General features: G+C 47.4%; 1 long non-coding RNA gene across 1 annotated transcript; it reads left to right on the forward strand.

Moving 5' to 3' along the window:
• The first annotated feature begins 29,421 nt into the window (after nucleotides 1-29,421).
• LOC136304111 (uncharacterized) lies at nucleotides 29,422-55,528 on the forward strand. Its single transcript, XR_010724385.1, has 2 exons — nucleotides 29,422-29,610; nucleotides 54,299-55,528. It is a non-coding gene; the product is annotated as an uncharacterized lncRNA (long non-coding RNA).
• The last annotated feature ends 16,207 nt before the right edge of the window (nucleotides 55,529-71,735 follow it).

Genomic DNA, 71,735 nt, shown 5'->3' on the forward strand with positions numbered 1-71,735 from the left:
CCTCGCTCCTCTGTGTCTCTGCACAAAAGACGGCGCGGAAGAGGACGGCAGAAGGGGCCTGTGTGTGCCAGGGCTCAGGTTTTTACGCCGGTTCAGCTCCACAGAGATGCAGGTGAAGTGAAGAAGCCAAAGTGTTTATTAATGAAAGTCGAAGGAAAGGGATGAGCTGGGTGGGAATAAGGGGGGATGGGCAGGGTTTGAGGGCTGGGATGGAAAGAGCTGTCAAAAGGGTTGGAGAGTGGAGGAAAAAAAAGGGCATGGGCAGGGTCTGAGGGCTGGAGGGAGGGAGCTAACTACAAACAGGGAAAGGTCTGAAGCCATGGGAATTGTGCTCAGCCTCAGCTGTGCGTGGAGCTCCAGCAGCACTGAGAGATGGTGTCCTCTTCAGTGTCTCCCGGTGTGTTCTTGGGACACTGGTTCACTGGTTTCAGAAGACGTCCCCAGTTGTTGAGCTTTTTGGGGAAACCGGGCTTCATTTTGCAGGTTAGAGCATGACGGGCTGCTGTCATGCCTCTGGGTTTGAAGGGCTGGAAGAGAGAAGAACAGAGCCATGGTCAGAGCCGGGATCTGTGGGAACCCTAGGAGATCTTCCTGCCAGGGCCATCCCACCCAGAAGGAAGCAGGAGACATTGGGATCAGCCAGAAGGTGCTTGCCACGAATCCCCCACGTGCCCCTGAAATCTCTGTGTGTTGTGCCCTCTCCAGCCCTCGTCCACACAAGGAGCAAAGCCCTCCACAGCCGGGGACTGCAGCTCTCGGCCCAGGCAGCGCAGCTTCCCCCGCCAGACAGAGCCGCTGACAACCCGCTGCCCTCACTCACCCCTGGCGATGAGCTGGAGCTCTCCCTGCTACATCCTCATCAACCGCACGGCCATGCCTGTGAACACAGAGCGTGTCACGGCCCCAGCGGCACGGCTCCCTGCCAGCGCCGCTGCCAGCCCTGTGGCCACACGGCCTCCTGCCCCGGCAGGGCTCAGCCCGGGCCCTTGCCGCCTGCTGCCGCCCCAGGGCACGGCTGCCAGAGGGCGGCAGCAGCCCCGAGGGCAGGCGGGGCTCCACGGCGCCGGGCCCGGATGCCGCTGCAGCCGGGGCAGCAGCCGGGGCCGGGGCCGAGCTGCGGCGGGCCGGGGAGGGAGCCCGGGCTCGTGCCTTACCGATGAACCCCATGGCCGCCTCCAGCAGGGACTCCTGTGGGTTCTGCAGGTGCTCGGCTGCTCGGCTCCTGTCGTCTGCCAGCTGGAGAGAGCGGCAGGAGGGAAGGGTTGGCGCGGGCTCAGCCCCTGGGCCGGGCTCTGGCCGCGCCCAGCCCCGGCCTCCCCTGCCCGCACGGCCCTGAGGCGCGGCCAGCAGCCGCTGGTGCCGGGCTCTGGAGGGGGCAGAGGGCCGGCTGCTGCCCGGGGAGCGGCGCTGCCGCCCCGCCCCGCAGCCCCGCTGGGCCGGGACTCCACGGGCACCCGGCTCGGGGCCGCAGGAGCCTGGAGAAGAGCCCGCGGGGCCCAGGGAAGGGAGCGGCGTGTGGGGCGCAGGCCGGAGCCCCTGGGTGCAGCGCTGGGCAGGGGCCACGGCTGCCAGCCCCGCGGCCACGGATCTTCTCCAGGCTGAGGCTGGCACTTCTCCAAGCCATCCTTACCTTACACTCATCGATATTCAACAGATCTTCCTTGGTCGGTAGCTCCTCCAGATCCCTCCACTCCAGGAACTTGGCCGCACAATGCAGGGTTTCCCGAGAGGCCTGAAGAGCAGCAGAGATGCAGAGATGGCACCACAGCCCAGGGCACAAGGACCCGCATCCCTGTGCCAAGGCCTGGAGGAGGACGCAGCCTGTGTGGCACCAGGGCAGGAGGTGGCTGAGCCCCCTCCCAGGGATGCCCAAAACCTCACATTTGCCACACGCCGGTTCTCAGCACGGCAGTAGATTAAAAGGAGGTGCAGGCTCTTGTTGACAATTGTCTTCAGGGGTTCTTTTCCCTCATCCACTACCACCTCCATCACCTTACGGAAGAGGTCAATGGAGAGCAGTTGCATGAAGCTATTTTCCTAGAGGAAAGGAAAAAACCTAAGCACCGATTACACCAATTACTCCAGGCCCACCTAGGCAAAGGCCTGAAAATGCAGACAGCGCAAAGTTTCTGGGCAGCACCCAATGCCTGTGGCTTGAGTTGCAGAACCTTACATTGTTAAAGAGCGCCAGGAGTGCCTCAGCCAGCTTCGGGGCGGTGGTGCTGGATATCAGGATGCCTTCGTTCTTCAGCATATCAGTAAGCACACGGAGGGTCAGGGCAACCACCACTCCATCTTCATCGCCCAGCAGATCCACAAAGCTTTGAGACAGACAGCACATTTTTCTGGCCTGTGTGGAACACAAGGCTGCGCTGTGAAGCCGTCAGCAGCTGCACCAGCGACAGCGCCCTGGCACTGCAAGCCCAGCCTGCTGCCGCAGGGCCCAGACACCAAAGGCCCATCCCAAAGCACTCGGGCAGCTGAGGCAGGAGAGCTGGGAGCAGCTGCCTCAGCTCCTGAAGCCCAGCCAGCCCATGGGGCTGCTCTCCCCAGTGCAGCTTCAGCTGCTGCCCCTTTCTCACCATCAGGGGATCCTTGCTGAGCACCAGGAGGCCTCTGAGCGCCAGGCGACACATCTGCCTGCGCTCGATCTGCAGGTAACTCGACACGACTATCAGGGCCCAGCCACCACATTTAGTAAAGTCCAGGCACTCCAGGACCTGAAAGGCAGAGGGCAGTGGCACAGGGCCCGGCTGGCAGGAGCCCAGAAGTGCACAGGGCCAGCCCCAGGCAGCAGCACAGGGCGCTGGTGCCATCCCAGGCCAGGGATGCGGCTGCGAGAGGGCAGAGAGCTGGGAGGCAGCTCAGCGAGGCCGCGCTGGCCTTCAGGCTCACCTCCACAAGGAATGCCAGGAGAGGCAGATCGCAGCCTGGCTTCTCAGTGCTGAGGAGCCGGAGCAAGTGGGTTGCGACGCAGGAAGACAAAGGGATTGAGACATGGCACATCTCCCTGTCAGGGGCAAAAAGGAACAAAGAGCCTGAGGTGGGGGGGCACACTTTTCTCAGGACTGACTCATAGAGGTGCAGTCTTTCCCCAGCATCCCTGCAGGGGACGTGGGTACTTTGGGAGGCGGCCACTCCTGTGCACCCTCCTCTCCCAGCCTTTTCCAGTCTGCTCGGCCATCCCTAAAGTGACGAGGCCCTCTGGCCCACGACCACAGGGACTGTGTGGGGCAACCCGGGCACAGGGCACAAATTCCAGGGACAGCAGGGAGAAGGGGGTCTCACCTGGCCAGCAGAGCCATAGCATAGTGCTGGGTGTCAGCACAGGGCAGTGTGTCCCAGCCATGCTTGGACTCCACAGCGATCACCTCCTTGTCACACTCCAGCCAGCAGAGCAGGGACTTCATGGCCTGCACTGTAAACCTGTGTGCAGAGCAAAGCCCGGGTCACACTGGGAGCACTGGGACTGGCCACAAGGACATGGGAAGGACAGGAGGGCGGAGACCTGTTGGGGTCGCTGGGAAGGCGGTGTTCCTCTCGGCATGCTCTCCAGAAGCGATCGACTTCCTGTGGTGGCATCTGCTGCGTGGTGATGACAACATGGAAAAGCAGAGCCACAAAGAGGCGGGAGGAATAAAGGATCAGTGCCTCGTGGCACTCAGGCACCTGGACAATCACCCACACCACCAGAGTTGCCTGCAAAAGAAGTTGCCGAGGAGAGCGCTCAGTGCTGAGGTGTCCATGTGGCAGGGCCCCAGGGGAGACGCAGGGGGAGCAGCAGGCCTGGTGCCCCCTGAGCCTGCCCTTGGCCCAGGTTTCAGCCCAGGGCCTGAGGCAGGGAGAGGATGGAGAGCTGCTGGAGAGGCGACCTGGGGGTGAGCAAATGCCCAGGAACTCACAGCCAGAGCAAAGACGTCCTCGTTGTCCCCATCAGAGGTGAACATGCGAGACAGAGGCCAGTCCTCCATCACACTGAGGAGTGTTGGCAGCACCTTCTCCACCGTGGAACTCGATGAGCCTATGGTTCTCCACATCATGGCAGCAGCTCTGTGGGATCAGAGCTCTTTGTCAGAGGGACATCTCAGCCACACTACCATGCCCTGTGCGGGTCTGGGGGCCAGGGGACAGAGCCCCGGTGCCCTGAAGGGCAGGGAGGGAGCATGGCAGCAGGCTCAGGAAACAGAGGGGCCCGAGGGTCCTGGACCTGTCTGCCTGTCTGGCAGAGCCCATTGCACAGGCCGGGCAGGGCCACGGCCCTAAAGGCCGGTGAGCCCTGAGCTCTCAAGGCAGGTGAGCCCATACCTGTCACATGTTGGGGCACAGCGCAGGAGGGTCAGCACCACGTCCGCTGGGTGTTCGTCAGCCAGCCTCACAATGTCAGTTTGCATCCCGGCATCCACAGTGACATGGGATGCTAGTCTCTGGTGAACATTCCTAACAATGGCTGGTACCTGGAGGAGGCATGGGGAAGACTTGGAGCACTGTCCAAGGGAGCAACTTCTCCAGCTTCCCTTCCCACAGTACTGTAATGGCTTCAGAGGCTGAGAGGACCCAGTGGCTGGAGGGGACACACAATCCTGGGAGGCCTCCAGCCCTGGCCCCAGGCTGCTTACCCGCTGCTGAGGAGAAACAGAACGCTCCTCGAAAAAATCCACGGTGGGAGCATGAGTCATGGTGGGAGTGGGGGTGCTGTCAGTATTTGGGAGGCCTTGAGTCATTCTGGTGGCAGTGTCTGTGATGGTCGTGCCCTCGGTCATTTCCATGACGACAGCCTTCGCCCGGAGATCATTCACTGCAGTGACAAAATTTTCTGAGCGTGCAGTCAAATTTGTGCTGACATCAGGCTCTTCCTGGCAGCTGGTCAGCCTGGAGTTTAGCTTGGCTGTACCTGCAGTTGCAGTGCTGCTGGTGTTCCTACGCCGAATGCGCAGGAATTTCGGGAACATCTGCAGGGGAACAAAGCCAGGGATGTTCCGTGGAGCGCTCCAAGCGCGGTGCTCGGCCGAGCAGTGACAGCAGGCCCAGCCCAGGTGGGGAGGGCTGCAGGTACCTTCAGTGTCCTGCGGAAGCGGCCACTGGCAGGCCTGTGCTCTTGTGTGCCGTCCGTGGCTGCATCTGGCAAAGAGCGAGAGCAGGCAGTGCTGAGGGGCTGTGGGAGAGGCCGGAGAACACAGCCCAGCCCTGTCCTCCCCGGGCTGGGAGTGCCCCGGGATGCCCCAGGGGATGGAACATGGGTCCTGCCAGGTTCAGCCCCAGCCCCTCTTCCGTCCTGTCCTTGGGCATGTCCACAACAGGTGGGAGAGGACGGAGCCAAGCTGGCTGCAGCTATCAGCCCTGTGGCCCAGTTCTGCCACTCACCGTCCTGCACTGGCTGGAACTGCTCTGGCTCTTCAGGCCGTTGTGCTCCACGGGCTTGCTTTCTTTCCCCCCTGAAGACTTTGAAGAGGCCAAGAAATCTGCCCGCCATGCCAGAGTGTGGTGTTGAGGGCGCCTTCTAGAGAGATGGCTCAGAAGAGCTCTGAGTCAACAAGTCCTCGATGGTACGTGCAAAAGAGAAGCCTCGGGTAGGCCACAGGTCACCAAGTCCTGTGGTCTGGCCTCGAGGTCACCTCTAGGAATACCGCCTCGGAAAAGCTCCGGATCAGACGGGAATGAGTGTGCCTTGGGGGGGCTCCTCACGACACCGCTCTATCCCGTCCTGTCCCGTCGCCTGCTCCGAGCACTGTGGCCTGGCTGAGTAACCGCCAGCACCTATGTCACCACGGGTCACAAAGGGTCCTTTGACACCCTGTCCCGTTCCATGCCATGGTGACCCCGCTGCTGCACCGTGTCACAAAGGGCCAATGCACACACTGCCACCTGCCCTGGGGCCACCCCCAGCCCAGCCAAGGTGGCCCAGGTTGGAAGGAATCCCTCACCCCAAGTGTCGAAGACAGCCCTGAGACAGCATCTTTCGGAGCGGCTCAAACCGTGGGCAAACGCTGCCCGGCTCTGCGGGCCCAGGGCAGCAGAAGGAGCCCCCAGGGCTGCCGACGCGGCCGCAGCGGGAAGGGCACGGGGCCTTGCACAGTAAAGCTGGCACGGCCTCCCTGGGACACGTCCCCATCCGCTGGCCGTCCTAAACCCACGGGTGTGACGCAGACGAGGAACGTGTGGGCCAGGGCACGGATGCTGCTCTGAGCCCTGGGGCCAGGGGAGCGCTGAAACCGGCAGGTGTGACGGAGCCCCCGCCCAAGCAGAGCTGCTGCCCCCCGAGCCCTGGCAGTGCTGGTGTCATCTCCTGCCCCAGAGACCTGTGCCCCGGGGCGCTTCTCTGCCACAGGGCAGCCAAAGCCAATGTGCGCTGGGGGCCGTGCTCCTTCCTACAGGGCATGTGGGCAGGAGCACCTGGAGCAAGTGCTGGCAACTGTTGCGCTCTGTCAGAAGCTGTTACTCCATGCTGAAATTGTTTTCTACTTGGAGCCATTTCCTGAAGCACAAAATCACCCTGGCAGCAAAGGCAGAGAAGGATCTGGCATTTAAGAATCTTCAATTCAGGAAAGCTTTTCTTCCCATTACTCAACTCAAGTAGTTCCAAAAAGTTGCAAACTTCCTAAATTAATAGCAATGGCCTGAGAACCTGATAGATTTGGAAGTTTCCTTCCCACCTCAAAGCAGCAACACATTTGCCTTAAGGTCATCCACTGAATGTCACTTTACAAAGCAGAAGACCACACAGAGGCAAAATAAAGGCCTTGCTTTGGTTTCAAACATTTTTCTAGGAAGGCATGTTAAGAGCCTAATTCTCTTAAGGAATAAAAGCTCTTCACGAATGAAAGTCCACTCAGTGTTACAAAAGCAGCCCAAACAAAGGAGTAGATTGCAAAAGGCCTAATCCTGCCCCTGCTACAGATATCTAAGTGGCCAAGAAAGCACAGCTCTCCCCTCCTCTTCTCTGCAGGAGAAGCAGGATGACTAAGAGAAAAAGTCCCAGCTATTCCTTCTGTCCTCCATAACCAAAGCTGTGCCATACCACAGGTGGTGCCTTCAAAGTGACTCCAGTTCCAGCCTAGACCTCTCCTCTTCCAGACGACTCCTTCCCCAACACGCCCAGCAACACTAACCCCAGCTCAACGCCCTGCCAAGACCCGCAGCTGTCCCCATCCCTCCGCAGAGCTTTCCCACCCCCTGCTTCCCTGCACGTGCCGTGGGATGGCACTCAGGAGGATGTGCTCCAAGGCCTTCCCCGGCAGCAAGCTCAGGCTGCCAGGCCTACGGTTCCTGGATCATCCTTCCCACCCACCCTTCCCGTGCTCGGCTGTTCCATTTGTGCTCAGCTCGGACTTGTCCGCTTAAGCAGGACTGCTGGTAAAGGATGGAGAGCAGCCTGGCAAGCTCCTTCTCCAGCTCCCTCTTTACTCTCAGGGGAGGTAGAGCATGCCACAGGAAAGCAAGCAGTGCCAAAAACTTGGGCCAGCATCAGGCACATTTAGGAATGAAACAAGGCCTTTGTTTGATGTAAGGAAGCACAGGCAATTGACAGAAGGAAAGAGTACTTACCACAGATATCCAGAAGTACTTAGCACCAGTTAACATAAGAAAAACCTGGAAGCCTAACTTGGCAAGAGAGTGACTTGACAAAAAGCTTTAGCCATAGCCTTGGGGAAGACCTAAGGGCGGCTACAGAATCAGCCCTGTGCAGGGAAGGGGTGAGGAAGATGAGCTGCTTTGGTGCGTTGAGACTCCTCCTGGCCAGCAGGTGGACATTAGCTTCAAGTCTAGGATTCTGGCGCAATGTGCTTCTTTCTAAGCCCCTGCCTATGGAATCGCCTCAGCAGTCTAAAGACGGAAGGTATTTTTGATAGAATTCCTACAGAAAGCCACTGAAATCTGGACGTGGCAAAGAAGCCTTGTGGTGGGGAGCAGAGCCCTAACCTCCTGCCAATCAAAGAGCTTTTGGTGGACAATGCATTTGTCTGCTGATTTCTTTGAATTCTAGAGACCTCTCAGGACTGCTCTATCCTGAGAGAACGCCCTTGGCCTTGACCTGTAGGCACCCGCGCAAGCTTCAAATCAGCTTCCAGAACCTCTCTTGGCCGGCATCCTGACGGGAATGCAGGACTGCTGCGATGCACTGCTGGCACCCAGCAGGACAGGACCGGCTGTCTCGTGTCCACGTAGCAGCACCCCCTGACACAGCCGGGGTCATCCCGACAGCAGACAAGGCTCACGTGTGTGCGGAGAGGGGCAAGGAGCGCTGGGCTCCTCTCAGGGTGTCTCAGCTGGGCCTGCTCCACAACACGCCCCCATTTGAAGGCCTGCTAATGCCCAGCTGCCAGCAATGCCTGCCTTGTTCTCTCCAAGATGCACAGGGAGAGCCAGTGAGCATGGCGCCTTGGGAGGCAAACCTTCCAAGCCTTTTCTGAGGCCACGGACACCCCAAGATCAGCCAAGACTCTCCGTGCCGCCTGGCCCACACAGCCCAGCTCGGTGCGGACCCTCTGGGCCGCAGCAGCTTCCAGCAAACAAGAGGCAAATGCATATTGCCAAGAGTTGAAACACAGCAGACAGGTAAGATGTGAGAGGTGTGTGCGTGAAGGCCTTTGAATTCACAGCTCTCAACGACAGCTTTGGGGCTGGCATCTGGACAGTGATGCTCCTGCTCACACCTGTGTCCAAAGGGGGGGAACACACCCTGCTGCAGGTGTTGGCCTTGGTCTCCGCAGGTCCAGGTGGATTCCAAACCCGCTCTTCACAGCCTTCTCCCTTCCCTTGTCCATCTGCCAAGTGCAACAGGCCTCAAGGACTGAAAGGACCACAGAGAGCCAAAGGGGGACAGTTGCTCCGACAGCACCGGGAGCTCCTAGGAAAGCACTTTCCTTCCGCAGCAAGCCCCCTTCCCCCAGAGGCGTTTCCCCAAATGTGTGCCTTTCCTGGGGAACACCAACACACTCTTAAGAAACCCTGGCAAGGCTGAATTCCTTCTGGTCCTTTCTGGACAGGCGCTCCAGCTCTAGCTGGGATTTCCCCCAGTGTGATTCCAGGTGGAGGTTCGCACATGCAGCCCCAGACCCGCTACAAACACAAGCTGCCCGCCGCCTCTTCACCTGCCTCGACGCCTGCCTGCGCTCACAGCAGCAAAACCAGGCTCTTCCCGGCCAGAGACCAGAGCCCTGTTCCCGCAGGACGCTCCTGCCAGCACCTTCCAGGACTCTCCACTGTGCACACAGCACTTTTCATGCCCGCTCTCCACAGCCTTTGGAACACAGAGCACAGCCTGGCTGGCGCTGCCATCAGCACGCCCCAAACACAGGCGGAGGAAGGAGAAGCAGGGGCTGCTTTGTGGCCATGCCCAGGAGAGACTGGAAGGCTGCCCTCCCTCTGCTCTCACTTGCTTGGCTTTCTGACAGGCTCTGAGGCAGGGGCTGCGATTCCTCAGCTCTGGGGACCAGAACCGCAGCCAGGATCCCGGCACTGCCTGATGGCGCTCGGGTCATTGGCTCGGTCACGCGTCCGAGTCTTGGCCACCGTGCTGCTGCTGCTTCACTTGCCCTAAGGCACACCCAAAGCTCCCTGTTAAGGCCTGATGGTCTCTGCTTCTGCCCTCTCCCTGACCCTGTGCAAGCATGGAGCACTGCTGTGCTTTCAGGAAGCCATTCTTGAAAGCTTTCAGCATTCCAAGCTCCTTTGCCCTCTGTAGATGCTTGCCATGGAATCCCTCACAGCTGGGTTCAGAGCATACTCAGGTTGGCTCTTCCTAAATCCAGGAGCTTCAGGCTGCTCAGTTGGACCTTAAACTCCACAGTGTTGTGGAAGTGGACCTTCAGCACAGGCACCTTTCCAGCCTGACGCGGCCTCGCTCCTCTGTGTCTCTGCACAAAAGACGGCGCGGAAGAGGACGGCAGAAGGGGCCTGTGTGTGCCAGGGCTCAGGTTTTTACGCCGGTTCAGCTCCACAGAGATGCAGGTGAAGTGAAGAAGCCAAAGTGTTTATTAATGAAAGTCGAAGGAAAGGGATGAGCTGGGTGGGAATAAGGGGGGATGGGCAGGGTTTGAGGGCTGGGATGGAAAGAGCTGTCAAAAGGGTTGGAGAGTGGAGGAAAAAAAAGGGCATGGGCAGGGTCTGAGGGCTGGAGGGAGGGAGCTAACTACAAACAGGGAAAGGTCTGAAGCCATGGGAATTGTGCTCAGCCTCAGCTGTGCGTGGAGCTCCAGCAGCACTGAGAGATGGTGTCCTCTTCAGTGTCTCCCGGTGTGTTCTTGGGACACTGGTTCACTGGATTCAGAAGACGTCCCCAGTTGTTGAGCTTTTTGGGGAAACCGGGCTTCATTTTGCAGGTTAGAGCATGACGGGCTGCTGTCATGCCTCTGGGTTTGAAGGGCTGGAAGAGAGAAGAACAGAGCCATGGTCAGAGCCGGGATCTGTGGGAACCCTAGGAGATCTTCCTGCCAGGGCCATCCCACCCAGAAGGAAGCAGGAGACATTGGGATCAGCCAGAAGGTGCTTGCCACGAATCCCCCACGTGCCCCTGAAATCTCTGTGTGTTGTGCCCTCTCCAGCCCTCGTCCACACAAGGAGCAAAGCCCTCCCCAGCTGGGGACTGCAGCTCTCGGCCCAGGCAGTGCAGCTTCCCCCGCCAGACAGAGCCGCTGACAACCCGCTGCCCTCACTCACCCCTGGCGATGAGCTGGAGCTCTCCCTGCTACATCCTCATCAACCGCACGGCCATGCCTGTGAACACAGAGCGTGTCACGGCCCCAGCGGCACGGCTCCCTGCCAGCGCCGCTGCCAGCCCTGTGGCCACACGGCCTCCTGCCCCGGCAGGGCTCAGCCCGGGCCCTTGCCGCCTGCTGCCGCCCCAGGGCACGGCTGCCAGAGGGCGGCAGCAGCCCCGAGGGCAGGCGGGGCTCCACGGCGCCGGGCCCGGATGCCGCTGCAGCCGGGGCAGCAGCCGGGGCCGGGGCCGAGCTGCGGCGGGCCGGGGAGGGAGCCCGGGCTCGTGCCTTACCGATGAACCCCATGGCCGCCTCCAGCAGGGACTGCTGTGGGTTCTGCAGGTGCTCGGCTGCTCGGCTCCTGTCGTCTGCCAGCTGGAGAGAGCGGCAGGAGGGAAGGGTTGGCGCGGGCTCAGCCCCTGGGCCGGGCTCTGGCCGCGCCCAGCCCCGGCCTCCCCTGCCCGCACGGCCCTGAGGCGCGGCCAGCAGCCGCTGGTGCCGGGCTCTGGAGGGGGCAGAGGGCCGGCTGCTGCCCGGGGAGCGGCGCTGCCGCCCCGCCCCGCAGCCCCGCTGGGCCGGGACTCCACGGGCACCCGGCTCGGGGCCGCAGGAGCCTGGAGAAGAGCCCGCGGGGCCCAGGGAAGGGAGCGGCGTGTGGGGCGCAGGCCGGAGCCCCTGGGTGCAGCGCTGGGCAGGGGCCACGGCTGCCAGCCCCGCGGCCACGGATCTTCTCCAGGCTGAGGCTGGCACTTCTCCAAGCCATCCTTACCTTACACTCATCGATATTCAACAGATCTTCCTTGGTCGGTAGCTCCTCCAGATCCCTCCACTCCAGGAACTTGGCCGCACAATGCAGGGTTTCCCGAGAGGCCTGAAGAGCAGCAGAGATGCAGAGATGGCACCACAGCCCAGGGCACAAGGACCCGCATCCCTGTGCCAAGGCCTGGAGGAGGACGCAGCCTGCGTGGCACCAGGGCAGGAGGTGGCTGAGCCCCCTCCCAGGGATGCCCAAAACCTCACATTTGCCACACGCCGGTTCTCATCACGGCAGTAGATTAAAAGGAGGTGCAGGCTCTTGTTGACAATTGTCTTCAGGGGTTCTTTTCCCTCATCCACTACCACCTCCATCACCTTACGGAAGAGGTCAATGGAGAGCAGTTGCATGAAGCTATTTTCCTAGAGGAAAGGAAAAAACCTAAGCACCGATTACACCAATTACTCCAGGCCCACCTAGGCAAAGGCCTGAAAATGCAGACAGCGCAAAGTTTCTGGGCAGCACCCAATGCCTGTGGCTTGAGTTGCAGAACCTTACATTGTTAAAGAGCGCCAGGAGTGCCTCAGCCAGCTTCGGGGCGGTGGTGCTGGATATCAGGATGCCTTCGTTCTTCAGCATATCAGTAAGCACACGGAGGGTCAGGGCAACCACCACTCCATCTTCATCGCCCAGCAGATCCACAAAGCTTTGAGACAGACAGCACATTTTTCTGGCCTGTGTGGAACACAAGGCTGCGCTGTGAAGCCGTCAGCAGCTGCACCAGCGACAGCGCCCTGGCACTGCAAGCCCAGCCTGCTGCCGCAGGGCCCAGACACCAAAGGCCCATCCCAAAGCACTCGGGCAGCTGAGGCAGGAGAGCTGGGAGCAGCTGCCTCAGCTCCTGAAGCCCAGCCAGCCCATGGGGCTGCTCTCCCCAGTGCAGCTTCAGCTGCTGCCCCTTTCTCACCATCAGGGGATCCTTGCTGAGCACCAGGAGGCCTCTGAGCGCCAGGCGACACATCTGCCTGCGCTCGATCTGCAGGTAACTCGACACGACTATCAGGGCCCAGCCACCACATTTAGTAAAGTCCAGGCACTCCAGGACCTGAAAGGCAGAGGGCAGTGGCACAGGGCCCGGCTGGCAGGAGCCCAGAAGTGCACAGGGCCAGCCCCAGGCAGCAGCACAGGGCGCTGGTGCCATCCCAGGCCAGGGATGCAGCTGCGAGAGGGCAGAGAGCTGGGAGGCAGCTCAGCGAGGCCGCGCTGGCCTTCAGGCTCACCTCCACAAGGAATGCCAGGAGAGGCAAATCGCAGCCTGGCTTCTCAGTGCTGAGGAGCCGGAGCAAGTGGGTTGCGACGCAGGAAGACAAAGGGATTGAGACATGGCACATCTCCCTGTCAGGGGCAAAAAGGAACAAAGAGCCTGAGGTGGGGGGGCACACTTTTCTCAGGACTGACTCATAGAGGTGCAGTCTTTCCCCAGCATCCCTGCAGGGGACGTGGGTACTTTGGGAGGCGGCCACTCCTGTGCACCCTCCTCTCCCAGCCTTTTCCAGTCTGCTCGGCCATCCCTAAAGTGACGAGGCCCTCTGGCCCACGACCACAGGGACTGTGTGGGGCAGCCCGGGCACAGGGCACAAATTCCAGGGACAGCAGGGAGAAGGGGGTCTCACCTGGCCAGCAGAGCCATAGCATAGTGCTGGGTGTCAGCACAGGGCAGTGTGTCCCAGCCATGCTTGGACTCCACAGCGATCACCTCCTTGTCACACTCCAGCCGGCAGAGCAGGGACTTCATGGCCTGCACTGTAAACCTGTGTGCAGAGCAAAGCCCGGGTCACACTGGGAGCACTGGGACTGGCCACAAGGACATGGGAAGGACAGGAGGGCGGAGACCTGTTGGGGTCGCTGGGAAGGCGGTGTTCCTCTCGGCATGCTCTCCAGAAGCGATCGACTTCCTGTGGTGGCATCTGCTGCGTGGTGATGACAACATGGAAAAGCAGAGCCACAAAGAGGCGGGAGGAATAAAGGATCAGTGCCTCGTGGCACTCAGGCACCTGGACAATCACCCACACCACCAGAGTTGCCTGCAAAAGAAGTTGCCGAGGAGAGCGCTCAGTGCTGAGGTGTCCATGTGGCAGGGCCCCAGGGGAGACGCAGGGGGAGCAGCAGGCCTGGTGCCCCCTGAGCCTGCCCTTGGCCCAGGTTTCAGCCCAGGGCCTGAGGCAGGGAGAGGATGGAGAGCTGCTGGAGAGGCGACCTGGGGGTGAGCAAATGCCCAGGAACTCACAGCCAGAGCAAAGACGTCCTCGTTGTCCCCATCAGAGGTGAACATGCGAGACAGAGGCCAGTCCTCCATCACACTGAGGAGTGTTGGCAGCACCTTCTCCACCGTGGAACTCGATGAGCCTATGGTTCTCCACATCATGGCAGCAGCTCTGTGGGATCAGAGCTCTTTGTCAGAGGGACATCTCAGCCACACTACCATGCCCTGTGCGGGTCTGGGGGCCAGGGGACAGAGCCCCGGTGCCCTGAAGGGCAGGGAGGGAGCATGGCAGCAGGCTCGGGAAACAGAGGGGCCCGAGGGTCCTGGACCTGTCTGCCTGTCTGGCAGAGCCCATTGCACAGGCCGGGCAGGGCCACGGCCCTAAAGGCCGGTGAGCCCTGAGCTCTCAAGGCAGGTGAGCCCATACCTGTCACATGTTGGGGCACAGCGCAGGAGGGTCAGCACCACGTCCGCTGGGTGTTCGTCAGCCAGCCTCACAATGTCAGTTTGCATCCCGGCATCCACAGTGACATGGGATGCTAGTCTCTGGTGAACATTCCTAACAATGGCTGGTACCTGGAGGAGGCATGGGGAAGACTTGGAGCACTGTCTAAGGGAGCAACTTCTCCAGCTTCCCTTCCCACAGTACTCTAATGGCTTCAGAGGCTGAGAGGACCCAGTGGCTGGAGGGGACACACAATCCTGGGAGGCCTCCAGCCCTGGCCCCAGGCTGCTTACCCGCTGCTGAGGAGAAACAGAACGCTCCTCGAAAAAATCCACGGTGGGAGCATGAGTCATGGTGGGAGTGAGGGTGCTGTCAGTATTTGGGAGGCCTTGAGTCATTCTGGTGGCAGTGTCTGTGATGGTCGTGCCCTCGGTCATTTCCATGACGACAGCCTTCGCCCGGAGATCATTCACTGCAGTGACAAAATTTTCTGAGCGTGCAGTCAAATTTGTGCTGACATCAGGCTCTTCCTGGCAGCTGGTCAGCCTGGAGTTAAGCTTGGCTGTACCTGCAGTTGCAGTGCTGCTGGTGTTCCTACGCCGAATGCGCAGGAATTTCGGGAACATCTGCAGGGGAACAAAGCCAGGGATGTTCCGTGGAGCGCTCCAAGCGCGGTGCTCGGCCGAGCAGTGACAGCAGGCCCAGCCCAGGTGGGGAGGGCTGCAGGTACCTTCAGTGTCCTGCGGAAGCGGCCACTGGCAGGCCTGTGCTCTTGTGTGCCGTCCGTGGCTGCATCTGGCAAAGAGCGAGAGCAGGCAGTGCTGAGGGGCTGTGGGAGAGGCCGGAGAACACAGCCCAGCCCTGTCCTCCCCGGGCTGGGAGTGCCCCGGGATGCCCCAGGGGATGGAACATGGGTCCTGCCAGGTTCAGCCCCAGCCCCTCTTCCGTCCTGTCCTTGGGCATGTCCACAACAGGTGGGAGAGGACGGAGCCAAGCTGGCTGCAGCTATCAGCCCTGTGGCCCAGTTCTGCCACTCACCGTCCTGCACTGGCTGGAACTGCTCTGGCTCTTCAGGCCGTTGTGCTCCACGGGCTTGCTTTCTTTCCCCCCTGAAGACTTTGAAGAGGCCAAGAAATCTGCCCGCCATGCCAGAGTGTGGTGTTGAGGGCGCCTTCTAGAGAGATGGCTCAGAAGAGCTCTGAGTCAACAAGTCCTCGATGGTACGTGCAAAAGAGAAGCCTCGGGTAGGCCACAGGTCACCAAGTCCTGTGGTCTGGCCTCGAGGTCACCTCTAGGAATACCGCCTCGGAAAAGCTCCGGATCAGACGGGAATGAGTGTGCCTTGGGGGGGCTCCTCACGACACCGCTCTATCCCGTCCTGTCCCGTCACCTGCTCCGAGCACTGTGGCCTGGCTGAGTCACCGCCAGCACCTATGTCACCACGGGTCACAAAGGGTCCTTTGACACCCTGTCCCGTTCCATGCCATGGTGACCCCGCTGCTGCACCGTGTCACAAAGGGCCAATGCACACACTGCCACCTGCCCTGGGGCCACCCCCAGCCCAGCCAAGGTGGCCCAGGTTGGAAGGAATCCCTCACCCCAAGTGTCGAAGACAGCCCTGAGACAGCATCTTTCGGAGCGGCTCAAACCGTGGGCAAACGCTGCCCGGCTCTGCGGGCCCAGGGCAGCAGAAGGAGCCCCCAGGGCTGCCGACGCGGCCGCAGCGGGAAGGGCACGGGGCCTTGCACAGTAAAGCTGGCACGGCCTCCCTGGGACACGTCCCCATCCGCTGGCCGTCCTAAACCCGCGGGTGTGACGCAGACGAGGAACGTGTGGGCCAGGGCACGGATGCTGCTCTGAGCCCTGGGGCCAGGGGAGCGCTGAAACCGGCAGGTGTGACGGAGCCCCCGCCCAAGCAGAGCTGCTGCCCCCCGAGCCCTGGCAGTGCTGGTGTCATCTCCTGCCCCAGAGACCTGTGCCCCGGGGCGCTTCTCTGCCACAGGGCAGCCAAAGCCAATGTGCGCTGGGGGCCGTGCTCCTTCCTACAGGGCATGTGGGCAGGAGCACCTGGAGCAAGTGCTGGCAACTGTTGCGCTCTGTCAGAAGCTGTTACTCCATGCTGAAATTGTTTTCTACTTGGAGCCATTTCCTGAAGCACAAAATCACCCTGGCAGCAAAGGCAGAGAAGGATCTGGCATTTAAGAATCTTCAATTCAGGAAAGCTTTTCTTCCCATTACTCAACTCAAGTAGTTCCAAAAAGTTGCAAACTTCCTAAATTAATAGCAATGGCCTGAGAACCTGATAGATTTGGAAGTTTCCTTCCCACCTCAAAGCAGCAACACATTTGCCTTAAGGTCATCCACTGAATGTCACCTTACAAAGCAGAAGACCACACAGAGGCAAAATAAAGGCCTTGCTTTGGTTTCAAACATTTTTCTAGGAAGGCATGTTAAGAGCCTAATTCTCTTAAGGAATAAAAGCTCTTCACGAATGAAAGTCCACTCAGTGTTACAAAAGCAGCCCAAACAAAGGAGTAGATTGCAAAAGGCCTAATCCTGCCCCTGCTACAGATATCTAAGTGGCCAAGAAAGCACAGCTCTCCCCTCCTCTTCTCTGCAGGAGAAGCAGGATGACTAAGAGAAAAAGTCCCAGCTATTCCTTCTGTCCTCCATAACCAAAGCTGTGCCATACCACAGGTGGTGCCTTCAAAGTGACTCCAGTTCCAGCCTAGACCTCTCCTCTTCCAGACGACTCCTTCCCCAACACGCCCAGCAACACTAACCCCAGCTCAACGCCCTGCCAAGACCCGCAGCTGTCCCCATCCCTCCGCAGAGCTTTCCCACCCCTTGGTTCCCTGCACGTGCCGTGGGATGGCACTCAGGAGGATGTGCTCCAAGGCCTTCCCCGGCAGCAAGCTCAGGCTGCCAGGCCTACGGTTCCTGGATCATCCTTCCCACCCACCCTTCCCGTGCTCGGCTGTTCCATTTGTGCTCAGCTCGGACTTGTCCGCTTAAGCAGGACTGCTGGTAAAGGATGGAGAGCAGCCTGGCAAGCTCCTTCTCCAGCTCCCTCTTTACTCTCAGGGGAGGTAGAGCATGCCACAGGAAAGCAAGCAGTGCCAAAAACTTGGGCCAGCATCAGGCACATTTAGGAATGAAACAAGGCCTTTGTTTGATGTAAGGAAGCACAGGCAATTGACAGAAGGAAAGAGTACTTAGCACAGATATCCAGAAGTACTTAGCACCAGTTAACATAAGAAAAACCTGGAAGCCTAACTTGGCAAGAGAGTGACTTGACAAAAAGCTTTAGCCATAGCCTTGGGGAAGACCTAAGGGCGGCTACAGAATCAGCCCTGTGCAGGGAAGGGGTGAGGAAGATGAGCTGCTTTGGTGCGTTGAGACTCCTCCTGGCCAGCAGGTGGACATTAGCTTCAAGTCTAGGATTCTGGCGCAATGTGCTTCTTTCTAAGCCCCTGCCTATGGAATCGCCTCAGCAGTCTAAAGACGGAAGGTATTTTTGATAGAATTCCTACAGAAAGCCACTGAAATCTGGACGTGGCAAAGAAGCCTTGTGGTGGGGAGCAGAGCCCTAACCTCCTGCCAATCAAAGAGCTTTTGGTGGACAATGCATTTGTCTGCTGATTTCTTTGAATTCTAGAGACCTCTCAGGACTGCTCTATCCTGAGAGAACGCCCTTGGCCTTGACCTGTAGGCACCCGCGCAAGCTTCAAATCAGCTTCCAGAACCTCTCTTGGCCGGCATCCTGACGGGAATGCAGGACTGCTGCGATGCACTGCTGGCACCCAGCAGGACAGGACCGGCTGTCTCGTGTCCACGTAGCAGCACCCCCTGACACAGCCGGGGTCATCCCGACAGCAGACAAGGCTCACGTGTCTGCGGAGAGGGGCAAGGAGTGCTGGGCTCCTCTCAGGGTGTCTCAGCTGAGCCTGCTCCTCAACACGCCCCCATTTGAAGGCCTGCTAATGCCCAGCTGCCAGAAATGCCAGCCTTGTTCTCTCAAAGATGCACAGGGAGAGCCAGTGAGCAGGGCGCCTTGGGAGGCAAACCTTCCAAGCCTTTTCTGAGGCCACGGACACCCCAAGATCAGCCAAGACTCTCCGTGCCGCCTGGCCCACACAGCCCAGCTCGGTGCCGGCCCTCTGGGCCGCAGCAGCTTCCAGCAAACAAGAGGCAAATGCATATTGCCAAGAGTTGAAACACAGCAGACAGGTAAGATGTGAGAGGTGTGTGCGTGAAGGCCTTTGAATTCACAGCTCTCAACGACAGCTTTGGGGCTGGCAGCTGGACAGAGATGCTCCTACTCACACCTGTGTCCAAAGGGGAGGAACACACCCTGCTGCAGGTGCTGGCCTTGGTCTCCGCAGGTCCGGGTGGATTCCAAACCTGCTCTTCACAGCCTTCTCCCTTCCATTGTCCATCTGCCAAGTGCAACAGGCCTCAAGGACTGAAAGGACCACAGAGAGCCAAAGGGGGACAGCTGCTCCGACAGCACCGGGAGCTCCTAGGAAAGTGCTTTCCTTTCGCAGCAAGCCCCTTTCCCCCAGAGGCGTTTCCCCAAATGTGTACCTTTCCTGGGGAACACCAACACACTCTTAAGAAACCCTGGCAAGGCTGAATTCCTTCGGGTCATTTCTGGACAGGCGCTCCAGCTCTAGCTGGGATTTCCCCCAGTGTGATTCCAGGTGGAGGTTTGCACAGGCAGCCCCAGGCCCTCTACAAACACAAGCTGCCCGCTGCCTCTTCACCTGCCTCGACGCCTGCCTGCGCTCACAGCAGCAAAACCAGGCTCTTCCCGGCCAGAGACCAGAGCCCTGTTCCCGCAGGACGCTCTTGCCAGCACCTTCCAGGACTCTCCGCTGTGCACGCAGCACTTTTCATGCCCACTCTCCACAGCCTTTGGAACACAGAGCACAGCCTGGCTGGCGCTGCCTTCAGCACACCCCAAACACAGGCGGAGGAAGGAGAAGCAGGGGCTGCTTTGTGGCCATGCCCAGGAGAGACTGGAAGGCTGCCCTCCCTCTGCTCTCACTTGCTTGGCTTTCTGACAGGCTCTGAGGCAGGGGCTGCGATTCCTCAGTTCTGGGCACCAGAACCGCAGCCGGGATCCCGGCACTGCCTGATGGCGCTCGGGTCATTGGCTCGGTCACGCGTCCAAGTCTCGGCCACCGTGCTGCTGCTGCTTCACTTGCCCTTAGGCACACCCAAAGCTCCCTGTTAAGGCCTGATGGTCTCTGCTTCTGCCCTCTCCCTGACCCTGCGCAGGGATGGAGCACTGCTATGCTTTCAGGAAGCTATTCTTGAAAGCTTTCAGCATTCCAAGCTCCTTTGCCCTCTGTAGATGCTTGCCATGGAATCCCTCACAGCTGGGTTCAGAGCATACTCAGGTTGGCTCTTCCTAAATCCAGGAGCTTCAGGCTGCTCAGTAGGACCTTAAACTGCACAGTGTTGTGGAACTGGACCTTCAGCACAGGCACCTTTCCAGCCTGACGCGGCCTCGCTCCTCTGTGTCTCTGCACAAAACACAGCACGGAAGAGGACGGCAGCAGGGGCCTGTGTGTGCCAGGGCTCAGGTTTTTACGCCGCTTCAGCTCCACAGAGACGCAGGTAAAGTGAAGAAGCCAAAGTGTTTATTAATGGAAGGCAAAGCAAAGGGATGAGCTGGGAGGGAATAAGGGGGGATGGGCAGGGTCTGAGGGCTGGAGGGAGGGAGCTGTCAGCAGGGAGGGAGAAGGCAGGAGCTATGGGAGCTCCCCACAGGCTGAGCTGTGCCCGGCATCAGCCGTGCCTGGAGTGACACTGAGCGATGTTCTCTTCACTGGCTCCTGCTGCTGTTCTTGGGACACTGGTTCTCTGAATCCTGCAGATGGCCTTAGTTCTGCAGATCTTTGTCCAAAAATTGCTTGGATTTCCAAGTTAGTGGAGTATGGGCTGTCGTCTTTGCGGACAGGAGGTGCGCTGGGTTGTCGGTTTGATGGTTCCAATACAATATGTTTGGGACAGAGCCAATTAGAAATTATTTTAGCCAATTTATCATATGGCAATTTATTCATTACTTCTCGTGGAACTCCCCTTTTCAGTCCTAGCCACCACCGTTGCTGCCAGTTGGAAATTTGTTTTCCCTTTTCTGATTTTTCATTAGGAAAGGCAATGTGCCTGACTCCTCTGGGTTTTTCTTGTTTGTCCTCTGAGTACTTCACTGGTCCATATTTTCTACTGTAACTTATTAACTCCTCTGCTACCTCACTCCATGTCCAAAGTTTATGACTGCTGTTATATTGTGTGCTAGGAGTTGTAAAAGGTGAGGAGTCAGTGGAGTCAGTGGAACCAGTTTGATCTCTTGTATGGCCAAGAAATCTTTCAAGTCTATCTACCAGAGAGATAGATGCTCTTGTTTATTGAAGAAGAATTGCTGTTGGTTTTAGAGACTCTGGCAAACCTCGAATTGGGGGGGTCATGATCTCAGGTTTGACAGGCTGTTGCATTGGTGACTCATAGCCAGAGATTAATTTCCTTTCATGTATCATTTGCAAGCATGCAGCTTTGTGTATGTTTTCTAGGAGTTGGTCTGGAGTGCCGACTATTGCCAGAGGGTCGTCCCTCTCAAGGGGGTTTAACCCCCCTGCCCAGTAAGCTGCACGCTGTGTCAGGGACCATGGAGCACGTGTATTTCCTGTTGTTAGGAAAACTCCATGTCCCCAATAGCCACTTGCTTCTTGTTCACTTAATTGAATTTGGTCACCCCCAGTGAGTGAGACTCTAAAAACATACTCTGTCTGTGATTCACTTGGGAGGCGGGAGTATTCTTTCTTTAATTTAGCTAATTCAGTGGCCATGTATGGTATTTCTTTGGTGGTTATGTGGGGATCATGATCCTCTTCATTTATAGAATTATATTCTGTTTTGATGAGAGGTCTCAAGTTGGAGCAACAGTGTTCCCCACAATTTTGCATGTGTTCTAATTCTTTCTGAGAGTATATTTGTTTAATGTTGTATGTCTCCTTTCTTTCTGTTTCTGTGGGTGAATCTGCAGATTTTAAGTTTTTACTTCGCCCTTCTGCAAGGGAAGTCTGCAGCAAATAATTCTTTTTTTCCTGTTCTAATTGTGTTTGCAAAGCTTCTACCAAATTTAATAGGGATTCTATTACTGCTTTTTCTTCACTTACCCGTTTAAAACGGGTTGCTATGGCTGCCGAGAGACAGGCCCCCAAAACTGAGCAAAGAATGGTTTTATTTCTGCCCAGTTTATATCTAGCATCATGTTGTAAAGAATATATTCTAGTTACTATGTTTTCAAATTTAAACCAATTATTCTGTGCCCACCTTTCTCCGTCTGGAGAAGGTCCAGTGCCATGTTTCGCTAACAAAGCATAAAATGCATTCTTATCTTTTTCACTCATTTTGTGAAGGGACCAAAACCACTCTCAGGGAGGTATTCTTAAAGTTACACCAAAAGCACAGCTACAACTGTGTTTCCCTTTGCTTCCCTGGAATGGGCGAGGAGACCAAAACTGCCTGGGAGGTTCACCTTAGTTACAAATATTTGTCTCCTCAACTACACCAAGCAGCCCAAAACACAAAAAAACCACAACTAACTACAGTCCCATCTTTTGCACAATGAGATCTTTTTGTGAAATCCTGATGACAGGGAGTGCTATTTGCCTGGGTCTATAGAGTTTGTGGGAATTTTCCCTCGCCCCCCTTGCTTTCTAACAGCGCTCACCGAAGTGGTGTGCTAGGTGCGGCTGAGACGAGGGTCCTTCTCCTTTTACAAACTGTATAAAACCCGCAACCCCTCTGTCCATCAAGATCCTGTCCGTGACGCCAATTTAATGTCAGGGTCCGCAAATATATGCGGGGAAGCTGATGGTTTGTTTTAAGGATCTCAAGGCGCAAAAGACACAGCAGGGGACAACTCAGTTTACTCAATCAAAAATGCACCTTTACTTAGTGCCAACAAATGCGATAGTGGGGATTTCAAGGGAAATAAAGGATAGCGAGAAAAGAGAAAGGGGAGGTGGGTTATAGCTACCAACGGAGAGACGAAATCCTCGTGGTCTGGCCAATAGATCCGTCTTCTTCTGTGGGGAGATCTCAAAGTCTGTGGTTAACTCAGGGGTCCTTATAGTCCTCTCTGAAGCGACAGGCAATTGGCCAGACAGGTGGGGGAAATCATTACAGTGTGTTCGTTTTGAGAACTCAGAACAGGTCAGCCGTCAGCAGGTAGAGTGTCAACCAGTACAAGTCAGCAGGCGCAGTCTCTTCACCGTGACTTGCCCATTGTTTCTGCTCAGGTTCTGATGTTCCGATAGAAATGCGTGCTGGGTTTTTTCCATCAAACACACCGGCAGGCAGCACTTGGTCAACATCCCACCTCAGCCAGGCCAGAACTCCTGTGCTGAGATTTTAAAGTCCCTTTTAGGGGTTTCAGTCTCTGTCCTTGACGATGGTCGTGAGGCAGATGAGAGATCTTTGGACTGTCTCTTACACATGGGGCCCTGCAGTGTCACAAGGGCCCTTTGGTTCCACGATGCCCTACAGTGTCACAACGGTGGCCTTGGTCCAATGGGGCCCCAAAGTGACACAATGGTCACTTGGTTTCATGAGACCTTGTAGGATCACAATGATCTCCTTGGCTCTACAGTGTCACAATTGGACTCCTGGTTAAAGGAGACCCCAAAGTGTCACAATGGATCCTTGTTTCCATAAAGTCTCACTGTGTCACCATATTCTCATCAGTTCAATCAGGCCCCACAGTGTCCCAATGGTCTACTTGGCTCAGCAGTTTTGAAATGGCCTTGGTTTCATGAGGCCCTGCTGTGCCACACAGACCCTTGGTTACACAAGACCCCACAGTGCCACAAGGATCCCCTTTGCTTTCATAACACCCAAAAGTGTCATAATGGCCCCTTGGTTCTCGGAGGCCCCTCAATGTCACAATGGACCACTTGGTTTCCTTGGCCTCCCCTGTGTCACAAGGGTTCCTTTATTCCATGAGCCCTTGGAGTGCCACACTGCTCTCCTTGGTTCCATGAGGGCCTGAAGTGTCACAATGTCCCATTGCTTCTATGGGGCCCCAGAGTGTCACAATGGCCCCTTGGTTCCGCAGTATCGCAAAGGACACTTATGGTTCCTTGAGGCCCCAAAGTGTCACAGTGGCCCCTTGTTTCCATGGGGACCCCAGTGTCATAAGGGTCTCCTTGGTTCCACAGTGTGACAATGCAGCCTTGGTTACAGGAAGCCCTGCAGTGTCACAATGGACATTTGCAAGGCTGGAACTGCTCTGGAGCCAGGCTGAGAGAGCTGGAGCTGTTCAGCCTGGCTGTGAGAAGGCTCCAGGGAGACATTGGAGTCCATTCCAGCACCTAAAGGGGCTTTGAGAGAGCTGGAGAGGGACTTTGAACAAAGTGACAGGAAAAGAGGGAATGGCCTTCAGAGTGACAGGACAACAGGGAATGGCCATAAGGGGAAGGAGGGCAGGTTTAGATAGGATATTGGGAAGAAATTCTCCCAGTGAGGATGGTGAGGCCCTGGCACAGGTTACCCAGAGAGGCTGCAGACTCCCCACCTCTGGCCGTGTTCCCTATACATCATTTTTGGTTACATATTGCAACCTAAGACACTCTGGCACCTTCCTTTCCCCATCAGCGGGGCACAGAGCCAAGGAACCCCAAGGGCATGGTGCAGGGGAGGTTGGCACGGGAGGGTGGAAGGGAAGAGGGTGCTTGCAGTGCTCCATTTCACTGAGATGGGAGCAAAGAAGGTCTCATTGCTCCCCTCACCCAGAGTTGTTCCAGATACATCCCTGAAGAGGTTATAGCTCTGTAAAGGAAGAGCAGGTTGTGAAGAGAGAAAAGATTTGAGACAGCTAAGATTTGAAACATCCAAGGAACCACAAATATGGTGTGTAGCAAATAGTTTGGCATGAAATCAATATTAAACGTCTGTTAATGACGTAGCATCTTGGCTGAAAAATCTCAGCAAGGGCTCCAATTGCAAGTCTAAAGCCTAACTGGTGTTTTTTGTTTGTTTCATGAATGTGCAGCCATCATGATAAAATCAGACACCATAAAAAGAAGGCTTGCACACCAGGTGTGTTTGCTTTATAAAGGATAGAGTACCTTCTCTCCCAGCAATGCACACATGTAATACCAGCTTGGATGCAGCAACAGGAGGCACTGGACCATTTAAATGTACAAATATCAGTCTGTAATGTCAGTGTTGCAGATGAGAAAGTACAATTTGGTGTCTTCTCTGTGTTGAGGGTTATCGTTATTACAGTGTGGGTGGTAGGGGGCTGCTGCATGTAGACATTTGTCCCTACAATCATTGTGCCTTTTAGACAATCTTCCTGTCACTTGACTGTTTCTAGGCTGTCTCTGTGCCGCCAAAAGGAGTTGGACTGTCGCAACACTCCTGCCTGCCACTGTCGAGCTCGTGGAGGAGAAGTGGCTTAAGTACTGCTGATGAGTGTTATCTGTAATTTACCAAGAAAAGCAGAAAATTTCAGGGTTAAAATTCTGCCCTCTCATATCTTTTCTGGGTGCTATTTTATTTTTAATATACTCTTACAAGGTAGCTTTGAAGTCGTTTCACATAAAAGAGCCTCCAGCCGTACATCCTACAAAACGCACGTAGACCTCATTTAATCATTCTTTTTATTCCTCTGACTCGAGTGTGATCTCTGATCCACTCTCACTGATGGAGCTGGCACTTTATCTTCATCCAAATTTATTCTTGATCTAATTCAACAGAACACACAGCAGAACAGATTTCCAAAGTGAAATAACAGCCAGTTAAATATTGTTTAAGCCTACCACATACAGAGGCAACAATTTCAGTTTCTTCAGAATTATGTTACATCTTCAACAAACACGATGATTCTTCCTCCTCCTCTTTAAGACCCCATCTAAGTCACAGCATGCCCACTGTAGGCCAGACGTATTTTTATGTGATCATTGCTACACCTTTTCTGTTGGAGTGATTTTTTTTTCATCAGCAGGTTGTGGGATGGGTTTTGTTTTTTTCAAGCAGAAGGTGGGATGGTTCTGGTTGGAACATGAGCTCCTGAGTGGGGAACTTCACCAGCTCAGTAACAATGAAATTTAGCATTTTGGATCCCGTGGTTCCCAGACCACAGAATTCCCAGGTCATGTGTATTCCTGCACTTGTTTTCATCAGAATGAAGTGCAGAGATCAGCAGAAATGCATTTATTGCTCACTTTCATGGAAATACTACTCAGCCTGCAGAAGGAAAATGCTTTGAAATTTATTACTGTCCTGAAATTTTGGGTCAGGTGGGAATTGTTAGAATTGTTACCTTTTCCCATCTACCTCTGTATGAATAGAACTGTAGGTCAGCTAAAGTGCAATTGGATTTAAAAGCTGGGATTTCTTTTTCTCATTAGACAGTAGATGAAGTAGCAAAAAGGTCTCCATTGCACTGATTCATCTGTGTGAAATAACTTCGCAAGAAACTTTTTTATTTAAGTGTCCCTTTCCTTTCTTCAATAAGCAGCTTCCTAGAAAGTAAAAGAAAAACATTATTAAAGCAAAGTGTGTCCTGGATCAATCAAAAATTATTCTTTGTCATCTAGGTGGTATTTCTTGATGTGGTTTTTGCTAGAAAAGGCACTTCGGAAAAGGAAAAGGAAAAGGAAAAGGATCCCCACCAAATCTTAGCCGTGCAATAATACCTTGTTCAATTATCCTAACATTTTTGTTCCCAAACTTAGAAAATGATAAAAGTATAATAGATATCTTCATTTTATAAGGATATTCTGTATGAGGTGCCTGTCAAAGCAAAATCACATACAAACCTGGAGTACTCTGGCCTTCAACCTTTGATTTAGTACAAAGGAGAGAATCACAAATGGTCACAGACTTCATAAGTTAGCAGCAGCGGTGCTGTCACAATTGTGCCATGACTATGACATGTCATTTCCTCACTGTGATTAACTGTGCTTTACCAGAAACCCATTTTTCAGTAGAACAAAACGGGAGAATTAAGTTTCCTTTCTGTTTCACTTTGTCCATTGTGACCATAGACTTCAGCCCGTCTGATCCAAATTGGTTAAATGTTAGAGCAATTTGGCCTCTTTTCAGCTCCAGTCTTTACTTCCAGCACCTGAAGATGGTGAACTCTGTCTTTCTAAAGGGTAAACTCCTTTTTATTTTCTGTTATGTAAGCTAATTTGTGAGGGGTTCTCATAATGTCATGTCTGCAAGGAGATGGCAACGAGTGTCTTAAAGTTCAGGCCAAACACGGGCATTTGCTGTTCGTGCTGTAGGATTAATTAGCACTAACTTAGCTCTTTTCCAAATGTCCACAATCTACAATTCAGAAAACCGAAAGTCTCATCTACAAGTGATCTGAGACCTTAGACAAATTCCACCAGAAGTGTATTTAGACCAGACATTGGGATTCCTCTGATGAATCTCTGGCTGTTCCATTGATTCATTATTTTTTTACTTAGCCTTCAATTCTTTCTCCATTAGTGGCTGTCATATTGCTTACATTTTTATGAGGGCATGACACCTAATTATTACATTTGGCAAACTCTGACATAGCCAAATGCTTTTTAATAAATAATAAGGTGTTACTGAATGAAAGCTACTCATATTTTCACCTCTGTTCTCCCTGTGCTGTGTTGCAACCTCGACTCAGAGATAACCAGACCAACCAAATCCAACACAAGTAAACTTAAACGAGATCCCGAGATCCAGTTCCTTTTCAGGATAATGAGATGATAATTTATGCATAAAGAAGCATTTAATGAAATTATTAATTCTGTTTCACCCAGCTCTGAAGGATGGGGGATCAAGCACAGCTCACTAAGGTTTGTTGCAGCATTACTTGGGCAATTTAGATGTGATTCCACCTGTGCCATAAGTTATGATCAACTTTGATTCCCCACATTGCACTCGAGTGATTCCTGTGCTGGGTTAATTTCCACAAGGGCTTTCTGATTTGGTTTGGTTTCTTTCTTTAATTTGCTAATGTGTCTGTTCTCTGGACGTCCATCTGATTATATTTGCTCAGATAACCTGTTCATCATGGGAACCAGTGATTTTTCTTTTCATAACTTGGTTATCTTTGAGCACTTCATCACAAAAAGTTTTTCCTCAGTGACAGATCAACATAATTTTGAACCATGTCTTGCTCAGTTTTTGCCAAGCGTGGTTCAAGATTGCCTCAGTATATTCTTGGTCTATCCAAAAATTGTTCATCAGAGGCTGCCAACTTTCTCAGGGTCCCTGAAATTTCAAGTTGCGTAACAGCGAAAGAACATACCTGTGCCCACAATGCTTTTGGAATCTCTTTTCACTTACATCCAATATTCATGGTAGTTCTCAAATAAGTTGGTTTAAAATAATTTGATTCTCTTCAGGCTGAAACAGTACAGGAAGAATTGATTTCAAATGTTGTGCGGGGTTTTTTTTGTTTGTTTGTTTGTTTGTTTTTTTGTTGTTTTTTTTTTTTTTTTTTTTTAAATTAAGGTTCCTAGAATCACAGAGCAAATGAAATGCTGCAAAGACATATTCTGCCTTGGCCAAAAGGAAGAATGTTTTCAAGATCATGGGCATAGATGGGTTTGCCATTCTCCAACACATAAGGGGAAAAAATATCCAACAAAACAACAGTATCTTATTTTTTTTATGGTTAGATCATGCCAGAGACTTGTGAGCCAGCATTCCCAATCCCAGTATCAATTTGTCCATGGCTGTGAGTGCTGCCCTGACAGGGAACACAGGTGTGCTCTCCTGTGGTGCAGCCAGCACCAGGGCTCAGGGCAGTGCTGGTGGCTGCAGGTGATGCCTTAAGATTTCAGCTTTTATATTTTTCATTTATTTGCAATCCTGCAGTTCTTTAGTGTATAACTCTAAACTCCACACACAGGGTGAGCTGCTGCTTCCCCATTTTGCTCTGACACAACAATTCCTCCCCAGGCCTGGGGATCAAGGGCACCTCACTGCCTCAGGACTGTGAGATGGAAACAAAAGTGAGTTGGGAGGAGCAAACTTGAGGTAAATTGCTTCATTAGCTGAAGCTGTAATTGCAAGATTAACCCCCAATATGCAAATGGACCAAACTTATACAAGTGTGAAAACCCATGACCTGTGGTCATTTTTGGGTGCAGCCCTTGGGGGGCTTTGTCTGCCCAAACTGTACCTGAAGCCCCTCCAAAAATATATTTATTATAAAATTAAAGAACAAAAATAAATATATTTTTACTCCCTTAACTCTGTTTGGCCTCTGTTTTTAGGTAGCCCCAAAACAGCACCACAGGAGCCATCCCTGCCATGCCAGGTGGATCCCTTGGAGCTCCTGGTGAGGGATAGTCTCCTATTTGTGTGCTCACAGCTCCCTGTGCTGGTGATCTCTGCTCTTTTCTGTGCCACTGGGCAGCAGAGGGAAGATCTGGCTCTGATCAGGAAAGAGGAGTGGGCCAGGGCACAGCAGCTCTGCCTGGCAGCAACTCAGCACTCATCTCAACCCTCCAATCATTTGGGATCTACCCTCTGCTTATATATTACTGCTGATTATATCTTAATGAATGGCAGTTGTCATGCACAGGGTAGCGAACACATTAATTAAATTCTTGGTAATTTTCATGACTCTGGGCCTGCAATGATAAAATACTGCTACCTTAGTTATTTCTCCTTAATTGCCCCTGGCTTCCAGGTGAGTCCACAGTGGATTTACTGCACATGTGCATTTGCAAGCAGTGGCAGGGGTTACAGGAGCTGGGTGAAACAAGTAAACTGTAACACATGCAAAAAAAGTTTTAAAATTTCAAGCAGAAATAGGTAACTTTAAGGGACTCCTCTTTTTTTTGAAAGCACCAATCACAATGGTGGTTAAATACACACCAGATCTGTGCTTTCAGACAGTTCAGATGTAATTTTACCAGCCCTTTGAGAATTAATTTTGTGCCTTTCCATCTATTCCATGTGTAATCTATACATTCTCACTATGAAAATATTAGTTGGTGGGGTTTTTTTGGTTTTTTTGTGGTTTTTTTTTTCTGGTTCACGTCTTGCTAAATATTTTATGCCAGTAGCTTGCACTGCAAACAAAAAACTGCAACACTGAGGAGAAAAAGAAGAAAAAGCTACTCCTGCTCTCTCTGTTCCAATGTGGAGAATAAAGGAGGAGACTTAATCAAATGGATACATCCTTTGGTGTACATAACAGCCTGGCACTGGTATGAGTTCTCTTCTGAGCTTTGTAAATGAAAGTCAGGAGTTCAGTGGAGTATTGTAAACTGCATCAGCTGGGGATTTATAAAGGGAATATATGGCCAAAGGATTCTCCTTCAGGGCTTCAGCTGCTCAGGAAATGGGCAGCCTCATGGAATACAGATAGAGGCATAGAAATATTCAGAAACTCCCAAGTTTTGTTAAAATGGAAAAGGGAAATACTTCAAGGGTAAGTTGAACTGTGGTTTTTTACTGGATATTTCAGGAAGAATGGAATATAATAACAAAATAAGCTCTTATAATGATGACTATTAGAAAAGTGCGGATCAAATGGTTAAGCTGTTCTGCCATTGTTTACAAATCTCTGGCCTTCTTTTTTATTATCTGAATAATACCTCTGCAATCCTGTAACTCAGGAATAAATCCCTGCCCATGGTAAGAAAGCTGAGGAAATCTCATTGTTCTGAACATTTTTTAATTAGTTTGGATGAAGGGGGGAAAAGTCAATTCAGGCAAAACAAGAATAGTTCTCAGCAGAACTTGTTCTGTGTTTCCTTTCACTTGACTTAAACCAGAAGCAGATTTTGAAAATAAGCTTATATTAATTTCAGAATCTTCTAAAGTATGGGGTGTTTTGGGACTCAGATGGTTTGAAAAGGACATGAGATGAGTCTGAAAAGTTATATGAAGGGATATTTTAGTATGTGGTTCGTTCCTCCTACCTCAGGCATCGGGATGTGGACTACCAAGGTTAGAATGACCCTGTTTTCCTCTTCCCGTCTTGTTTTTGCTTTGTTTTTAAGCAATTCTTTAGTTTTAAGTACCTGTTCTACTTAAATCTACCTTAAATCTACTTTTCTTTTAGCAGTCACAGTCCAATTTATTTTGTATTCAGTTACCTGAAGGCCTCACTTGTGCCCATAAATAAAATAAATTAAAACAGAATCCGAGTTTTAAGTCTGCTTCCTGGCAGTTATTCACTACATTGAATGCAATGTAATTAATTACTCAGTTTCTTAAGAGACTTGTAATGCTGGATATCTTGATACATCTGGACTGGAAAAGCAATATTTGAATTTCTGTTCTTATTGCTGGATTTCTCCCCATTAAAAAAAAAAAACACAGACCCATGCTACAATTATTTATACTATTTAGCCACGGCTAGGGGGTGATTGCAGATCTATGGATTCACAGATAGCAATCCTTTCATCACCCAGTTGTGTGTTTCACGAGCACAGGATTTGGAGATTGTGACAGTTGCTATGGCACCCACATGTGTGCCAGGAAGATTGTTGGGAAAGGGTGATTTATGTTCACAACAAACTGAATTTAAAAAAAAAAAAAAGAAAGTGATCAGAAGTGAATGGTACATTTTAAGCTGAAATAATTTTTTTGGATGTTTTTTCTTTTTGCTGTGAGGCCAAAGTTGTGATGCTCCATGCCCAAAAAAAAAAAAAAAAAAAAAAAAAAAAAAAAAAAGCTGATGTGGAGATGTAATGGCTTGGGCATGGGTCTGAGGTGGAGCTTTAGCACCCCTGCTGTTTCCTGCTCCCAGGCTCCAGAACATCCTCACAGAGTGCCAACGCCACTGTCACTCCTGGTAAAACTTACTTGGAGGAGGGATAAATGAAGACTGCTAATAGCTCTCCTCTAAAATTCACAAAATATCCTTTTTATTGGTGTGGCCCCTGGCCCAGCAGCTACAAATTACACTTCTGATTTCCTTCTTGTCTCCACGGCTGAACCCGAGTGGTTTGGGAAGAGTCAGGGTTCATTTCCTGGAGAAGAATGGGCAGAGCCAGCACTTCATCCTCAGCTTTGCCCTCCCTGGGGCTGAGAGGATGCAGCTGGAAATGCTCCCAGCTGTGGCATTCCCTGCTGGAAGGAGGAGGCTGGGATGGGCCAGCCTGGGATGTGCCAGCAGGGAGAGATGAACCCCAAATCCAGGGTCAGGGACTGCCCCGGGCAGGGGCACAGCCAGAGGGAGCAGGAAGCCTCTTCCCTGCTTTAAAAAAAGAAAACCTTTCCTCTTGAAGTTTGCATTCATTCTTCCTTCCAATTAAGGGAGGTGACCACTTAATTCCAACTAATTAGGGAATTTTTTAGATCCATTCTCCACTGTACATGCCAGATCCATGCCTTACCTTTGCCGTGAACTTTCACAGATTAATCGTTCTTATTGCATAGTTTAATTACTTTGGTTCAACGCTTATTTTCTTTTGACTTCTAATTGACTTTATGAGCGCTTTTATTTGTATTGTGTGACTCTTTAAAGTGAAACTGGTAATATTGGGGATTTTTCAGTAAAAATTCCAAAACACCTACAGAAAACTTTGCTATTATGTGGCTAAATTTGTTTTCTTAGAGATTATAATATGGAGGACTTAAAAAAAATTATATGTAGGCCAAAGGCTTTTGTACTCAAAATTTTCCAGTTTCCCTGAGTTGCTGCTTCTCAGTTCTAGTTAGTTGTTTTCCCTTTGTTTTCATGCTATTTGACCATGTTCTGTTTTCTGATCATCTGGGAAGACTTTGATTTTGAAAAGAGGCTTCTACCTGTGAGGACTGAGATAAAAAGCCTCAAAACATGAATCCCGAAGATCCAAAAACCATGAAGGCAGAGGTGAATGCAGCTCTATAAAATGTTCCCTAAGTGTGACATCATGCTTGATCTTTGGATTTCACTTTCTGCAAGTCCTCTGTTTGCTCAGGGTTTTAAGCCATGCCAATTCTCATGTGCCATTGCTTATCTTTGGTGCCAAAGATGGGCAAATGTGGTGTAAAAATGCACTTCCCAGCAAAACAAAGAGAGTGGGGCAGATGTGAACCTCTCCTGCCATCTGAGAAATGAGGGAATACCCAAAGTTTTCCTCTCCTTCTCTTCATTGTGTTTTGTCATCCATCAAAAGAGGCAAGGTTGGTGCTGTCTTTCACTTTTAAACTGGTTGCACCAACAGCTGGAGTAAGTTCTGTGCAGTTCCCTGTGTCTGCCAGCCAGGCCAGGAAACCTGACCTCCTGTAAGAACACTTCAAATAATCATCTCCATACTTGACTGTACAGGAACATAAAATGCTGGTTTAATTATTCTTGCTGTGAGTTGATTGTCTTTTACATAGGATTTTGTTTTCCATCTGAATTCCTACATGTTTTCCAGTGGAATGGTGAAATATTTAAGCCTCTGGCCGTAGCTAAAATATCCCCTATACACTTAGCAAAGCAGTTTATTGTCCCTATGGCATTATAATGATGCAAAGTGTATTTTCTCTCTTAATAAATATATCATTAATCCATCAATAATACAAGATTACTGTATATCCTTTTCTAATTTTAACTTGCTATCTTTAGTAGTGAAGTAGAAAGCTTGGTTGGGGTTGGTTTTTTTTTTTTTCCCTTTTATTCAATTTCTTCTCTGCCTACAACCATTTTCTCATTCAGTTTAACACTTACTCAATTTACGCAGTGTCCATCTCCTACCCTGCAGAGCAAGAATCTTCTACTTAATAAGAAATACTTATTGGCACATAGCTTTGATTCATAAAGAGAATGTTTCCTTGAGAGACTAATTGGTTTGGGATTTTCTTTTTTTCTGCTTACCAAAGGAGCTTATCAAGTTCTTTTACAGAATCCTTAATATTGTTGTTTTTCTTCCTTGAATGTGAATAAGTGCTACAGTCTGGAGGAAAACTGACTCCTAACTTATCTCTCTTTCTTGAAATCAAAAAATGCCTTTCACAAAATGGGAGTTATAACTCTGTTTTCAGGGGAAAAAAAAAAAATTCTATATTGTTGAGTCCTGTAAACAAGATGATCCCTGTGACTGCAACCTGTGTTGGTTCAAAGGCAGCTGGGTCCCCTTGGCCCTTTAGAGAACAAGTCAGCCTGGAACAACGTCTAATAATACAATAGAGTTATAGGTCAAATTTGTTGGGCTTACAGCGAGAAAATATTTTAAAGGCTGATGTGCTGATGGTCTGTCAATATTAGGAGTGGAGTGGGAATCAGGTAGACAAATCTAGTGGGTATTTGTCTAATTAGCAGTGACCTGTATTAAAGCAGAGCTGCCTGAATTAAATTAGTTATTGCTCATCTGGTACTAACTTTCTTTATATCTGAGAATCTGGCAAATCTCATCTAGAATGCTAATTCTATCCTTCTGTCTTTTCCTCTGAGGTATCTTTTTCATTTAATAATGAGTTCCTTCATTGTTTTTAAATTTAGAACAGAGCCCCTTTTTGGGAAGGGGGGTAATTTGTTTTTTAAATTTCTTTACTGAAATATGTAAATAGTTCTTTTGAGGGAAAGCAGTAGGAGAGGTGAGGTCTTCAGGTGGTATCAGATCTGTTGCCTTCAAACATAAAAATAAAATACTGAGTGGCAAGGTAGCATCTGAAAACTTCTCTGTCCCAGAAGATTTTAAAAACTAATCTGCAGCATTTAGCATCTTGCTGTTTTAAGCCTAAGCCTCTTTTGCGGGGAGATTTATGCTGCTACTGGCCATCCTTCTCCCTCTTGAGGTTAATAACTTCCCTTTGTTCTCATAAATCTGAGTTTGCCTTGAGTTGCTGACCACCCAAAGCTGGAGCAGCTTTAGGCTCAGCTTTGCAGAGAGTTGAGGAAGTGAGGAGAGGCTGCTGTTCCTGTGAACTCTGCCAAGATGACTTGATAAACCGGCAAGGAAATTAATATACAAGGGTAGAAGGGCTTACAGATAGAGATAGAAGGATTAGGCTCTGCACTAGCAGCGAGACTTGCTGTAAAACTGTTGCTTCAGGCTTTTGTTTATTATTTGGAGAAATTCTATTTAAATGCAGATTAGATTTTCTACCTAGAAGTACAACTTACTCTTTGTTTAGAAACTCCACAAAGAAGAATGAACACAGGGCTCTTGTTTTCATTTCTTGGTGAACTTTGACAGTCACATTGCTTATCCTGTTATCTGGATTAGATATGCAAGCTCTGGATACAGGAATTGGAGCAGTTTGTTTAGAGACCCGGGTTTAATTATTCAGTGTAAGATTACCAAATTGCCTTGGGATGAAAAACTGCGCCAGAGAAGTTGTAATTGGCCACTGACTAAACAGAAGGGCCCAGCGCTGCACTGGGTGTTTGGGAGGGGAAAAAGGCAAAGAAGAAGAAGCAAGAAATGAATTAGACAAGTAGATTTTGTGACCTGTATACAGCTTTTTTTATTTTTTTTTTTATTCTGGAATCAATTTCCTTGGGAAGTGACATTTTGTCTTCCTTAGAAGTAAAAACAGTGCTTTAGCAGAGCTGATGGGTTTACAAAAAGTAGCCTGAAAAGTCTTACCTTTAAACGGACTCCTAAATACTCAAAAAATATCTTTTTCCATATTGCAATAGATTTTTTAAAATTTTCCATAAAAATCTCAGTTAATTGTAGCTAAGGAAACATCCCAATCACCCTCCATGGGTTTATTTTTATTCCTTTATCCATTCTTCTTACATCTTGTCAGCACATCTCCAGCAATCCTCACAGATCTTCTCAAAATTATGATAAATTGATAATTAACATAACTAAGACAACTTTTTGTTAATCATCTCATTTTTTCTGTGCAAAAAGACCCTCCACATATCATACTAAAAACACTGATTTCAAGGGATATTTTCATTTCACCTATTTCTTCCACCCCAGCATAATTTGTGACTTATCCACCAAGTTTCAGGACAGAAAATCCACACAGTGATTGGCATGAAATGTCACTGGGATTCATGTACAGAAGCAGAAATGAAATATGTTTCAGGATTTGCGATTTTGACCCAATTTTAGAAAAGCATGGGTAGTTTGGATTGTTATTAATATCTACTTATCTATCTATCTATCTATCTATCTATCTATCTATCTATCTATCCATATATATATATATATCTAAAGATGACTTTTTCTTTTTTGTCTAATATGTCAGATGGCAGCCAGATTTGGCTGACTGGAAATCAAGAGTGTCCTCTGAGCAGATTTATTTCACCAGCCATAGAACTTGTGCAGTAATTTTATATTGGTCATTTAGCATGGAAATAACAAGCCAATGTAATGCATTTAAGGTGGTCATGGTGAACCATTTGGCAAGGTAAAATTTTAGTATTATCAGGTTCATAAAAGCTTGTGTTTTGAGAATATAATGAACATTTCTCCATGTATTATCCAGTTTTGTTATGAAGTGGAGAAAATATGAAGATAAAGTCTTTGATTTAAAGATGTTGATGAAGCTTGTTGCCTCATGGCATTTTAGGTGCCCTGTGGCCTTTTTGCTCCTTTCTTTATTTCTTTTTGATGGACAATCTAAAGCAGTAACTAAAATAATAATAATTAAAAAAAAATCTTCAGAAGGTAAAGAACCCTGGACCAATAATTTACAAGAAGTAACAAATTCTTGAGAGCTCACACACTCCATTCAAAGTATCACAGCTATTTAAAAATCTGAATTGATAAATTTTTTTTCTGTGCTGCCCCTTCACAGGGAGCCCAGTTGTTTTTCCTCCAGTTGTTTTACCCATTTTTGGTAATATGATAAGCTGTGCACAAAATAAGTCAGAAAAAAGTGTATCTGTGATGAACATGATATGTCGGGTGAGTGACAGAATTTGCCATATATGTCAGAGGAGAAAGTACTGAATCCCAGAGTCAGCAGTACAGGAATGTCACATTCTGGAATCGTACAGAGCCACTGGATGGACTGAAAGGTAATTATTAGAACAGCCTCTTTTCCTTTAATGCATCATTTCACAGTCGCTTGTTCTCTTAAACTATATCAGATACTTATGAGGTTTTTTGAGAGTTTCTTGTAACACCCTATTAATTGACTGGAATACAGCAATTACCAGTTTTGATTTGACTATGTGCTTGAATCTGTGTGCTCTGGCCAGTATTTTTTTTTAATACTTATTTTCTATACCTATTTTAATTTTTTGGCAGTTCTTAGTTACCATTTCATGCAGGCCGGCAAAAGTTACGAGCTCAAACTTTAGTTGTGTTTAGTTGTGAACATTTTTTAACAGGGTTTTGTTTGTTTGTTTGCTTGTTTGTTTTTTCTTGTGGTTTTTTTTTTTTTTGGTGAATTGGAGAGAGAAGCCTTCATTCCGGCTGCTTACTGTGAGCCTGTGGAACTTCTGAAGCAATTGTGTCTAAAAAGTCTTTGGACAAATGGCCTTTCTAGTGGGTACTTAGAGTCCAAATTAGAAAATGCAGTTTGCTGAACTTCCTCTGAGGTGGCCAGCACCTTGTTACTTGTGAAGATGGAACTTTGCAATTAAAAGCCTGGCGTTAAAATCTGATGGACCAGAACTCCTTGGGAGTGCATCTTGCTTTCCCCACTTCCCTTTTCTCTTTCATGAAAGGATAGATATTAATATCTGCTTTTTTCCCCTCTTCTTTTCTCTGGAATGAGAGAAATATGACCATTCACTTCAGAGCTCTTATTTTTCAAGTTGTCACAAGTCCAGGGGCCAAGTGCCAAGCTCTTTTGTTGGGAGTTGGATACCCCTTCTCCTCCTCCTGCTTTGGAGCTGTCCTGAAGCCCATTTACACACTCTGCTACATAATTATATTGATCTAATCTCTGCTTTCATGAAATGCCAAGCTCTAACCCATTTTTTCTGTGCTCCTTAGTTCCCCTGAAGAGTCTTTCTTGTGAAAAGGGGTGTGAGCTCATCCAGGGGGATTTGATGGCTGTGGCTTCAGTGATCACACAGCTCACCAGCCCAGCTGCAGAGTCACTGCCCTGAGCTCCCTGCTGCTGAGGAGCCCAGGGAATTCTGAGCTTTCTGCCATCTCCATGATAACCATTTGTAAAGTCACTTTCCCACAGGTGATGATGGTGTTGGAACTAGAAAGGGAGAGCAGAGTTGCTGCTCTCAAAAGTGTTTCCTGCATTCTTCTGCGTGTGTCCCGTTCCCTTCTCTTCATTGTCAGTCTCTGCACTTGGCTCATTCCCCAAGGACAGGAGGGTTTGGCATGGAAACTGCAGCCTGTCTGCAGAGTTTAGGGAGAAAAGGGTACCGTGTTGGAAGTTTGTGCATGAATGGGACAGGACTACTAAATACACTTCTCAAATCTTTATTACAAATCAACCTCAGAACAAAGTTTACAATGTTCCTCGAGTCTTTATTGCAGCATCAGCCTCATAACAGGGTTTGAGACAATTGAAAGATGGCAACAGCTCTTGTCTGCCAGCAGCAGCCAAAGATCTCTCTGTCACAGGGCATTTTAAAAGTTTTCCAGCCAATAGCATGTTGCTAAAGCTCACAGACAATTGTTCTAGCCAGTCACTTAAAACACACACAGACCTGCTTCAAACAATGCTTGCTTGGATGCTTTCTTTTTATAATACATAATACTCCATTATTAAACTTAAAACCTTCTACTATATTGCTAAGCAGATTTTTCTGCAGCCTTAAGGTCTATCCTGGCCAAACCTAAGTCTCAGACTATTGTTTCATGTCCTTGCTTGCTGTACTCTTGTAACTTTTCCTACTTTCAGGCTTGACAGCTGCAGCTAATTCCAAGTTTTTCTGCTCCTTCTGTTTCTGGGGCCTGCTTTCACAGCTTTCTGAAAGCCACCTTACCTTTAATATTCCCCACAGGTACAACCCATGGCAGAAACAGACAGGGAAAAAAGGCTGCAAAACAAGTCACTCATCAGCCAGGGGTAACAGCAGCACAGTTCTGAGAAACACTCATGTAGTTGTGCATTTCTCACTGCAAAGGGGCAAATCTATTTTAACTTACATAAAAATAATGAGATTTTACAGTGGGAACAGTTGTAACTATAGTCCAGTCCATTTTAAAAATGAACTAAAATTTGATTCCGAGAAGCACTTTGAGGAATTTCTAGAATTGGTTTACCATGTAAAATTTTATGAAATCATTGCATTTTATTACATTACAGTTAGTGCTAATTTTTAAGATATATCTTCTGGAAAGTTTTGGCACTGTAAGAAATCATCAAAGCTCATAAAATTCTCAGATTTTTAGTGGTTTATTAAAATAATGAGCTCTTCATCACTGTAAGACTATTCAAAGTACATTCATGGGTTTTTTTGATGTTCTGTTTGGTTAGATTTAGTAAGGACAATGAAAGACAGCTCTTCAACATTCCTGTATTTTTGTTGTACATTTTGAAATGGGCAGCACAGCTCTTTGGTGGTGGGGGAAAACTGAGTTTTTGCTATCATGTTTCATCATTTGGGTTTCTTTGAGTTTCTTTGAGTGCCAAGGACATCATCCCCTTCTCCAACAGGGAAGCTTTGAAAACTACATCTAATATAGTATCCAGTGCTCAAGAGTATAACAATCTGGTTTAAGTTATCTCATGTTGGGCATCCAGAAATAATGAAATAATGGAGGCTGCATAATTTTACTCAATTTTTTTAAATCCTCAGTTTCCCAGATGCAAATGGCCTCAATAAAGCAAATAATTCAGGTGGGATATTATTCATGTTCATGAAGCTTTTGATTGTGTTGTGAAAACAACAGAGTACATGAGGAAATGAATAAATCTGCATTCAACACAAGGCTTTGAAAATATTAATTAAAAAGGTGTATGGCCACATGCTGATTAGAGTAGATAAAGAGAAATATTGAATAACTACTTACTCTCTGAATTGGGCCCAAGGGTCCAATGAGAAAAATAGTATATGATAATTTAATTAAAGTTTGCATCAAAATACATTTACACAAGGGTCCTGAATTAATATTGCAGAGTTTGCACTTTCTAACTCTCCATTGCTTCCCTGGGAAATACTGGATCCCTTTTGGTACAGAGGTTCTTCATTGGGACATCCGGTACTGATCAGACCTTTGGTACATTCACCTCACTGAAGGTCTTAGTTCCAAGGCATTCATAGAATAAATAAGCATTTGAATCTGGGGGAAAACAAACAAACAAACAAACAAACCACAAAAACAACAAAAAAAACCCACCACCAAAACCAACAAAAAAACCAACAACAACAAAAAACCCCCACCCACCCAGATATTGATAGCAGCACATTTAGAAGCACAATTCAGGTGGGTTCTGGAATATGATAGAAAGAGGGTAAAGGGAGGTGGGATGTTCTGAAGGAATCATCCAGATAAATCTACATATTTACAAACACTTGGGTACTGATATTCATTGCTATATCAGTATATAAGATCCTCTGTAAAATATCTAGGCTGAGCCGAGCAAGTTTTTTTATTTCCTGGACAGGTCTGGGCTAGTCACTGGTTTTTTCCCCCTCTTTTTCCCTGGGGAAATTTGGTAACTCAAGTCCTGACACTGCATATTTACTCAGTGTAACAAGAGCAGGAGCAGGGAAAGGGCTCTGGTGTGTACAGAATTAGGAGACAAGTACATGAAGGGATGGATAAATGGAGTCACAGTCTGACAGAAAAGGGGCCATGTCCAGTCCACAGCAGCCACTGCTGTGGAGGAAGGAGAATTCTCCCCGTGCTGAAGCTGGGGACAAAACAATAACTTGCCGAAATAATAATAGTTAGAATATTGACTATGATGCCATGATCAGTTGTTTCATTTCAAGTGTTTCTGGGCTTTACAATAAATCTCCAAACCCCTGTTACAATCACAGTGGTGCCACATTCATGACAGTATCTTCGTGCTTTCCATTTCCACTGGATAATGGACTTATAACTACAAAATGGATTTAGTTTTTTTCTATTGTAACAGCACCTGAAACGCGTCATAAATGCTGTTATATCCAGTTGCTTTTGTAATTCAGATAATATACAGATAGGTAGCAAGCGTGGTGTAACAGAGCAGTAGATCACCCCAAACCTGCTGTTATCACGGGGATTGTGACAAAAAATAGCAAATTAAATAAATTAGTGTTGCGCTGTGCAGCACTACAGCAGGGCCATGTGCTGCATGGATGTACTGATAAGCAGTCTGTGGCCCCAGAGCTCTGAATTCTGAATTTCTGCAGAGCTCTGAATGTCCCTGGCACTCCCTGTGCCCATCTGTCCCCAGCTCTGGGTATGGAAACGAGGACCAGCAGAGCCCTAATGATTATTTCTGCCTCAGGGTAGAAGGTAAGAAAAAGGACCTGTGAGTGTGAAAAAGAAAAATACTCAGTGTCAGGAACCTCCCTATTTGGGGAGATGGAGTCGGGGATTTATTATTTGTTTGTTTTGCCCCCCAAGACTTTCATGTCCTTTTCTGCAGGAGTTCTGCAGTCATTCCAGTTTCATCTTCCAGCATTCCAACAGCCCAGTCTGTGGGAGGCTTTTTCCCAGCCATGATCAATTATTCTCTGTCAGAATCCAAATCTGCCTTTTCAAGTCTGATCATTTGTGATGAATTTATTCTGTTAACATGGGCCTGAATAGAAGCAATAGAGGATAATAAATTAACTTTGAGCATATTAATGACATCTCTAGACTATGGGTGAATTAAGGAACAAATCGATGAAATAGGTTCAATAACAGGCTGGTGAACACTTAGTCAGCAATTGACTGGTAGCTTTTCATTTAGGTCCTTTTATATCCTATGGTTAATTAAAAAACATAGAAAGATTTAAAGCAGCCCTTTGGAACACAGACTGAGTCAAAACTTCTCCTGCCATCCACAGGAACTGTAGGAAAGGTGGTTGTGAAATGCAGTTTGATGAAGCTCAAGGAACATCACCTTCAGAAATTCAGGTTTGAACCCTCTCAAAAAGAAATCTGTGCCAAAAGTGTTGACAGCTTTCTATATGGCATCTGCCAGACCAGCACTTAACCCAGACTTAAAATATCCTTTCTGTAGGACTTCAGGAAAAATAAACATATATTATGGGATTTTTTGGGTTTATGAACTAGAGATTAGGTTAGTTCAAGAATTTTCACACCCAGCAAGAACTGCTGGGATTTATTTGGTTACCTCCAGTGTGTGTCTGCCCTGACCAGGATTTCAAAACTAATTTGAAACTCGGACTTTCAAAAGAGCTGGATGCTGAAGTTTAGTGACTTTGTGAGAACTGATTTTCTTAAATCTAAACCTAAGAGAGCCCCTGTCCCATGCAGTAGAGAAATGGCTGATTGAGGCTTATATTCTAAAGGAGGTGATAAGTTCCCTGACAAGTCTGATTGCTAGTTTTTAACCTTGTTAAATAATATATGTTAGGCTTTTATTAGCCTAGGCATATTCATGCCAAAGCTTATCAAACAGGAGTGAACGTTAAATTTTTTTGAAAAGACAGCTATGGTTCAATGTATAAAAATATGAATATAAGGAGGTCTGAGTCAAAACTTGACACCTACTCTCTGAAATTTGAAGGTCAATAAATTTATATCTCTCCTCAGAATCCTTACACAGACACACAGACAGTGTGTGGTTATAAGAAGATGTTTATATAATTGAGCTTATAAAAGCAGAATTTAAAGATCAACCAGTGTGTTTATTTCCATTTAAAAATATTTCCAAGTAATGAAGTTTAATTTCACGAACAATTGGATACCTCATGAAGTTTAACTTAATACCCCCACAGTTTTCTATTCGTTATGCTCTGCGTAATTAATTGTAGTAGTAGTAGTAGTAGTAGTAGTAGTAGTAGTAATAATAATAATAATAATAATAATAACAACAACAACAACAATAACCACTACCCTGTTTTCAAGAATCATAGTCCTCATGGCTGCAGGTCACAGAACCACTCCTGACAGCTGTTGCAATGGGCTGACAAGATGCTGTCAGCAGCTGCTCACTTCCATTCCTTTGGCTGATCTTACTGACACTAAAATCTTCCAGAACAATCACAGCTATCACTGTTTCCTAACAATGTCCTTTTAAAATTATCCATGCTAGGAGAAAATGTTCTGTAAAGGATTGTGTCAAGTGTTATCTGGCCTAAATTATTCCCATCATTTGTCAGTTGTCTAGGGGCTGATAAAATCATATGTTTTATGGAGAACCACATAAGTTTAGTAATGCTGCTAGCTAAAATTCCACTGTTTTTATATTTTTAATTGAAATTTACTCTGGAGAACATATATATATATATAAATATATAAATATATAAATAAATATATAAATAAATAAATATTTTTATATATATATTCTGTCAGCAAAACTCCTTGATGCCCAAAAAACTTCTTAATAGTTGGAGAAGGCTCATGTGAGTGAGATGAGGAACTTCCAATCACACAGAAAAATTTCAGTGGAGAAGCTGGTACACAAGGGACTGTTAAAGAGCTGGTAGCTGTGACAGCGTTCCCTCAGTACGATGCTGCCCAAATTTCTGAAGGTGCCAGCAATGCCTATAATGGCCCAATTAGGAAGTTGGAGCCATCTCAGTCAGTGATTTTGAACTCTCAGGTAAATGATGGGAACTGTAGTTTTCAGGAATCTTTTTGTTGTTGTTGTTCAAATGTCTGCTGAGAATGAGGCTCTGAGCTGATGTGCAAAGATTGCTCCAAATCACTTGGAGCCACGCTCCAATGCCTGACTGGAGCACAATGAAGTTTGGATTATGCTGTTTTAAATTATCACCCATTTGAAGTCATTTTCTTTATAAAACAAGATTAAAATGACTGTAATTCAAAACATTTTACCTCCCATTGATGTGAAAATTGTAGTGTTCATATTATTTCCATTTTTCAATTTGACAAAACATTTCACTCCACATACGAGCCTTTCTGTGTTGTCACTATCTTAACAGTGAAAATATGAATTTTACTCTGTGCACTTTACTCTTTCCTGATGTGTCTTATTTCTTAACACTACTTATTTAAGTTTTTGAAAGCATGTCTTTCTTTTGTTGTAATACCTGGGGAAAATATAAGCAGATTTAGGAAGTTTTCTTTCCTCCTTTCTAACCCACACAATAACAGTTTATAGCTCCGTATTGTTAAGTTTGTTCTCTGTTCTTCCTACATGTCTGATGGTTAGATAAGTGCTGATGAATAAGCAAACCAAGGAAGAAATTTAAGTTCTAGGTTGATGGAGTTGAAACTCATATAATTTACCTGAAACATCCTTTCATTTGTTTTCATATTGATGCCACAGGCGAAATTTCTCTGCAAGAATTTTCCTCAAAGTTTCATGGCTCTTAATATAATCATATAGGGAAAGAATTGTCTTTCTTCAGAAGTTTATTTCATAGACAGGGAGTATTATCAGTAATACTTTTTAAAAATCCAGTAAATTCTGAGTAACTTACTTGAGCTGCCTATGAAAAAGGGCACTTGTGTCATCTAAGACAGAGTTGTCCTTCCAGAGTTCTTGAGGAAGCAAAGAACAGAACAGTGCTGAAAACCACTGGAAAATTAAGTGACTTGCAGAAGTCCTTGTTTAAAATATTGCCAGTGAGATTTACAACTGCAAAGTTCCTGGCCTAAAAATACAATTGCATTTATTTTTAAGTCACACTGTGCTCCACCACAAGTGCAACAGAATGCCAAACCTTATCACTTAAAGCAATAGCGAGGCACATGTCAGCTATCAGACCCTCAAACTCTGAGAAAGAGCTGTTTTTGTGTGCTCAATCTGCAAAGGATAATTCATTCCTTACTAGGGGGTATGATTTCAAGAGCTGAAAGCTCTAACTAGTGCAGATGTGTAGGGTAGATTTAAAGTGATTATGGAAATGTCACCGCAGGACAATGCATTATTAGTAGGCCCTCATATGTTGTATGCTGTCCCCTTATGTTTGCTGATAATTAACAAGCAGATTGGGATGTCATGGTGAGAATGAGTGCAAAATGTCCCTTTTATCATTTGCAATAAATATGAAATAGTGGTCTTGCTGTATCCTTCAGTGATTGTTCTATTTACATTGGTGACAAATGACATCTTTCTCCTTGTAACGTGCCTGCAGGGTTAAATGACTTTATTATTATTAATGAGTCATTGCTCCAGCTGCCCAGAAATACAGGGAGTAGGAAACATAAGAGATTTAGACCTAAGTAATTACAAATGTAATTATTACCTTTCAAATTTCATTTTTACAGCAATCACAGGGCTGTTAATCAAACATGGCCCTTTCCATGTGTTCACACTTTTCGGAGCCTTTGTCAAAGGGATGAGCAGCTTCGTGGGCCCGCTGAGGGTAGCCGGCGGCAGATTGACAAAGTGGTCTTGACAGAAAACTGCTGTGAAAAATTGGGTGGAAGCCGTTGCGTAGTCATCAAGGAGGCTATGGTTGAGAGGGTTTTCCAAGAGGAAAGCTGCGGCCATATGGAGGAGAGAGTCCTCTCAGGGAGGACAAGGCAAGCGGGAGGGGAATCCCAGTGTCCTGCGGACAGGTGGAACGCTGAAGTTTTACTCTTCCAGCCTGCCCTTCCTCAAGGTTGTTGGTTGTCATGAAATGGTCTTAAAAAAACACAATGGAGTCACGCGCTGCACTGTCCTGGTTTAGGGGAAATTTGGGAGAAAATCCCCAAAAAAGGGTCCCTCTGGGAAGCAAACCCAAACGGGCCCACCCCCAACTGGTCCAGGAAAAAAACCTCCCCAGAGAAAAGTGGAAAAAACGATTTATTTAACAAACAAAGTGCCCACAAGCATAACGAATGAATAATATGAAACAATGGAACCTCTCGTTGTTCTGAAGTGAGATGACAAATTCAGACAGTCCCTGCTGTGGGTAGCTCAGCTCTGCGGGCCCAGGCCCCGCCGGGCCGCGGGTCAGCTCCCGGTGCTCCTCTGGGCTTTTCAGTCCAGAGCGGCTTTAAACAGTCCTGAGGCAAAGGAAAAACAGTCCAGGGAACTCCTCTGCCTCAGGCAGCTAAAACTAACTAAAAGCACAGGAGATCTCTGTCCCACAGTCCGTAGGCGCTGCAGACAACACTGTCCAAGAGAAACAATGTGCAGGAGTCAGGCCCCGTCTGAAACAAATTCCACACTGCTTCCTTCTCCCTCCTCTCTCTCTGAACTAGTCTTAAAGGTAGAGAACTTAACATACAGCATAAAGAGGACAGTTGGGGATATAACATCAAAGAGCCACCCCAGGACCCTGCTTTAGGGGAATTACAAACCATGGCCTCTTACCCTGAAATATTTATCCTAACTACTCATAATTATGTATTCTTAAGTTTTGAGGTGGAGCGTAACTTTTATTCTCCTGCAGTGGTTGCTAGGGTGTTGTAGGGAATTCAGAAAAGGGGAATAGCTGTGATTATTGTTAGACCGTGTTGCAGATGGCATGAAATATAAGCAGTGCTCTTTCCTAGCATCATAACCTGAATTGATATTTATGGTGAAATGTAAAATCTGAGGGACAGCTTTGGAGAAATGGGAACATTTCCATTCAATAATGCCATTTCTTCATAATATTAAGGATCCTCATATTTTAAAGAAATAAGTGAAAATGAATTGAATAGAGAAAATGGGAACTACCAGTTACCACACTATGCCCCCAAATGTAATGTGAATCAACACTGGCACAAAGCATTTGAATTTTGAAATGACATTTTTGATGGGAAGATTGTTTTGTCAATCCACAGCAAGCTTTATTTATATATTCAGCTGGAAAGAATTATTATTGTTGATGGTCCAATCAAATGTAATAGCTATCATCACTCAAAAAAGCATAGTGTGTTACATAAATAACTGCATAGGTAATTATTGTAAAAAATGTTTCAAAATATTCAAAAATAAACAGGGTATTAACAGTAAAAAAGATTAATATTCTAATGAAGAAATATAGTTTCTTTGGGTTTCTTTCCTTGAAATACAACTGGAGTCACACAAAAGGTACAGAATATTTTAGACTGTTTTAGGTTTGTTTTGGTTGCTGCTCTAGTGGTCTTTGACTTCAAGTTTGTTTGTGTATATCTGATGAAAACACAATTCAGAACAACTTTTATTGTCTACCTTTTAAGTTATCTCAGGAGATATATGTTCACTAGCTCACTGAGCATTTGGGGATTTTATGACTCCCTTTTGAAAATTAATATTTCATTAAAGTGTCTGAACCACAACCAATTGCGCACAGTTGTTCAATTACTTAATTTAAAAGTTTTTTTTTTTTTTTTTTTTTTTTTTTTGCTTTCCATCAAACTTTTGTTTATTTGTTACTGCAAAACCAATCCTAAGGAAGACAGAGCACCATTTGGCATGGAGATACACCAAGAGACTGCATGAATAGAGGGTGTAAACACAGACATTTGAGGGGCTTTTTTCCCACACCGACCCTTGAAGGAACTGCTGTGTGTGAACAGAACTGAGCAGGAACTTCTTCTCATCCTCATCCTCCTCACTCAGCCCTGACCTCTGCTGAGGGGGCTCACCCAATCTGCTCCTTGTCACAAGTGTTGGAATCTGGTAGGAGAGTGGGATAGAGGAATATTGATATGTTCATGTAGCCCCCTTATCAATAAGTTAGTGCTTCTGACCCTGTTCTACCCAGAAATTCTCTTCCCTTTGTACCTTCCTGACACTCATCCTATCTCCAAGCCCAGATCTTTGCTCTGATGTATCAGAGTTTTAGATGGATGTATCTGATTTTTTGATTACACAGCCTAAACTTAGGAAATGCATTTTCTTGTTTCCACAGCAAAGTGAGTTTATGTAGATTGCATAGTGATTCTTAGTTCTCTTTATGAATCCTCACTCTTTTGAGATATTTAGTGATTTTTAGTAAAATCAGTAAGCTGCCGTTCCTTCAGGGACACACGTAATTTTACTTGAAACTGAAATCTGAAAAACTAGGTATAGTGTTATATTCTGCATAAATGGTTCCTCTGAAAAGTGACAGCTGAAGCCCTTTTTTATCCAGCATAGTTTTGTAGGATGTTGTGTTTATCACAAGAATTTTACATCAGTAGTAGAGCTTAATATTTATCACTTATAATGCACAGTCTTTGCAGGTATGGGGGAAAAATGCTAATTTCACTCTTTACTATGTTTCCAGGTCGAAGGTTATTGCTGGAGGATAAACCATTTCTCACTATGTAGTTTCACCTTGTTTAATTGATTTGAATTTGAATTTATATTCCATGTTAAATAATGAACCATGTATTAATAATTAAGAAGGTTCAGTACAAATGGGAAGCAGTTAATTAAATATTAAATAAAGCACATTGTATTAGCCACTATTGTAATCAATATACTAGATTTTAGGTTATCCATTTTAGGTGGTCATTATGCTTTACTAGTTATAGTTAAAACTCTTATTGAAAACTCAATATACAATTTTAATCCAAGAAACATGTGGCCTTTGCAAATTACCTTTTTTATTCCCATAAATATCAGCGAAACATGAACATAAAAGATGAATTCAATTGGACTGGTAGAGCAGTAAGGGTCAGCGCCATGTACTGTCCTACAATCTGTCACACCCATGTTCATTTGGCTCAAAAAATGAGTTTGCAGGAGGTTTGGGGACTTGGGTTTGGGGGTTTTTGGGGGGGGGTTTTTGGTTTGGGTTTTTTTCTGTATGTTTGTTTGGGTTTTTGTTTTGTTTTTGTTTCTTTTTTTCTCATGTGAATTCTCTTTCTGTGGAAAACAGTAATTATTGAAGCTGAACTTTTTACAGGAGCTTTGCCTTTAGACCATATCTTGGTTATGATTAAAACAAGATTGAGGCTCTAGTCAGAATAACAATGAGGTAACCAAATGAAAGATTAATGTGCTTTATTTGTAGGGCTGTTGCTTGTGAGGGGAAGATTCACTTCACAAGTGTAGTTAATGAGACAGGAATTACTAGAGGCTGACTCTCTTGCCCTGACACTTCCTCCATTTCCTCTTGCCCTCACCAACTTTCCTTTGCTATCTTTAATAATGTTTGCTTGACTTGTTGAATCCAGGTGCAAAATCCTCACACCTCATCCTGTCATTTGGATTTCATGAGAAGTATTTTTTTAAGATTAAATTCAAATTAAAACCACGGCTGTTAGGATATAAACCATGTTCACTGGAATGGAAGCAGAGCTGATTCTTGCAAGCTACCCAGCACAATCTGGCAAGCCTAGGTAGCGCAGAAAGATGTGATTTCCCTCATGCCTGTTGATTCCTCAGTCAGAACATGTGGAGGATCAATCTTCCCTAATTTCTCACAAGCAAAGCAAGCTCTGTATGCACAGCTGAAAATTGAGGGTCGTGTGTCCTACTTGTTCTTTGAATAAAAAGGTTCCAAGGCTAGAATTTAAGTAACTCTTTTAGGTGTTTAATTTATTGAGATGTATACAGGAAATAAAAAATTCATAGGGAACTCCTCCCAAAGGCATTTTATTATTAAACCAAAAAGCTAGAGTATATTATAGCAGTGCTTATTTAGGGTTCCTGCATTCAAGCTTCTTCCTCCTGACCTTATTAAAAGTAACCCACTTTACACTAACTACTATTCCTCCCTCCCTTTTTTATTGTTAATGTCATTTCTGTTCTCCTGAAATGGTGGAGACCTCTAAATGATGTTACTCAAGTGGCCATGTTTGGTCACCAGGGTAATTCCGGACGATAATTTCCCCACATTATGCTTGAATTCCTGCTTAGATTTAGCACCACATTTAGTAAATACACATGGGCAAAGAGTGGTGGGGGGGGGGGGGCAGCTCCATTCCTCAGGAGCTGCTGGCTGAGATGAGGAGTTGGGGTTGTCATCTCCATCACTCTGGTGGGCTCCTGCTGAGCAGAGAGCGCTGGAGGTGCGCTGGGAGCTGCTCAGTACGAAACGCTCCAGTAAACGAGAGGCACTTCTGGATGCTGACAGAACAGCATTGGCACTGCCAGCCATGTATTCATGTATGTGCTGTGTTGTGAAAATATGAAAAATAGCTCGGCAATGGCATAATTATGGGCAATTTGCTTAATTGCTTGCTAATTGTTGCTTGCTTTATTATGAAACAAGAGTGCTCTAAATGTAACGCTGGATGGTTTGCATCCAAAATGTGTCAAATTCAAAACTGGCTTTTCATTAAGACTTCAGCTACATGGCTTTAAAATTCAAGCACTCTATATTCTGTGGTTTAAGGTTTCCTTTTCTTTTTCTTTTTTTTTCCTCTTTTCTTTTTCTTTTAAATTTTCTTTGCACAGTTTTTATGCCCCTAAACCTGCATTGGTATTGTGCAGCCTGGTGGTTTCTGAACTTCTAATGAATCTGAGTGCTTTGGTAATGAATGCATTTACAAATGTCTTTTGATCATTGCTACACTTGTGTATAAAGGTGGATCTTTTAAGGTTTCTTCAAGAGCTCATGTTCTTTATTGTCCAACCCTTAGTGAAGCACATCTTTCCCTTCAACACATGCATTCGGATTTTTTCTCTTAAGGGATATGTACAATTCTGAAAGTCTGGCCTTTTGGAAAAGCCACTCTTCTTTTTCAACAAATATACCCAGGTATGAGCAGAAGGTTAGACCAAAAGTCCTTTCCAGCCTAATCCCTGTGATTCTGTGGTGCAAGTGATGACTTTCATGGCAGAGTGAGGAAAGAACCAGTCCTCTTGACATTCATTTAGTAGTACATGTCTCTTTCAAGGCTGGAGGGAAAGGGTAGAAAATAAAGTGAGCTGTCTGTACACCAAGTATGTGTTTTGATGATCTTTCAGGTCTTTTCCAACCAAAATGATTCCATAATTCTAACTTCACAACATTCTGAGACTGTGGGTAACATACTCGTACCAACAGTCTGTCTCCCTTTGTGAATTTTCCATGAGAAACAGTCTTAAAACTGGAACATAATAGTAAGCCAGAAATGCCAAAGAGTTGCACCGGAGTTTTGTAGACTGAGAAGGAGAGTAGCACTGTCAAGCTCTTCAGTTTTCATCTCTAAAAAGCAAAGAGGATAATCAGCATTTTTATTTACTACCTCTAAAATCCCACGCAGACTTTTTAACCATAGGAAGTCTCTGGTCAAAACAAACAAGGGAAAAAAAAGGTATTTTTTGTAGGTGTTTTGATTGAAGGATAGATATCTGGCAAGGCTGGAATTCCAGATTTTCTGGAGTGAAGGTAAATATTCTTACTTGAAAACTGTTTTGACCTATAAATGATGAGACTGCGGAACAATGAAGAAAGTCTTTTAACTGTTGTGCTTTTAGTTATACTTGACAGTTCTGATCTAAACATTTCTTAAGAGCTGACAGACACTTTCTTTAAAAATGTTCTTAGTTCTGCAGACAATTAAAAAGAAAAAAAAAACATTCCTAAAACAACCTGGAGTTCAAATCAAAGTGGTAAACTCACAGGTGCACGAGTGTGATCTATTATATGAATTAAAAATTCTCTTTTGTATAATTTTCATGTCATGTTTGAAGAGTCTCCATGTAGTTTGGAAAATAATATCTAAAATTGAGGGTTTGTAACTGATTGAAGTAAGAAACTAGTTAGACTGCTAAGAGTTCAATGGAATGTAATCTTTATTCATAATATGTGGGGAATATGCAAACTCCTATTTCCATTTATAAACCTGTCATGTCTTATGTGAGAAGATGTTACCAGACACTGAATTTCACTTGCAAGAGCCATCATTTCTTCTGAAAACATTCAGAGACAGCCGGAACTTTCTCTTCCTTGATGGGTGGAGGCAGGTGTCAGAGGTGTTTCCTTCCCCTGATTACTTATCAGACTGTGCAGAATAATCACCTGCACTACTACTTTGGAATGAGAGAGAAAGGCTCAGAAAATTTGATTGTCACCCACATTTGGAACTACTTGCAAGGAAACAAAATAGAAAGGAGCTTAAAGAGTAGCAGCCAGAAGGTGCCGTGGTCAATTTGCAGAGCTTCTGATCAATGACCACTTGAGCACTGAATTTCACATCTCCCACAGGTGTGGCTGGAATGATATGTAAGGAAAATAGAGACAGAGTTTTGTGATAGTTTTGGGTATCCAGAATTCTGACAGAGTTTGACAAAAAGAAGATCTATTTCATGGCCTGAAGGAGCAGGCAAATAAAAGATAATGCTCAGTGAATATTCATGCAGAAATCTTTCTACAGTTTGTTCTAGTTTGAGTTATTTTCCAAGAGTCGTTGGTTTGTGGGTGGGGAAAGTTGTTTTTTTGTTTGACATTGAAAAGTGTTTTTTCAAAGTTAAGGAAAACTGTATATTTTACATGGTATTAACCATAAGCCCTGATGAAAAGCACACTCTGATAACAATATTGAAACAAGACTGAAAGAAAGATTATGACTTCTACAAAAGATGTTTCTTCTAAACAATCCTGCATTGGCAACCTTTTTTATTAAAAAAAAGACCCAAACAACTTAACACCAAAATAATTTGCATTCATATCTTAGGATTGTGTCCAGAATAGTTATAAAGCTTTGGGGTTTTCATTCTTGTTTTTTTTTTCTTTTGCTTTTTGTTGTTGTTCTTTGGGGGGGTGTGTTTTTTGGGTTTTTTGGGGGGTCCTATTTATTTACTTTTAATAAAACGAAAACTCAGATTAAAATATCTATTTGTTAACAGAATAAACAAGACTGTAATTTTAACAATACTCTTGTTCTTAACATGGTAACATTGTTCCAAGTCTCCAGGTCGTCTGGCATCACGTGACACAAAATTACTATCCTGATCTTTGAAATGGTGTGGAGACTGTTTTATAGGCAACCTTTTTTCTTCCACAGTTGCCTTGGCCAATGTTAAATGTTAAATTTTTATTGTCAAATGCTTCCTTTTGCTGTTTTAGCTCTGTGTACTCTCTTAGTGTAGTTCGAGAGAAATGGTACAGTACAAGTGTTGTAACCTCTTGCTGTGAGGACCTCAAAACAAATAAGCATTATTTCCAAATAAATAATTGTGTGTATTTCACATTTTACCTGAATTAATAGCATTTTAAGGGGTTTTTTTTTTAATTAATGCAAAAAAGATCAGTTTCTCTACAAAATGGGAATAATTCCACACTCTGTCAAGGTTGTACCTGATTTCAGTGAGTTGCTTTCATCAGAATAGAAGCAAACCTGGATAATTAAAGAGCTTAAAAGACTTGAATATACTTAAAGTTATGTCTGTAATAGCAGATAGTAGGACACAGAAAGATTAGACTAATCTACCACTAAAAACTTTTCTTTTTTTGCAGTACCTCTTGCCTCCACTGAATTATTTCCATATTTATGTCTCCTACTGCCCATCAAAACTGGATTAGTATTTCAACAGCAAGGTGCCAAAGCTTTGTCAGGATTAAACTGAAAAATACTCAGGCAAAATGACTGAGGACATGTTGAAATGCCAGTAATACACCAAAATAACATTTATAAACAATCATTCCTCTAACTGACATGTAGAGAGTCCTGAAGGAGAAATAATCAAGAACAGAGCATTCATGATATAACGAGCAACCAGCTGTCTTCTTAAACATGGTAGATCTAAAAAAAAAAAAAATCCTGTTTTGGAGAGCAACATTATGTATTTCAATGCCTGAAGGAAAAACTTAATTCCTTTGTATTGAGATGTAGCATGGAAATAAGTGTTTGTGCTCTGCAGCTTTACACAGGTTTCAACATGCAAAATATTTGTTAAAACAGAAATGCAGCATCTGTCTAAACATAAAGCTCAGAGGGTGGGAGGCTCCTACTCAGCACTCTCATTGCTGTAAGTAATTTTAGTGGCATTCCTTCTCCAGTGCTTATCAGCCAGAATCCGATTTTAAATGCAATTTTCATTAAGACAGGCATTTAAAATATGTTTGTATCTTTCATTGGGAAGTTTTATGAAGAAAACACAAGGAAATATCCAATCAGATATTCTTCTGCACTTCTCATGTATTTAACCCTGTGAACAGGAAGAGAATATAAAATCAACACTTGCAATATTAAAACTATTTTGAGGAACCATTTGTAGAAATTTAAATTTCATTCATTTTTAATTTACCTACCATGGCAAAGCTACAATTTAAATGAAATAGATCAAAAATATTTATGTATTACAAATGAACACTTTTAGATTTCATAGTTTACTTTGTCTTTGAACAAATTAAAATTCCTATAATCCTTTTTCAAGGGCACAAACCTCACATCTACTGAAGAAATCTGGTTTGATTACTAGCAAACTACAGAGATTACATCTTCTTTTGCTAGTACTCTTTGATTTTTCAAGGTGTTGAGTACTGAATGAGTGGAGAAATCAATTCTCTTTAAAATAGCTGTTATGCTTTTTCATTCTTGTAGCTTGAGTGCATCTTTGAGGCCAGTGGACCATCTTTGGCTAGTGCCCAATTTAGGTTTTTTTGCCTTAAGCAAAGGAAAACAAGAAAAAATCCAGTTTTAAGAGAATATTAAAGAAACCAAAAGTCTTTTTTTTCCCAAGTATTTCTGTGCAAATATCTAGAGTAATGGAATTAAATTATTATAAAGTTTTTAGCTTTGTTACAGAAATGACGCCTGCAAGAGGTGAAAATATTATTTTAGGGAAGTGACTGGACCAGAGGACATGGTCAGCTTCTGGCAGAGGAGGTTTAGATTGGACATTAGGAAAAAAATTCTTCACTGAAGGGGTCATCAAGCATTGGAAGAGGCTGCCCAGGGAGGTGGTGGAATTCACCATCCCTGGGAGGGTTTGAAAGGCGTGTGGATGTGGCACTTTGAGGTTTTTTTAGGGGTGAACAGGGTGGTGTTGGGTTACTGGTTTAACTCACAGAGCTTAGAAGTGTTTTCCCACCTGAGCAGTTGTACGATTCTGGGAAATCGAGTGTATAAGGGTTTATTAGAAATCCTTAATGATGGTGTGAACTGTGACAACACTGCGGGCCCCAACATCTGAACCTTCACTGAACCTCTACCCTTGGGGACCTTTTCTTCCCAAACTGTGGCCATCAGTGTAGGAAATTGAGTGTGTTAGGGCTTATTTTAAAGCTTTAATGATGGTGTGAACTGTGACAACACTGCGGGCCCCAACATCTGAACCTTCACTGAACCTCTACCCTTGGAGGCCTTTTCTTCCCAAACCATGGCCATCAGTGTAGGGCGGGGGTTGCTTTGCTGACCTTGATTCCCTCTGTCTGTCTCTCCTCACAGCCCTGACACTGTCCTGTGTTCTTTCCATCCTCCTAGCTATCGAAGTGAACCTGCAGAAAGCCCTGGCCGAAGCCTCCGAGAACTGCACGCAGGAGTGCCTCATCCTCGGCCACTCCGACAACTGCTGGATGCCACCGGCGCTGACGCAGTTCCAGCAGCCCAACACCTCCCTGCCATCGTTTGGCTTCCAGCAAGGCTGGGCCCGAGGAGCCAGACCTGAGGGCCATCACACCCTGGGGAGACCCCTGCCAAAGGATGACAGTGACAAGGGCCAGGGAGGGCCCAGGCCCCAGCTCTACAACACCTGTGAAAGACATTGCGCCGCCGAGGACCCCGTCAAGGTCATCCCTCTGGCAAACTTCGCCACGTCCCACCAGGCGCCGGGGGCTGGGAGCAGCACCACGTTTGTGCACGAGTACCAGCTGTGAATGCATATCTGGCAAATCTCTAATTTCAGGCTTTAAGCGTGACTGTGGAAAGTCACGGCCTAGCGCCACTCCTCGGGCGCATACAAGCTCGTTAGGCTTGTGAATAGAACACTACATCTGAAACAGAAAATCTGAGTCCTTAGGACCTGGTGGAAAGGTGTTTACCATAGTTCTTGGTATAAACCAGAAAATGGGGATAAGAACTCACAACACAAAAACACTCAGAAGAAAATAAAAATCTGGTTCTTTTTCTCACAGTGCAAATATCTGCCAGCAGTTCCTCCTTCCTTTGGAGGCAATTCCTTAGTACAGTTTGGGGGATATTGTAGTCTAAAAATAGCTTACTCAAATTTGTTGTTGTTGTTGTTTATAGCATATTTATAGCATATTCATAGATTTCATCTTCCATTTGCTTAGCATTAGAGATCAAGTGAGGAATTTCTCTCATTTGATTACTTGACATAATAGAATTAATAAGATCCTAAACTCTAGTTCTTCAGAAGGATGGTATATCTTTCCACCAAAATTTATCTTTTATATAATTAAGGAGAATGTATGTGACAACTGATTTTTATTTTAATTTTTATTGGCTCAATGTACAGGTATTTATTTTCTGAAAAAATGCAATAGATGAAATAAAAACTCTCGACTAGGCTTTTCTGTGTGAAATAATCAATGTGACAATGAGAGGATATCCAAGATCAAAATGGAAAACAAATAAGAAACAACTTTACTTTTTCATTTTCCAAGTTTTTGCTTTCTATAATAATTCAAGGAAGAATATTATAATTATTATATTTTTAGCCATAAGTCTATTTCTCTCTTTTTCTTTTCTTTATTTTATTTTTCGTCTTGCAGAGCTTGCTTTGGCTACTGTTCCTGTTAGTGGAAAATTACATGGGCACTGCTGAAAACAGTAGGAAGTGGGGTAGTTTTTTTGGCTGATGTGATGTTGTGGCTGCAAGCTACCAGTGTTTTAAAGAATATTTAATAGTGATGTGTACGGCTTTTTTTACAGCTATATTCACCTATTGTAAGTATCCAGTAAAAGTTTAACTATAATATTGGTTACTTCATCACAAACCTGTTAGACTAAGAAGTACTTGTCATTGTGGGTTAGTTGTTAGAGAATGACTGATAGTGCTCAGCAAAGAAAGAAGGATCTAGGTAGTGGAAGTTGGATAAATATAAACAAACCCTATTCATATTATTTGAAAAAGTCTCAAGGTGATTCTCTTTAGAGAGAAAAGATTTTTTTCAATGTTCTGTGTACTGGAGAATATATTCTCTTGGTAAATTCCACAGTGGATGAAAAGAAGATTCCTTTTTTAGATGAAAAAAACATATTTTCCTTCTAGTATTTCCTTCTAGTACTTTGTTGGTCTTTAGCCATTTCATTATTTGCAGTATGTACGTACCAAGAAATTTTTCCTTTAAGAAAATGCATCACTTTTTTGTTTTATTGCTACATTAAGTGAGACAATCAAAGCTGTATGGAGGGGAAAAACTGTGTGAATATTTCCTATGGGTAGAACTCTATGTAGGCTTCATAATGTAACTTAAATCTGTAATTTATAAACAAAACTGTGTGTAAAAATGCTGTAATATTAGCTGCTTGTAAAATTTACAGAAGTTCAAGTTGTTGAGGGTTTCCAATGAATGCTAAAAGAGCTTCTCTTATGTGCCCAGCAGGTATAAGTAGCTTTATATATTGCTGTCCCCACTGTAAATCTATTCAAACCACATTTAGATTTCATGTGGAAAAAAAAAGAAAAAAAGAAAAAAAGCTTCACTTTTAACCTACTGATAGGTTTTAATTAATAGGCATCCAATTATCTAATGATGTACTTCTTTTGCTTCCTCTTTTTTTTTTTTTTTTAAGTAGTTTTAAATAACTTTTAGAAAAGATGTGACACACTGGCTTCCAGTTGCATGTAAATCCTGGAAAAAAATCATAATCCTTTGGGTACTGACACATCCCTTTTTCAATCCTGGAACAATTGAAAAATTGACAAATTAATTCATACCTAATGTATACAAAACCCTTTGTTGGGGGTTAGGTTTGTTCCTTCTTTCTCTAAAGAATTTTTTCCCCACAAGTTACCAAGGAGACCAAGTGTTGGATACTTGAGAGTACTTAACCGAAACAAAGAGGTGGACAAAGGTGGAAGGGGGAGATAACGCAGGTAAAAGACAAAGCTTGAGGCAGCTGCGGGCTCTTCTTTTTTTCCGTTCGGGGAGACGTGTGTCTGCCGCTCCTCGAGGATCTCAGCGGCCGCAAAGCACGCCGAGCGGAGAACGGCTGTTGCTGGCTGGAGGAGTTTCACTGTGGCCAAAGGGATCCAGTCCTGGGAAATCTACTATCACTGGGTCGGCCTGAATCCGGAGTTTTCCCGGCCACCCGCGGGGAGCTGGTCCAGGCCCTGCCTCTCCTTCAGTTTTCTTCGGCGCTGCTCCTCTTGCTACATCGTGACCCTGCACCCCCTGCGCTGCCAGGACATCCTGCCCCTGCCTGCCGGGACACCCTGCCATCCCAGCTACCAGCCCGGGACTTTTCCACTGTTTCAGCTTGGTGCTCTGAGGATCCTGCAGGGACACCGAAACCAAACTGCCCTGGGTTTTGTGAAACAAAGCCCTCAAGGTTCTTGGTACTGTTGTCATTTGTCATTAATGCTGTAGTTGTTTGGTGGGGGGGGGGGGGGGAGGGTTTTTTGTGTTTGTTTGCTTTGTATTACATACTAGTAAAGAACTGCTATTCCTATTTCCCAAATCTTTGCCAAAGAGCCTCTGAATGTAATTTTACCTAGCAGATAGCTGTCTTCCCAAACCAAGACAGGTTTTGGCGCCCAAGTGTGGGGCTTGAGGGCACTGAGAAAAGAAAAAGGAAGAGAAATAGCGGTTCTTAACTAACCTAGTACTTTCTTTTGTGTGCGTTGGATATAAAAACCTCATTAGGCTGCATCATGTGATCTAACTTAGCCTGGTTTGGGTGGCATGTGGTTGTGGCTGTATTCCTTCCATTTGCAGGCCCTTATCTAAACATGGGCCCTATAACTAAGGCTACTGTGACTGTCATCCAGTTTATTTTATGGCTTAATAAGGTGAAGAACTCATGGATTTTTAATTTCCTCTGGAAGGCAGGCACATGGATTCAGGGCTATCGTACACTAACTGTGTGTTTTTGGAGTTACTTTAACAATGGTACCTACTGTGAGGAAATGACACCAGGGGAGGTTTTTTTTTCCCAACCCTTTACCCATCTCTTTGGGTCTGCCCCACCAGTTTTTGAAGGGTTTAAATCCTCTCTGAATGCTAATGATATCATACAATGGCTGGTGCTGCTAATAGGCGTATTCTATTTAGCATTCAGAGATAAGGGAAGATTGACCTGGATAACCACCCTGATACCTAGCCCACAGAATAGGGATGATACCCCAGAGCCTGACTCTGCCCCACAGCCTGCCTCAGAAAGGACCCACCCGGATTGGGTTGAGGTTCTGGTAAAAGAGATAGGCCAGATGCTGAGGGAGTACATTTCCCCAGCTCATGAAAAACCCTCCCCCTGCCCCGAGAAGGCAGAGACTGATGGTGCAGCAGTGGAACCCACAGATGTTACAACTGTCCAAGTTCCAGCTGAACCACAAGGGCAGCCACAGCCAGCAGCAGTCGCCCCTGTGGAAACAAGGAAGTGTAAAGTGAAATCGTCAGATCCTGATATTAAGGGTAAGAAAGGAGGGTCCTCACAGTCCACAGAAGAGCCACAGGTTGAGATCATCACTGAGTCCCTGACATATGAAAGTCTACGTAATCTGCAAAAAGATATTGCACGACGAGGACGTGAGGCTTATACAGCCTGGCTACTTCGAGTCTGGGACCTTATGGGTACAGGTGTGCAACTGGATAGTGCTGAAGCAAGGAATTTGGGACCCTTGACCCAGGACTCAGGTATAAATCAGGTATTTGTAAGAGAGCAAGGGCCCCTTTCCCTTTGGGAACGACTTCTAATGAGTGTGAGAGAGAGATTTGTCCACAGAGACAGAATGCAAGAGCACAACAATAGAATGCGATGGAAGACCCTTGAGGAAGGAATCCAACAGTTGAGAGAAGTGGCAGTATTGGAAGTACTTTTTGGGAGGACCGGACAGCATGATAATGACCCCGACAAGGTTAAATGCACAGGGCACATGTTGTGGAATCTGGCAACTCATGGACCATCCCAATACGCCACATTCATCGCAACAATTAATGCCGAGGATAACCGAGAGACAGTGGGTTCTGTTGCCAACAAGCTCAGAAATTATGAAAGTATGATCAGTGGTCCAATGCAGGCTCATGTCTCTGCGGTGGTGAAGGAACTCAAAGAGGAGATGAGGGAAATGAGAGAGGAGATGAGAAGGAACAGTTCCCATGTAGCACCGGTGCGAGTCACAGGCCCCAGAATCAGAGCCCAACATCCCCCAGCGAGAGAGAGAGGGTACACCCCTCGAGCTGACCTGTGGTTTTATCTGCGGGACCATGGGGAGGACATGGGAGCGTGGCATGGGAAACCTACTTCTGTCCTGGCAGCACGGGTACGTTAGCTCAAGTAGAGAAACTCTAACAGAGGGAGTTCCACTAGAATGAAGGTAGCCTCAGCCTCCCATGAGCAAGCTGCCAGGTATTACGGAGGTGGGAATGCTGTGTCAGATTCCCTCGAAGGAACCTCTACCATGTACGTCCAAGAAGGGAATAATAACCAGTGCTAGAGGGGCCCTGCCTCTAGCCAGGAAGAGGCACGAGAAAATCGGGTTTTTTGGACTGTGTGGATTCGATGGCCTGGCACATCAGAGCCACAAAAATATGAAGCTTTAGTAGATACTGGGTCGCAGTGTACTCTAATGCCATCAGGACATGTGGGGGCAGAACCGATTTCCATTGCCGGGGTGACGGGGGGATCACAGGAACTGACTCTGGTTGAAGCCGAGGTGAGCCTGACCGGGAAGGAGTGGCAGAAACTTCCGATTGTGACCGGCCCAGAGGCTCCATGTATTCTGGGCATAGACTTCCTCAGGAATGGATATTATAAAGACCCTAAAGGACTCAGATGGGCTTTTGGAATAGCTGCTGTGGAGACAGAGAACATTAAGCAGTTGAACACCTTGCCGGGACTATCAGAGAACCCATCTGCAGTGGGACTCCTGAAGGTAGAAGAACAACAAGTACCTGTTGCCACCTCGACAGTGCACCGTCGGCAGTATCGGACAAATCGGGACGCCGTGATCCCCATCCACAAGATGATCCGTGAGCTGGAGAGCCAAGGGGTGGTCAGCAAAACCCACTCACCCTTCAACAGCCCCATCTGGCCTGTGCGCAAGTCTGATGGAGAATGGAGACTGACTGTGGACTATCGTGCATTGAATGAAGTGACTCCACCGCTGAGCGCTGCTGTGCCGGACATGCTGGAACTTCAGTACGAGCTGGAGTCCAAGGCAGCGAGGTGGTATGCCACTATTGACATTGCCAATGCATTTTTCTCCATTCCTCTGGCTGCAGAATGCAGGCCTCAGTTTGCTTTCACCTGGAGGGGCGTGCAGTACACCTGGAACCGGCTGCCCCAGGGGTGGAAACACAGCCCCACCATCTGCCATGGGCTGATCCAGGCTGCACTGGAGAAAGGTGAGGCTCCGGAACATCTACAGTACATTGATGACATCATTGTGTGGGGAAAGACTGCAGCTGAAGTGTTCGAGAAAGGAGAGAGGATCATCCAGATTTTGCTGAAAGCCGGGTTTGCCATCAAGAAGAGCAAAGTCAAGGGACCTGCCAGAGAGATCCAGTTCCTGGGAGTAAAGTGGCAAGATGGACGGCGGCAGATCCCCACTGAGGTCATTGATAAGATCACAGCAATGTCTCCACCGACCAGCAAAAAGGAAACACAAGCTTTCCTAGGAGCCATAGGTTTTTGGAGGATGCACATTCCTGAGTACAGTCAGATCGTGAGCCCTCTCTACCTGGTTACCCGCAAGAAAAACAATTTCCACTGGGGCCCTGAACAGCAACACGCCTTTGCCCAGATCAAGCAAGAGATTGCTCATGCAGTAGCCCTTGGCCCAGTCAGGACGGGACCAGATGTGAAGAATGTGCTTTATTCTGCAGCCGGGAACAACGGTTTGTCCTGGAGCCTTTGGCAGAAGGTGCCAGGGGAGACCCGAGGCCGACCACTGGGATTCTGGAGTCGAAGTTACAGAGGATCTGAAGCCAACTACACTCCCACAGAGAAGGAGATCTTGGCCGCCTATGAAGGAGTTCAAGCCGCCTCAGAAGTGATTGGCACAGAAGCACAACTCCTCTTGGCACCCCGACTACCAGTGCTGGGGTGGATGTTTAAAGGAAAGGCTCCCTCCACGCACCATGCCACCGATGCCACATGGAGCAAATGGACTGCCCTCATCACACAGCGTGCCCGTATTGGAAACCCAAATCGCCCTGGGATTTTGGAGATAATTACAAACTGGCCGGAAGGAGAAAACTTCGGTTTCACGGACGAAGAGGAGCAGGTACAAGTGACACGAGCTGAAGAAGCTCCTCCATACAACCAACTGCCAGCAGAAGAAACACACTACGCTCTCTTCACTGACGGTTCCTGTCGCATCGTGGGAATGAACCGTAAGTGGAAAGCAGCCGTATGGAGCCCCACACGACAGGTTGCAGAAGCCACTGAAGGAGAAGGGGGATCAAGTCAGCTTGCTGAACTCAAAGCTGTTCAATTAGCCCTTGACATTGCTGAAAGAGAGAAGTGGCCAAAGCTCTACCTCTACACTGATTCGTGGATGGTAGCCAATGCTCTGTGGGGCTGGCTGGAAAGGTGGAAAAAGGCCAACTGGCAGCGTAGAGGAAAACCAATCTGGGCTGCTGATGAATGGAAGGACGTTGCCACTCGTGTAGAGAAGCTGCCTGTGAAAGTCCGCCATGTAGATGCCCATGTTCCCAAGAGTCGGGCTAATGAGGAACACCAAAACAACAAGCAGGTAGATCAGGCTGCCAAGATAGAAGTGTCAAAGATAGATTTAGATTGGCAACACAAGGGAGAGTTGTTCCTAGCCCGATGGGCCCATGATGCCTCGGGTCATCAGGGCAGAGATGCCACCTATAAGTGGGCACGAGACCGAGGGGTGGATTTAACCATGGACAGTATTTCTCAGGTTATCCATGACTGTGAGACATGTGCTGCAATCAAGCAAGCCAAGCGGGTGAAGCCCTTATGGTATGGTGGGCGGTGGTCCAAATATAAATATGGGGAAGCCTGGCAGATTGACTACATCACCCTTCCCCAAACCCGCCAGGGCAAGCGTTATGTGCTAACCATAGTGGAAGCCACCACTGGATGGTTGGAGACCTACCCTGTGCCTCATGCTACTGCCCGGAACACCATCCTGGGCCTGGAAAAACAAGTCCTGTGGAGACATGGCACCCCTGAGAGAATCGAGTCGGACAATGGGACTCATTTCAAGAATAGTCTTATAAGCACCTGGGCTAGAGAACATGGCATTGAGTGGGTGTACCATATTCCTTATCATGCACCAGCGGCCGGGAAAGTTGAACGGTGCAATGGCCTGCTTAAAACTACCTTGAAAGCACTGGGTGGGGGAACCTTTAAGAATTGGGATACTAATTTAGCAAAGGCCACCTGGTTGGTGAACACTCGAGGTTCCACCAACCGAGCAGGTCCTGCCCAATCTGAGCCCTTGCAAAAGACAGACGGAGATAAGGTTCCAGTGGTACACATGAGAGGTATGCTGGGAAAAACTGTTTGGATTAATCCTGCCTCCAGCAAAGACAATCCCATCCGTGGGGTTGTCTTCGCTCAGGGACCAGGTTGCACCTGGTGGGTGATGCAAAAGGATGGAGAGACCCGATGCATACCTCAAGGGGACCTTGTTTTGGGGTGAACTATCCATGACAATGTGGCTGCATCCATATTTGCATATATATATATGTATTTTTAATAGTTAAAACTCAATGTAATATGTTTGTATGGGAAAAAAATTCGGGGTGGATAATGTTGGGGGTTGGGTTTGTTCCTTCTTTCTCTGGGGAATTTTTTCCCCACGGGTTGCCAAGGGGACCGGGTGTTGGATACTTGAGAGTGCTTGGCTGAAACAAAGAGATGGACAAAAGGTGGAAGGGGGAGATAACGCAGGTAAAAGACACAGCTTGAGGCAGCTGCGTGCTTTTCTGCTTCCGGCGTTCGGGAGACGCGTGTCGGCCGCTCCTCGAGGATCTCAGCTGCCGCAAAGCACGCCGAGCAGAAGCTGGGCGCTTTCTGCCTCGCCTTCGAGCTTCTTCGGCGCTGCTCCTCTTGCTGCAGCGTGACCCTGCACCCCCTGCGCTGCCGGGACATCCTGCCCCTGCCTGCCGGGACACCCTGCCATCCCAGCTACCAGCCCGGGACTTTTCCACTGTTCCAGCTTGGTGCTCTGAGGATCCTGCAGGGACACCGAAACCAAACTGCCCTGGGTTTTGTGAAACAAAGCCCTCAAGGTTCTTGGTACTGTTGTCGTTTGTCATTAATGCTGTAGTTGTTTGGTGGGGGGGGAGGTTTTTTTTTTGTGTTTGTTTGCTTTGTATTACATACTAGTAAAGAACTGCTATTCCTATTTCCCAAATCTTTGCCAAAGAGCCTCTGATTGTAATTTTACCTAGCAGATACCTGTCTTCCTAAACCAAGACACCACTTACCGCAAATCGTTCACTTTCCCACTCAACAGAGAGAAAACTATGATTTTTAGCCAGTTGCAACTATTTAAACACAATCCTGCATCACCTTGGGAGAGGAGCCTCTCTAGAGTTTATGGAGATACATGCCACAGGAAAAGGTCTGGTGGTTCTCATGGTCACAAATCTGCAACCACACGGAATTTTTGCAGATTCTGTGCAGTCCCACCCATATAACAGGTTCCCAAGCTGCTTATGGGCCTCTGCATGTTTGGGGTACCATTTTAAGAATGCTTTTCTAGTATAAAGCAAGGATTCTCTTCTTCTTTCTCTAAAATCATCACTATCTCAAAAGAAATAGAGACCTCCTTTTATGCCTAGGAGCCGGAACTTCAAAATTACTTCCTTTCTAGAAGCATCTTCGTTTCAGAGGCTGAGACTTCCTCATTTTTTCCCAGGAGCCAGGTATATTTTCTATTCAAAATCCTAAATTAAATCTCATTCATATCAGTACATACAACTGTTTGACTAGAACTTGCGTTCTCCCAAACAGCATTATAATAATCTATTTTTCTGTAATTCACATCCAGAGAAGTCTGGTCAGAAATATCCACTTCTTCCAATAGTCTTTATCAGTTCTTTTGCTAACTTTTGTCTCATACTCTCTCCTTACATTTCAAATCACTCTGTCTTCTATGAAGGAAGGAAAAAGGTTAATGTCTTTGCCTAAAGTCTTTTTTTTTTTTTTTCTCCTTCTCCAGCTGACTCCCAGAACTTCAAGGCTGAAAGTGATAGCAGGGGGAGCGTGGAGAAGAATCATGCTCAAGAACACTGATGGATGACCCTCCTCCACCCCTGGTCTGATCTAAAGCAACTCAAACTTGGATTAGCTCCCTGGAGCTCCAGAGAAGAATTTTCAAAATTCTCTCCTCCATCAGCCAGCACGGCTTTAGGATAGGTAAGTCATGTTTGAGCAACCTGATCTCCTTTGATGACCAGGCGACCCGCCTGGTGGATGTGGGAAAGGCTGTGGATGTTGTCTGTTGGGACTTCAGAAAGGCCTTAGGCACTGTCTCCCACAGCACGCTCCTGGAAAAGCTGGCAGCCCACGGCTTGAACAGGAGCACTCTTTGCTGGGTTAACAACTGGCTGCATGGCCGGGCCCAGAGAGTGGTGGGGAAGGGTGCTGCATCCAGCTGGCAGCCAGTCACCAGGGGTGTTCCTCAGGGGTCTGTGCTGGGGCCAGCTCTGTTCAACATTTGTATTGACGACATGGATGGGGCTATTGAATCTCTTATTAGTAAATTTTTAGATGACACTAAGCTGGGAACATTTGTCGATCTGTTGGCAGGTAGGAGGGCTCTGCAGAGAGACCTGGAACAGTTGGATGGGTGGGCAGAGTGCAACAAGGTGAAGTTTATTAAGTCCAAGTGCTGAGTCCTGCATTTTGGCCACAATAACCCCTGCAGTGCTCTAGGCTGGGGACGGTGTGGCTGGACAGTGCCCAGGCAGAAAGGGCCCTGGGGGTTCTGGTCGACAGGCAACTGAACATGAGGCAGCAGTGTGCCCAGGTGGCCAAGAAGGCCAATGGCACCTGGCCTGGATCAGGAATGGTGTGGCCAGCAGGAGCAGGGAGGTCATTCTTCTCCTGTACTCGGCACTGGTGAGGCCACACCTCGAGTGCTGTGTCCAGTTCTGGGCCCTCAGTTAAGAATAACCTTGAGATGCTTAAATGTGTCCGGAGGAGGCAACAAGGCTGGTGAGGGGCTTGGAACACAACTCCTGTGAGGAACGACTGAGGGAGCTGGGGTTGTTTAGCCTGGAGAAAAAAGGAGACTCAGAAATGACCTTATCACTCTCTACAACTCCCTGAAAGGTGTTTGTAGTCAGGTGGGGCTTGGTCTCTTTCTCCAGGCAGCCACTGACAGAATGAGAGGACAGAGTCTTAAGGCTGCACAAAGGGAAATATAGGTTGGAAATTAGGGAAAAGATTTTTACGGAAAGGGTGATAAAGTCCTGGAGTGATCTGACTGGAGAGGTGGTGGCATCACCATCTCTGGATGTGTTTTAAAAAAGACTGGATGTGGCACTAGGTGCCATGGCTTAGGTGAGGTGTTGGGACATGGGTTGAACTCAATGATCTTGGAGGTCTCTTCCAATCTAGTCATTTTGTCATTCTGTAATTCTGTAAAGGTTTCCAGGTCAAATGGGCTAAGTCAATGAAGCTACTGCTATGATAAGAGTTTTATTTTGAGTTGGATGTTTCAGTAAATGGTTTTCCAAGTTCCTTGATTTTCTCTATTTTGCCAGTAGAGCTGTGTGTTGCTTTGACCTCTTAGCTCAGTTGGTTAAAGTATGGTGCTAATATCACCGAGGTTTAGGGTTCCATCCCTCTATGGGCCATTAACTTCAGAATTGGACTTATGATCCTTGACTGTTCCTTGCAAATAAGAATATTCTGTGCATCTGTTCATCCTGAGACTATCTGGTTGGCATTTCTCCTTCTGCACCAAACTCGAGTAAGAGAACCTTTGGGTACCCCCATTATTTCAGTGTTCTGGGGTGTTACAGCCCCCCAGGCTCATTACGGCCTCTTGTTTCCATGAGGCCCTGCTGTGTCACACTGGCCCGCAGTGCCATGAGGATCGGGAGTGTCACACAGCTTTGTGCCATTTGTCCTCGCTGCCCCTCCCATCCCACTGCCCCACAAGCAGCCCCGAGCCACCCGGGAGGGACAGGCCCTGCTGTGCCAGGCCTGGGCTCAGGGCTTGGCCTTTCTGCTGCCTCCAACCAGCCCAGGCCTTGCTCAGCATTGCAGTTCCCTGCTCACAGCCTGCGGCTCCCTGCAATCCTGGCCTCAAGGATCTGCTCTCAGCAGTCCCTGGGGAGCCTTTGGCACTCCCTGCCCTCAGTGGGGCCCAGGGATGCTCCAAGGGACTTGGAGTTTTGCTTCTGCCTCCTTGAGCAGCTTCTTCAACCTTCTCTCAGTGCCTGGAGCTTCTGGACTCAGCCCCAAATCCAGCATGGGGCTGATTCAAATCCAGAAAGCAGTCACGACCTCCTTTTCTTCCTTCACTTGTCTTCGTCTGCAGGGCTTGTGCAGCTGCTTGGAGCCAGTTTGGAGTTCTCTTATGGAGGAAGATTTCAAAGTGCACCTCCTGAGTTTTTTCTAATCCAGGGTGCATTTTTTTTAATTTTTCAGATCATTGCCGACATGAAAGACGTATTCTACAAGTGATCTTAATGCTGAGTGTCTCCTTAGGAGGTCTGGGCATGGAGAATGAGCCCCTTGCAGGCTGACCCTGTTTGGACAACCTGCTCCTCACCCCAACCTCACCGTGTCTGAAATCATCCATTAAAATCTGACATCTGAAATAATCCTTGTAAAGTATGAATATTTCTTTTTTTAAAAAATTATAAGGAAATTATAATAATATTTATAAATATATAAAATATTATTATATATGTTTTTACCTAAGTTTTACATTTATTTTAAAAATCGATACAGTTTTAGCAACCAAAAAAATTACTGGTCATTGGTTCTAAGTAACACAATTCCCTTCATTAATTCATTGACAACATCTGGCTATTGATTCCTCCCTATTTATGCTAATTAGTCCTATTTTTCCTCTTTTTGTCATCTTCTTTATCGTTTTCTCAGACAGGGTAAAAGGGGCCACTTTGGGGTCCACGGAGACATTTCTGGGGCACATTTGGGGCAGTTCTAAACCTGGGGATGGAATCTGAAGAAAATTTGGGGTCTGAAGGACATCTGGGGGAGCCGGGTGGGCACTTGGAGGTCAGGGAGGGGAATCTGGGGCCCTTCGGGGTCCGGGCGGGCACTTGGGGGCCCTGAGGGGACTCTCTGGGGTGCGGGGGATGATGGGAGTTGTAGGCGCGGGTAGAACACGGTGTAACGGGGCCGCGGAGCATCACGGGAGTTCGAGGCGCGGCTCCAATGGCTGTCGGTGGGGCGCGGGGCATGACGGGAGACGGAGTCACGGCTGGAATAGGGCTCCGTGTGCGCCGCGGAGCATGCTGGGAGCTGTAGTCCCGGAAGTGCATAAAGCCGAGCTGTGGCGGGTCCGGGAAGGCGCTTGGCGGACACTTCTGCGTCCGAGTCGCGACTTGAGGCCCTCGGCGGAAACGTGTGCGGTTCGGGAGGAATTGGGGGGAACTTGGGGAGCTCGAACCGGGCGCTTTAGGACACGGGGCACAGCAGGAATTTTCGGCGCGAGACTGTGTTGGGCAGAGCTCTGAGAGCACGGGGGATGATCGGAGATGAATTCCCAGAAGTGGCTCTAACGGGCATCTCTGGGGTTGGGAGCATTCAGGGGAGTCGGGGACGATTTTGGGGGGTTCCAAATAAATACTGAGGGGGCACTTAGGGATCCTGGAGGGTCTGGGGGAAACGTAGGGTACACATGGGGGGGAGGGGGGATACGGGGGCGGGGTTCTGTGGAGCGCGGGGCATGACGGGCATTGTAGTCCGGGCTGCAATGGGGCTCAATTGGGCCGCGGTGCATGACGGGAGTTGAAGGCAAAACCGAAACGTGGCACCGACAGCAGGCACCGCCCCGAGGCCCCGGTTTCCTGGCACTGATTGGGTGCTGGCGGTGACGGGCGGGAGCCTCGGCAAATGGGAGTTTGCGGAGGCGGGAGCAGCCGATTCAGCCCCTCTAGTCCTTCCCAGTACAGCCCAGTTCATCCCCAGTACAGCCCAGTTGTACCCCAGTACAGCCCAGTTGTACCCCAGTGCCCCTTCAGTCCCCCCCTTTACAGCCCATTTCATCACCAGTACAGCCCAGTCCCTCCCAATACACCTGAGTTCATTCCCATTCCCTTCCAGTTCCCCCCAGTATCTTCCATAGCACGCCCCAGTATTCCCCAGTCTTCCCCACAGTGTTGCCATTGTCCCCAGTTTGTCCCAGTGTGTCCGTGGCCACAGCCCCTTGCAGTGTCCCAGGGCAGGTTGGGATGCTGATCCACCCTCACAGCCGGCCCAGGGCAGGGCTGGAGTGGTTTTGGTGGCCCCTTGGGCTGGCACACACTTGAGGAGTGTGTCTGTTTTCAGTGGGGAAAATTACGAGTTTTACGTTGCTTCAAAAATAGAAAAGTCCTTTTGGCCTAGTGCAGGCAGCTCTCTGAGCAAAGCAGGTCCCAGGTGAGTGAGGACAGGCAGGATGGGCTTGGGGAATGTGGAACAAGGTTGTCCACACTGGGTCAGACCTCAAGGCACAGCTTCTCTGAGCAGGCCAGACCTAAGGAGGGACCATGGATCGACATCAATCACAGAATGCTGCAATCACCTCAGCTCCAAAGAGAACAGTAATAAAACACACCCTTTATAACAGGAATGTGAATTTCTTAGAAGCTCTTTGAAATCTTTCTCCATAACTGCAGTACAAAACCTTCCTAATGAACTGCACCAGAGCAGAGGGAAATCAAGGCAGAGCCGTGGTTTGTCAGGACTTGCTTGATCCCAAAGAGCCCCGTGGTGCATTTGGCGCTGAGCCCTCAGGGCCTGAGAGGAGATGGCACAAACCTTTCCAGGAGTCCAAGTCAGAGGAAAAACCCAACGTGTCTCAAAGCATTCCTGGGGCCCACTGAGGTCCATCCCCAACACAGGCTCCTCATGGACTCCTTGGAGGAGAGAACTGGAGGCCAAGAGTGCCCAGAAACCTCTCAGAGACGGAGTGTGGGAAGGAAAACCCAAAGTACCTTAAAAGACATTGAGTATCTCAGAGCATTAATGAGCCCCACTGAGTGTCAGTACAAAGCCTCTCTAGGGACTAATTACAGCAGATAATTGGAGGCCATGACTGCACAAACCTCTCAGAGTGACTCAGTGTCAAAAAGTAGTACTTTAATGACTCTTGAGTAACTTGAGGCATTAATGAGCCCCACTGAGTGTTGTTAGTGACAAAACATCTCAAGGGACTAATTACAGCAGACAATTGGAGGCCGTGATTGCACAAACCCCTCAGAGACTCCCAGGCAAAAGCAAAACCCAAAGTGCTCTGAAAAACCTGCAGTCCCTGGGAGCACTGAGGAGCCCCCCAGGGCCATTCCTGACCAAGGCTCCCCAGGGACTGGTCCCAGCAGATCCCTGGGGCCACTGGGATGTGGGGGGATGCTGAGGGCAGGACAAGGGGGTGACAGTGCCCAGCCTTGCTGGGGCTGTGCCAGGAGGCCCCAGGGCCTCAGGACAAGGTGTCCCCTCCCAGCCCTTGGTGGCACAGACCCTGCTGTGCCCCAGGGCACCAAGACTTGGCTTCTCCTGGGCACTGCCAGCCCTGCCGGGCCCTTGGCCACGTCCAGCACAGCTTGTCCTGCGCTGTCCCACAGCTGCTGCTGTGTCCCTGCAGGCTGCACACTCCCATCTCGCTGCCCCCCTGGCTCTGCCCTGCATTTCCCTTTCTCTTCTCCCTGATATCCTGGGATGGAACGTGTGAGAATGGTTCAAAGCTGTACCAGGGAGGGTTTAGACTGCACAGGAGAAAGTCTTTCTTTACTGGGAGGGTGACTTTGGGGTTTCAAACTTTGGGGTTTCAAAGCAGGGCTGATGGCTGTCCCAGGAAAGGAGCTGGGACAAGGTGTGCATCGCTCAGGAGCTGTAATTTGGATTGTCACTTGCCACTGTTCCTCTGAGCTCTTCTCTGTTCCAGAGATGGGCTCTTAATGAGCTGGTGGCTCTCCTGAGATGGGCCCGGGAGCAGCCCGGGCAGAGAATGAACTGAGTTTGTCCTGCTGCCATTGTTGGTGCCCTGTCTGGGAGTGCAGATGAGTCTCTTCTCTCTTAACCTGACACAACCCAGCAGGAGCATCAATCTCCTGAGGCAGCCGTGTTTGGAGGCTGCACACACAGGCACTGGTTTTGTGTAACAGATGATACCAGATCCTTGGGATGGCTTTCCAGAAATGCACCATGCTTAGAGGAAAGGCTTTGTTCTTGGCCTGGCAATGGATTTCTTCAGGGCCAGGATCACAGATTTGTTCCCAAGGCTGCAGATGAATGGATTTAGGAATGGGAACAGGACTGTGTTCAGCAGAGCTTCAGTTCTGTTGGTCCTCAAGGAAACAACTTCTGCAGGACACGTGCAGAGAGCAATGCAGCTCCCACGGGCAATGGATAAGGTGATGGGATGGGAAGAACACGTGGTCAAAGCTTTCTTCCTCCCAGAGGCTGCTGGAAGATGCAGAACACAGAAAAGGACGCAGATGTCAAATGCCAGAGTCAAACATAAGGAGCCCAGCACGACACACGGTAAGAAGACAGAGTCTGTTTCCCAAAGCAGGCTGGTGTCAGAGCAGGACAGTTTGAACAAGGGGGAGTTGTCCCAGAGGAAATGGGGGATCTTGAAGCTAACCCCCAGGGCCCTTCCTGCCTGGGCACTGTCCCGCGACTCCGTCCCCAGCCTATAATGCTGCAGGGGGTTATTGTGGCCAAAATGCAGGAATCGACACTTGGACTCATTAAACTTCATTTTGTTAGACTCTGCCCACCCATCCAACTGTTCCAGGTCTCTCTGCAGAGCCATCCTATCTTCCAAGCGGTGGACACACACTCCCAGCTTAGTGTTGTCCACAAATTTACTAATGAAATATTCGATACCCTCATCAATACCATCAATGCAAACATTGAACAGAGCTGGCCCCAGCACAGACCCCTGAGGAACACCCCTGGTTACTGGCTGCCAGCTGGATGCAGCACCCTTCCCCACCACTCTCTGGGCCCGGCCATGCAGCCAGTTGTTAACCCAGCAAAGAGTGCTCCTGTTCAAGCCGTGGGCTGCCAGCTTTTCCAGGAGCGTGCTGTGGGAGACAGTGCCTAAGGCCTTTCTGAAGTCCCAACAGACAACATCCACAGCCTTTCCCACATCCACCAGGCGGGTCGCCTGGTCATCAAAGGAGATCAGGTTGCTCAAACATGACTTACCTATCCTAAAGCCGTGCTGGCTGATGGAGGAGAGAATTTTGAAGATTCTTCTCTGGAGCTCCAGGGAGCTAATACAAGTTTGAGTTGCTTTAGATCAGACCAGGGGTGGAGGAGGGTCATCCATCAGTGTTCTTGAGCATGATTCTTCTCCATGCTCCCCCTGCTATCACTTTCAGCCTTGAAGTTCTGGGAGTCAGCTGGAGAAGGAAAAAAAAAAAGGGACTTTAGGCAAAGACATTAACCTTTTTCCCTCCTCCACAGAAGACAGAGTGATTTGAAATGTAAGGAGAGAGTATGAGACAAAAGTTAGCACAAGAACTGATAAAGATTATTGGAAGAAGTGGATATTTCTGACCAGACTTCTCTGGATGTGAATTACAGAAAAATAGATTATTATAATGCTGTTTGGGAG

Source organism: Chamaea fasciata, unplaced genomic scaffold (genome assembly GCF_029207755.1).
Source record: "Chamaea fasciata isolate MVZ Bird 193981 ecotype frontalis unplaced genomic scaffold, bChaFas1.0.hap1 SCAF_50, whole genome shotgun sequence".
Taxonomy (NCBI): domain Eukaryota; kingdom Metazoa; phylum Chordata; class Aves; order Passeriformes; family Sylviidae; genus Chamaea; species Chamaea fasciata.